Raw genomic sequence first — 72,089 nt, 5'->3', positions numbered from 1 at the left:
GCTTCGAGGCTCAGTTCCCCAGGTCCCACGTTAGCCAGATGCACAAGGGGGCGCACACATCTGGAGTTCGTTTGCAGAGGCTGGAAGCCTCTCTCTCTCCCTCTATCTGTCTTTCTCTCTGTGTCTGTCGCTCTCAAATAAATAAATAAGATAATTTAAAAAAATTTAAAAAAATATCTAGAAATGGATAAGAAATAAGTGCTTCCAGAGACTAGGATGAAAGTAGGGCAGGATTGTTTGTGACAATAAAGGGGCACAGAGCAGGATGGAAGTAGGGAGGGTGGTACTTGACAACAAAGGGGCAGCATGAAGACGCGTGTGTTCTGCTTCTTGGCTGTGATACTACCCAAGCTCATCCGTGTGATAAAATACCATGGAGCTGTGCACACACCTGCGCCCCTCTTGTGCTTGGTTTTCTCGTCCCACAGTATACTGTAGCTATGTAAGTTATGTAAAATTCTATATATGTAAATTTATACATAAAATATAAAACAACATTGAATTAACTGGGTCGATGGTATATGAACCTCTGAGCACGACTGAGTTTTCTGACACTTTTCCAGGGTAGATATGGGAAACTTGTTTTTAAAAATGCTGCTCTTTCTCCAGTATTTTGTCTGTGAAATGACCTACTTGGAGTTTTAGACGGTGGCTATAGCTACATGGGCCAGAATTAAGCTGAATGAAGGATTTTACAAAAGTGAATGAATCAAGAGAAATGTAGGGAAGTCCAAAGTTGAGAACAGCCTAGATCTTTACAGTAGATGGTTACAAAGCAGCTGAAGAGCAATGGAAGGAAGCCTCAAACTCACACTCCAGCTCTCCTGACATGACCTTGAGGGGTAAGGATCAACACAGAAGTCCCAGCTCAGTGGGGTGATAGCAGAAATGTATTTAGCAATAACTTGCCTCAGAAACAAAAAGATGTTCTACTAATTATGTACTTTTAAAAAAAATTTATTTGAGAGCGACAGACAGAGAGAGAAAGAGGCAGATAGAGAGAGAGAGAATAGGTGCGCCAGGGCTTCCAGCCACTGCAAACGAACTCCAGACGCACGCCCCCTTGTGCATCTGGCTAACGTGGATCCTAGGGGAGTTGAACCTTGAACTCGGGTCCTCAGGCTTCACAGGCAAGCGCTTAACCACTAAGCAATCTCTCCAGCCCAATTATGTACTTTTTTTGTTTGTTTGTTTTTTCCAGGATAGGGTCTTATTCTAGCCCAGGCTGACCTGGAACTCACTTGGCAGGTCTCAGGCTGCCCTTGAACTCATAGTGATCCTCCTGCCTCTATTTTCCGAGTGCTGGAATTAAAGGCATGCACCACCACACCCAGCTGACCTATGCATGTCTAAAAAACTTTTTATTGACAACATATGTATATATATAGATAGATAGATATAGATAGATAGATATAGATAGATAGATAGATAGATAGATAGATAGATAGATAGATAGATATAGATATAGATATAGATATAGATATAGTGCATCTAGATCATAATCCCCTGTCATCACTTTCCTTTGTCGCCCACTACTGAACTGCTTCTTCTTTCCAAGTATTCTCTCTTCTATTTTGATGTCATCTTTTTTGCCTTTCTCTGTCCTCCATGACATCATGTTGATGAGCCCAATATTGTGCAGGTCTTGTACAGGTAATTACAGCCACTGTGGCGTCATAAATGCAGCCACCGCTTTGTGTCTGGAAGACAGTGTTCTGAAGCACTTTTCCCCATCCGCTGGCACTTACATTCCTTCTGCCACCTCTTCTGCAGTGGTCTCTGAGCCTCAGTATTGAACACTCAACTGTCACTATTTCTTAGCATTTGGATGACTTTGGCATCTCTTCAGTGGTAATCAGCATCTGAAATGAGAAGCTTCTTTAACCAAAATTGAGAACAACACTAGTATATGGACATTAAACATTAATATTTGGAGGGCATTTTGTGGGTATAATATATTAAAATGCCCATTAGCCAAACAACAGTAGCTTCTATACAAACACTTTTTTGGGGTAGGGGGCATTCGAAGTAGGTTCTCACTCTAGCCCAGGCTGACCTGGAATTCACTATGGAGTCTCAGGATGGCCTTGAACTCATGGCAATGCTCCTACCTCTGTCTCCCGAGTGTTGGGATTAAATATACAAAGATTTTTTTATTTGCACATAATTATTGATGTAATTTCCGGATGGGGGGGGTAGCCAAGGCCTCTTACTGTTGCAAAAAGCAAGCAACCCTTGTGGGTGGCTTGGGAACTGAACCCCTGGCTAGCAGGCTTTGCAAGCAAGTACCCTTAGTTTCTGAGCCATCAGCTCATACCCCATTGTATATACTTGGAAAAAAACTTTTTTTTTTCTTTTTTCTTTTTTTTTTTTTTTTTTTGGTTTTTCAAAGGACGTTCTCACTGTAGCCCAGGCTGACCTGAAATTCACTCTGTAATCTCAGGCTGGCCTGAAATTTATGACAGTCCTCCTATCTCTGCCTCCCAAGTACTGGGATTAGAGGCATGCGCCACCTCTCGGAGCCTACTTTGAAATTTTAATTCTGTTACAGAGATACTGCAGGTGAAAGAGAGGGAACTAGAAGAGTCTTCCCAGCGAGATGTCCAGTAGCATTGTGCTGTGCATGAGCAAGGCTGTGACAGAGGAAAGGTCCCTGGTTCTGTCTGCGACTGGGTCTGCACAGGACAGCATAGAGAAGCTGCATTAGTGCGCCACAGCCAGCAGGAGAAAGACCAGTCATAAAAGAAAAGAAACTAATTCCCTCATAAAACTGTCAGAAATCTCCTTTGGACATTAGGCTTAAGTAATCCTATTCATCGCCCTCTGGATATTTTCAAAGGAATTAGAAGATATACATAAAGCAACTTTTTTCCTTAAAGGGTGTGAATTGGTTTTATATTTAAGACTGTTTAAGCAGATAGATGAGAGAAATTTAAACAAACTTCATAGTAGGCTTAACATGCCCTGCAGTACAGGAGGGCTGGAAACTTTCCCTGTGAGATATTAAAAGCAGTATCATTGATCTCACTCAGAAAAAATTCATTAATTAACTTGTGGCAGAGTCCATTCATAAGAAACAAACCATCATATGAATGGTCTGTGTAAAGTAATAAATAATGTTTCTATTGATGTAGCTTAAATTATGTTTCTCAATGTTTATTATTATTATGAGTGTTCTTTTTTTTAATCACTGAATAGGTAAAACAAAAACAAGAAGCAGCATGTAAATTGAGTCTATTGACACAGGAAGATCTGATTCTACTATTATTCACATCATATTTAAACATTCTTACAACCTAAGTAGAATGCAGTACTTTCTTCAGAGAACCCCAGTGTGATGAGAATTTTAATTCCCTTTAAATTTAATTTCTAAGATTGGTAATCAACTAACTTTATTTTATCTCACAATAACGAAGACTATATGCTCATGACTGTAGTTGAAACAACAGGAGGCTTCTGAATTATTCTCTCACTATAACCTCATCCATTTCTTGTGAGGTGGGCTGATGAAGATGCTAAGGCAGAGCTCTTTAGCAATCTGCCCAAATTCACATGCTAAGCAGGGTAGAAGTTGCTTTATATCTTGGTGTTTAATTTCCAAAATTTTAAGAGATTCTCTTTAGAAACCATGCTGAATTTTAGAATGAAGTCAACATTCCCCGAGAATAATGCACAGTTTGAATATGGAGTGGAGAGGGAACAAGAGAAGTGACTATGCTCAGTCTAGATGTGGTGGCATGCTTGTAATGCTAGTGCTAGGGAAGCAGGCACCTGTAGCAATATTCCTATAATAAAGACAAACTAAAAGAATCCACCAAGCCAGGACTACAAAATAAACATGATTGATTCCTATACTCCGAGGCCACCGAAAGACTAAGATACATCAGTAAATAAGCAATGAGTATTAGAAGAGTACCATACATTACAAAACCAAGAAATGAAAAGAATTAATACACACCTTTCAATAGTTACTTGGTATGTTAGCAATCTCTATTCTCCAATTAAAAAACAAACCCATAAACAAGCAGATTGGATTAAAATAGAAACATCTATTTGTTGTCTATAAGAAGTGTACTTCACTAGCAAAGACAAACACACTATTAGAGTTAAAGGATGGGGAAAATGTTCTTATTTATTTTTTTCTAAATTTTTATTAACAACTTCCATGATTATAAAAAATATGGGTTTGATTACAGAAACTAATAAAGTATTCTCTAAATAAAAAAAATACCCCATGGTAATATCCTGCCTCCCCCCACTTTCCCCTTTGAAACTCCATTCTCCATCATATCCCCTCCCCATCTCAATCAGTCTCTCTTAATTTTGATGTCATGATCTTTTCCTCCTCTTATGATGGTCTTGTGCAGGTAGTGTCAGGCACTGTGAGGCCATGGATATCCAGGACATTTTGTGTTTGAAGAGAGCATGTTGTATGGAATCCACACTTCCTTTGGCTTCTTTCTGCCACCTCTTCCACATTCGACCCTGAGCCTTGGAAGGTGTAATGGAGATATTGCAGTACTGAGCACTGTGGCAACTTCTTTCCAGCACCATGATACCTTCTGAGTCATCCCAAGGTCACTGCCATCTGAAAAGAGAAGATTCTCTACCAAAAGTGAGAGTATCATTAATATGAGGGTATGAACATTAACAGAAGTGTTTACTGGGCAGTTTAATAAGCATAGTATATACATTTAGCCAGACAACAGCAGATGTTACACCCCTAGGGCTCATGACTACCCCTGTTTTAAGTTTTCAGTATCAGGGATATATTCCCTCCCATGGAGTGGGCCTCCAGTGCAATTAGAGGTCAGTTGGTTTCCACCATGATAGACGTGCCACTATTGCACCTGTTGGCTCATTTGGCCTGGGTGGCCAAAATGGATGGGAAAAGATATTCGAAGAGTATGTAACTAAAAAGCAAGTAAGTGCAGAAATACTAATATCTGACAAAAACCACTTGAATCCAAAATTAAAACAAAGGCCATCACCTCATATTGATTAAGGGAAGAATCCAGGAAGAGAATATTAGACTTCTAAGCACATATGCATCAAACATCAACACATCCAATTTCATAAACACTACTGGATATTAAGGCACAGATTGATCACAACAATAATAGCAAGAGGTGGAGTCCTGCTGGAGGATGTATGTCATTGGGGCCAACCTTGGAATTTTTTAGTCCAGCCCACTTGCCAGTGAAAGCTAGCTCAGTCTTGCTACTCTTTCCCAGATTCTGTGACAAGATGTGATACCTAGCCTCTGTTCTACTATGCTTTCCTTGCCAAGATAAAGCTTCTCAAAACTGTAAGTTCCCATCAGCCGCTTTTGGTCGGATGTTTTGTTCTAGCAAGGGGAAGGTAAATGTTATACTTAATCTTACCAATAAGCTAGTCATCCAGACTAAATATCAATTAAGAAACATCAGAACAGCTGGTTGTGGTGGCACACGCCTTTAATCCCAGCACTCAGGAGGCAGAGGTCGGAGGATCGCGTGAGTTCGAGGCCACCCTGATACGACATATTGAATTCCAGGTCAGCCTGGGCTAGAGTGAGACCCTACCTTGAAAAAACAAAACAAAAAACCAAAAAAAAAAAAAAAAAACAAACAAAAAAAAACATCAGAACATTCTACCCAAACACAGCACACTATACACTCTTCTCAGCAGCAAGTAGAACTTTCCCTAAAATAGATAATACAGTAGGATATAAAGCACATCTAAACAAATATAGGAAAACTAAATAATTTCTTATATTCTAAGTATATTGTAATGAAACTAGATATCAATTACCAGAAACATTATAGAGTGTACAGAAGCCATGGAGATTGAAAAATACACTACTGAATGATGAATAAATCATTCAAGAAATCAGAAGAGAAATGAAAAAAATATCTATGTATGGCTACACATAGAAACCCCAGTCCTGAGTCAGGCAGAGATAACAGAATCAATGTAGCTAGTGGATCAGCCAGTCTAACTTTAAAAGGGCAGTTCTTTGCTGAAGACTCCACATTCTTGGGCTGTAAGTCACTGATAAATCAATCTGGAGTTGAGCTGGAAGCCTCCTACCAATTAACTAGCTGTCAAGATGCTGGAAAGAGCTATGTAGCATGCAGCCTTTGGGAGAACAAAAGTCACCAATGGTGTTAACCAGCAGTGGACCCTGCAAGCTTTCCAGTTGTCTAGTCAGGACAAATGCACCAACTGTGCAATGGCAGAATGTCTGTTTTGGTGGAAATCAATTGCCCTGTGATTGGATTTGAGGCTTGCTCCACAGGAGGGAATTCATGCCTGATACTGAAAACCTAGGCAAAAATCTATGGCTCAGGAGATAATATCCCCAAAAAGGAAACTACACCTTTTCTTTTGTTAAATGCACATATTATGCCCACCATACTGCCCACTAAACATTTGTGCCCATATATTAATGCTATTCTCACTTTTTGTAAAGAAGTTTCTCTTTTTATATGACAGTGACCACTAGGGTGACCCAAAACTTGCGAAAGTGCTGAGAATAAGTAAGAGTGGAGTGCTCAGCACTGAGACATCTCTGTCACATTTTTTAAAGCTCAGGGCTCACTGCCAAAGAGGTGGCAGAAAAAATGTAAGAGCCCAATGTTTACAATGCTGTCATCTAGACAAAGCAGCCTTAATATTCATGACTTCACAGTGGCTGACACTACCTACACAAGATCTGCATAGTAGGAGAAAGAAATGATTGCATTAAAATAGTAGAGAGACTAGTTGAGAAGAAGTGATCCAGTGGAGGGGGGATTTGGGAGACGGAGAAAGAGAGGAGTGAGAGGATATTATGATCATGGTATATTGCCTATATTTATAAAAGTTGTCAAGAAAAAGTTTTTAAAAGGCAGTTATGAGTTTAATGAGAGACTCCAATATGAAGGAAATGAAGTAGAAGAGCAACATAGAAGGATATTCAACATTCCACTCTGTTTTTTGTTCATGAGTGCATTGAGATCCCATCTCATCCCAGTCAGAATGACCATCAAAAATGAAACAAATAACCACAAATGGTGTGAGAATGTGAGAAAAAGGCACACTTACAGACTGCTGTTGTGAAAATAAGTTAGTTCAGCTACTATGGAAAACCATATAGAAATTCCTCAATGAACTAAAAGTAGACCTACCATATGACCCAGTTAAACTACTTCTGGATATATACACGGAGGACTCGAATTCAACATCCCACAGGGATACTTGCATGTCCATATTTATTGGAACATTATATGAAATAGCCAAGTTATCACATTAATCTAGGTGTACATGCACAGATAAATAGATAAAGAAAATATGGTGCACATACACATAATGGACTTTTACTCAGCCATAACAAAAGAATAAAATTATGTCAATTGCTCAAAAGTGGATGCAACTGGAGATCATCATATTAAGTGAAATAGGATCACAAAGATAAGCATTGCATATTTTTTAATTTGTAGATGTTGGGTTTCATATAGATATAAAACCATGCATATGTGTGTATAAATATATATTGAAGTGAGACTTTTGGAAGGCAGGGAAGTAGCAGGAAAGGGAATGGTAAAAGGAGAGGGGAAGAATATGGGTATGGTACTCTTAAAATTGTCTTTATGAAACTCAGCATTATGAATATATGCCAATCTAAAAAAAAGTATGACAAGCAAATGACAACAGAAAGCCGTCTAATAGAAACCACCACAGGGCTGTTGATCTGATTACAGGTACACAGCCACACAGGACCACAATGCCCAAGAAGCAAAAATTCGTGCTTACTTGAGCTGGTAATGAAGAACAGAGAGCAGGTTTGAGGCAGGGGCACAGGCTCATACAAAAAGGTCAAGTGTGAGACTCCTATAGTGGAGCTACTCAGCACATAGTGGCTAGATGAATGTGCAAAAGCAAGGGCCAGGGGCTGGAGAGATGGCTTAGCAATTGGGGCATTTGCCTGCAAAGCCAAAGGACCCAGGTTTAACTCCCCAGGACCTATGTAAGCCAGATGCACATGGCACAGGCATCTGGAGTTCATTTGCAGTGGCTGGAGGCCCAGGTGTGTGCATTCTCTTTTTCTCTCTTTCTCCCCTCCATCTTAAATATATATATGTGTGTGTGTGTGTGTGTGTGTGTGTGTGTGTATATATATGTATATATAAATATATATATGTATGTATATATAAATATATATATATGTATGTGTGTGTATATATATACATATATATATATTTTTCATATATATATATATATATATATGAAAGCAAGGGACAGAAGAAAAGATACTCAGTCCTACAGAGGCAACAGGTGAACTGAGAGAAGTGCACACAGTTACACTGGGGGGAACTGGCTGTGAAAAATCCACAGGTAACACTGGACTTTGGGTGGCTGAACATATCAGAGAGGGAGGGGCAAGTCAGAAGAAGCAGGAGACAAAGACAATAGTCATAGAAACGGAGGGTTTACTTCAAGAGGTCACCTCACCTATGCATCCTGAAGACCAAGTGAGATAGAGGCCAAGTGCCCACTGCCACTAGGAGTGGGGTGAGGCCCAGGCCACATTACTGTAGGCACAGGTGAGGGGTATGAACTCACAGGTGAAGATGGTGAAGGATACATTGTGTCCTGGTGTGTGTGTGTGTTCTCTCTCTTCCATCCTTCCTTTTCATGAAAACATACATACACACACACGTGCACCATACCTTTACCTCTGAAAGTTTATTGTAATTAGAAAGAGAACACATGCTCCTTATCTGATCTTGAAACAAATTCTAGTGAGGTAGAAGGAATTAAAAGAAGAAATGGCCAGGCGTGGTGGCACACACCTTTAATCCCAGCACTTGCGAGGCAGAGGTAGGAGGATCGCCGTGAGTTGGAGGCCACCCTGAGACTACATATATGGGCTGTGTATCTATATATATTGTATGTATACTATGTGTGTGTGTGTGTTACACATGGTTATATACATATGCAGTGGCTCCCTGATATTCTTGGGGGATTGGTTCCAGGAGCACCTTAGATACAATTCAGCATATTCAAGACCTTATACAAGATGGTATAAAATTTTCATGACACCTACAAACATCCTCCTATATACTTTAAACCATCTCTAGGTTAGTTATGATATCCAATGCTGTGTGAGTGGTATGTAAAGCATTGTTTAAGGAATAATGACAAGGAAAAACTGAGTCCATGTGTACTCAGTTCATACGCAATATCTGGAAAACAAGTATTTTATTTCAAATATATGTGAAACTTTTATTAATAAAAATGTCACCTGTCACATTTCAAATTCTAAGCAAATGAAAATTTGATATCAATAATCTTATAAGAATGTTAAAATATTAATTGGCAGTTATAGTTTAGTCAGTTTAAGTCTGAAATAGGATTGGAATAACAGACATTTAATAGTTTCTCTAATCATTTTTAGTTCCTTTTAAATTTTATTTTTATTTGTTTGGTGATGCTTTCAGACATGTAAATATTATATTTTGATCCTATAAACCCCAAACCCTAATTTCCCTCTTATCCCCACCACAGCTTGATGACTCCTTCCCAACTCTGACCATTAGACACACCACTGAAGAAAATGACTCACCTCTCCCCAGCACCCAATAGCTTTCATTAGCTCCTTAGGGAGGGCTGGGGCCTCAATTGCCTCTCTTCCACCCGTGGGTGAATGCTGATTGGCCCCATCTTGTACAGGTTTTATAGGTAACCATATCTTCTGTGAGGTCATGAGTACAATGGCTGTGTCATATCCAGATGGCAGAGTACCACAGCACTCCTCCTCCTCCTCCCCCCCTTACATTCTTTCACCCCCATCTTCCACAGTGTCCCCTGAGCTTCGGAGGAGGCAATATCGATGTTCAATTTAGTGCTGAGCACACATTTCTTTCTTTCTTTCTTTTTTTTTTTTAGTAGTTCTATTTATTTGCAAGCAAAGAGAGACAGAGAGAGAGGGAGACAGAGAGAGACAAACCAGGAGAGAGACAGACATGGAGAGAGAATGGGTGCTCCCGAGCCTCTAGCCACTGCAAACAACTCCAGATTCATGTGCCACTTGGTGCATCTGGCTTTCCATGGGTACTGGGGCTGAGCCGTCTTTCCAGCTCAACATTTTTTTCTCTCAGCACTATGATGAATTTAAGTATCCACAGTAGTTACTTCCCACTGGAAGTGCCCCTGATCAAAGCTGAGAGCTGCACTAATCTATGGGCAAACTTTGTAAATATTTAGGGGCAATTTGATGGGAATAATATATCCACTTAACCAAACAATAGCATCTTCCCTATTACAACCTATGAACTCCTTAGCCATAGGCTTTGGACTAGGTTACTAACACCAGTCGTGAATTCCTTCTTAAGGAGTGAGCCTCAAGTATAGTCCGAGAGCAGGTGGTTATTCCCTTAACAGTCATGCTACTATGTATTGTGCCAGTGGGCACATCTTACCTGGACACAATGTCCACAGCTGAGTAAGACTGTTGATAACTTTTCTCCTCCAACAGCCTGGATAGCACCTTCCAGCACTATGATAGCTAGCCAGCAGAGAGGAAGCTTCCAGCACAGTTCCAGCTTGATTAATTAATGTCCTTCAACCAGAGTACATGATTGTCTTCAACAATAGGTTCTTACCAACTTGTTCTAGTGGGCAACCAAGAGCACTGGCAATCATCTGTTTTGTTTTGAGAGATCAGATCACCTTTAAAAAATTGTGTATTGACAATTTTTATACATGTATGTAGTGTTTTTGGATCACATTCACCTCTCAGTACCTTCTCTCATTTCCCACTGCCTCTTACTGCACCTCGTTTTTTTTTTTTTTAATTTAATTTATTAGTTTTCTTTTCAGCAAATACAGGCAGTTTGGTACCATTGTTTAGGCTCATCCATGATCTACCCCTTCCCTTTGGACCCTCCTTGTTGATGTAAATGGGTCGTGCATTGTGGAGTTAGCCCACAGTTATTGGTACGATAAATGTCTCTGCATATCATGACCCAACATCCTCCTAGTTAATCTTTTACTTTGGAGTGTGTGTGTGTGGCCCATTAAGTTTAATTAGGGTTGTTTGCATGGCATATGTGGGGGTTTATTCACCAGATCACAGCCAACTTAGTGGCTTAACCTCTGAACAGCAGGTCTCTCCTCCCCCGCAACCATTAACTGCCAATAATGCCTCAAGGAGGGTTGGGAATCTCATGAGCTCCTGCACCATCCATGATGGATACTGATGGACCCAGCTCTATGTCGGTCTTATACAACCAAAGAGGGTTGCTGTGAGCTTGCTCATGATTGCAGTGTTCATGCCATGTCCAGACAACAGTGTTCCACAGCACCACATCAGCTTTTATGAATATGATCCAGTAGAAACTTCAGAGATTATTTGGAAGAGGGCTGACCAGGTGCTTAGTTAAAAAAGTTACTGAAATTTCTGTGGAAGCCTCACACAGGACAATGACATGTACAATTGTGAGGGATGACTGTGAAAGTAGGAAGAAAATGCACTGCAGAAATGCAAAATGAACTAAGGCATTTTTAGCCATTTTAGCTTTTCTGTTTTAGTAATCTGCTCAGAAATTAAATCACTACCGCCACCTCTTGGTGAGTAAGTTTCCCAAATCATGCTTCCTACTCAGGAAGAATTTTTGTGGTATAGTACTGACCACTTACTTGCTTGTGGGGGTACATTCTAAGACCCCCAGATGAAGGCACAAACACTACTGAACCATACATACACTATAATTTTTTTCTACACATATATGTTGGTGATAAAGTTTCATTTAAATTAGGCATTGTGAGAACATAAAATAACTAATTGTATAATAGAAAATTACACTGATATACCATAATAAAAGTTATGTGGATATGATCTCTCTCCCTCCCCCTCTTTCTCCCATACACACACCCTATTGAGTTGTACTTACCCTTCTTCTTGTGATGGCAAGACATACTCTAATGTGAGATGAGGTGGAGTAAGGTGTAAAGTTTTCTGGCATAGCATGTTGCCCTCAAGTTGAATGCATTTTCATGTTTTACTCACAAACTGAATGTATTTTCCAATGTTTTGTCAGTGACTATTGCTATTTAGCCTGGGCTAAGTTAAAACTCACAATCTTCTGTCTTAGCTTCCTGTCTTGGATTACAAAAGTGTAAACTATGCATTTTTCATCTTAAGCATTTACCACACGTTATGGGTTTAACATTTGCATTTTGGAGTAGGACAGCAAAAAACAGTCTGAATTTATTTTTCCTTCATCATAGTTTTAGGGATAGATCCATTCTCTCCATGCATCTATTAGCAAGCTCCGCATACCATTTTTTTTCCTTATTAAGTCAAGAAATTTTTCACCATGAGGAAGTATTTTATGGCTTCCCTCTGGAAAATCTGAATAGCTTTGATCATCCTCTTGTACTCAGGGCATTATTCAGTTGTTATGTAGGCATTGCAACAGTCATGTGTTAACAAAGGTGGCTACTATGTGGATAACAGACAGCAGCATATACAGAAGGAAGATATGTTGGGTAAAGGGATGACTCACATCCTGCAGGAGAGAGCAAGGTGATTTGAGATTTCATCACATTACTAGAATGACACTTAATTTAAAGCATACACTTTTGTTTACGTAATATTCCATTTAATATTCTCAGACTGTGGCTGACCTTGGGTGACTAAAACTATATGGGAATGATGATGTTGATATCTCTTACCCATCTTGTCCCAAAATATTTATTGGGATCTTGCAAATCTACTCAGGAAGAATAAAGAGGAAATGTCCTGTCATTAGGCTACAATAGTTTAAGATATGGCTTGAGGGCTGGGGAGATGGCTCAATGGTCAAAGGTGTTTGTTCGGAAAATCTTCTAATGGGAGTTTTCTTTCCCTAGCACTTGTATAAAGACAGATGTAGCTGGGCATGGTAGCACACGCCTTTAATCCCAGCACTCAGGAAGCAGAGGTAGGAAGGTTGTGGAGAGTTCAAGGCCACCCTGAGACTACATAGGGAATTCTAGGTCAGTCTGGACTAGAGTGAGACCCTACTTTGGAAAACCAAAAAAAAAAAAAAAAAAGACAGATGTAAAAGTAGAATGCAAGTCTGTGATCCCAATGTGCTCGAGGTAATTGGAGTTGGAGACAGGACAGTTCTGAAGTTCATGTGGCCAGCTAGTCTGGCCTTTCCAGTGGCAAAACAAAAAGATACCCTGTCTCAAAACAAAGTGAAAGAACAGAACCAACACTCTGAGGTTGTTGTCTGACCTCCACACACACATGATCATGATATTTATACACACACAAGTAAATAAAAATAAATTTAAGATGTTTTTAAACATATGATTTGAGGGCTGGAGAGGTGGCTTAGCTGTTAAAGCACTTACCTGCTAAGCTTAAGGACCCAGGTTCAATTTCTCAGTACCCACATAAGCCAGATGCACAAGGTGCCACATGCATTTGGAGTTTATTTGTGATAGCTACAGGCCCCAGCATAACCATTGTCTCTATCTATCTGCCTCCTTCTGTGTCTCTCAAATAAATAAATAAATAAAATATTTTTAAAAGATATGGTTTGAGAGTATCATATACAGAGCAGTTATCCATTAGTTTGTTGAATGCAATGTGAGGACGCAAAGAAGTTTGATGGGACTAATTTTACTTGATTTAAATGGTAGTAGGATGTGGTCCATCCAGAAAGAACACTACAGAGGTGTATAGAGATAAAAAGGGAGTTCAAGGTCCAGTGTAACTAAGGGGGCTTTCCAGCTCAGATTCTCATGTTACATCTAACAACTGGTTCAAGAGTTAATAAGTAAGTTGTTAATAAGTCAGTTTTTCTGAGATGTGAGATACTATCAACAGGATAGGAACATCTCTCCTCTTGAGAGAAAATACTTATTTGAACGCAAAAGCCCTCAACCATCTCATGAAGTTGAAGATCCAGAGCAGGCAGAAATGAACTGTCATTCCCATCCCTAGCAGAGGACTGGCAGCTGTGAGTGGCTAACTGGATATGCCTTAGGAATTTCTGTCTTTAGACTTACTGAAAGGAGCCTAAAATTAAGTCTAACCTAGACATGACAGGCATGAAGCAGGTGGGTTATTGTTCTTGTTTTACAGAGAGGCCTGGAAGTCACATGGCCAGTGAGTGGCAGAGGTAGGATGTGAATCCAGGAAGACTTATGTCAGGATGCATGTTCTCAACTACCACATTTAACTGCTCCTATAGTCCACTCTAACCTGGGTTGACAGTTTCACAGTGATGTAAGCTGCTGGTTCCATGATTTACAGATCAGTTTCCTCATTACAAACATAGTCCAATCATTTGAAAATATGCAAGAACGTTGCCAATGGTATCTTTTAAGGTGATCACACATAAAAATATATATTATTTTATTACTATTTTAATGACATAATTATTCAATATCTCTATCACCTGAATACATACTGCTTCTGTTTCTATAGTCTCTTGGGGTTTTATGGTTATTCTATAACCTTTTGGCATATTAGCAAATACTATCTTCTTTCCCTTCAAGTTCAGGGTGGTATTTTATAATTTGATCTTGTCCTGAATAACATTTTATATATAAAAGTTTGTTAGGTATTTGAAATTAAATTTTAATCTTTTACTATTTTGAGTTATTTCCAGTCACTCAAAGGTTTATATGTACTCGATGTAAGAAAACCTTTTTAAATTATTGTGATGATTCAAACATTTACCTAAGACTATAGCTCTTTGTATATGTGTGTGTGTGTTTGCTTTGTTGAGGTAGGGTTTCACTCTAGCCTGGGCTGACCTGAATTCACTACGTAGTCTCAGGGTGGCTTCAAACTCATGGTGATCTTCCCCTACCTCTGTCTCCCAAATGCTGGGATTAAAGGTGTGTCTCAACATGCCCAGTTCTATTTGTGTTTTTAAGCCTTCGTATCTTGAGAATTTTAATTAAAAGTGTGGATTGAATATGCTATTATGTAATTGCTGGACAATTATAAATACTACCCTTTTCTCCTCCTTCCTTTCGGTATACCTGTTAGCTCCTCCATAATAGTGATGTAAGACATCTGAGACTAAACATGTAAGCAAAATACAACACTTTTTATAACTCTCACACAATTTAGTAGCATCATTAAAACCCCATATGCAAAGCTGGCTCTGATGGTCTCTACCTGCAATCTCAGCACTTGTGAGGTACAGACACAATGATCAAGAGATCAGGGTCATCCTCTGCTACATAGAGACTCTGAGACCAGCCTAGGCTGCTCAAGAACTTGCCTCAACAAACAAACAAACAAAATCCCTAAGTGGATGTAACTCTGCCAGTCAGCTTCATGTTGCTACAGTGAAATGCCTGAGACAGTTATTTATGAAGTAAATAAGGGTGAGGCTTGGCTTACAGCTATACAGACCAAGGTTGGGGCTCCCTAGATAGGGCCTCTGACAATAATGGCCCAACATGGTGGAAGCATGTGGCATATGTTCCAGTAAAAACACATCTACAGTCAGGAAGGAGAGAGAGGGGGTGGGGGAGAGTGAGAAGGAAATAAGAACATTTGGGACCCATAGTTCTTTTCAAGGTATGACCTCAATAACAGCTTTATTGGCCTAAGGACTAACACTGGGCCCAAACTTTATTATTATTATTATTTTGTTTATTTTTTTATTTTTAAAAAATTATTTATTTATTTATTTGAGAGCGACAGGCACAGAGAGAAAGACAGATGGGGGAGTGAGAGAGAATGGGCGCGCCAGGGCTTCCAGCCTCTGCAAACGAACTCCAGACGCGTGTGCCCCCTTGTGCATCTGGCTAACATGGGTCCTGGGGAATCAAGCCTTGAACCGGGGTCCTTAGGCTTCACAGGCAAGTGCTTAGCTGCTAAGCCATCTCTCCAGCCCCTTTTTATTTTTTTTTTATTATTGTTTATTAGTTTTTATTTTTTGAATTTTTATTAGCATTTTCCATGATTATAAAAAAAATCCCATGTTAATTCCCTCCCTCCCTATTTTTTTTTAAGTAAAGCATACCCTATAATGCAAGATGAAAGCAGACAATGGAATTAAATATTATTGCAGCCTTAACAGTATCAGGCATGTCAGAAATTTGTGTTACAAATGAGAATGCCAATAGATATCTAAGAAACATTTATATTGTCATTTTAAATTTTATTTTATTTTTGATAATTTTCATATGTGTCTGTAATGTATTTTAATTATAAACCTTTTTCATTACCATCTCTTCTTCCCCTCCCTCTCTTCCACTGAACCCCTTCTTTCTTTCTCAAATAAGTCCCACTTCTACTTTGGTGTCTTTTTCTCTCCTGTGTATGTAACCCACGAAGCATAACTAGGCTGACCTGCACACGCATGAATGGAGGCTCACTTGCCGGAGCACACACAACAAGCATCGTCTGCTCCCCCCCCAACCATTAACTGCCAGTACCTCCTCCGGGAGGGGTAGGCCCCACGACTTGAAGGTCCACTGTACTTCCTCATGTTGCCAGGATGGGAACCAAGCCTATGCAGGTGGGTCTTTGGGCGCCATCTGCACCACTTATAGCCCCCAGAACGGCTTCTCTGTGAATTCCCTAGTAGGGAATTCCCTTTGCATAGCTTACCTAAGGAGAAATGTGTGCCATTAATATACTGAAAAATCTCTTCTTGCCTGGCCTTTTCTAGAAGGAAGGTAATGGTGAGGAATGTTGCCCAGGGAGAAAGCAATTGTTAATCTCCCTGGATGCAAAAATATTTTTGATACCGCAAATAAATATCTTCCTTTTCCCAATATCTTTCTTTCTTCTTTTAAAAATAATTTTATTTATTTTTATTTATTTTGAGAGAGAGAAAGTGGCAGATAGAGAAAGAATAGGCATGTCAGGGCCTTCAGCCACTGCAAACAAACTCCAGACACATGCACCACCTTGTGCATCTGGTTCACATGGGTTCTGGGGGATAGAACCTGGGTCCTTTGGCTTTGCAGGCAAATGCCTTAACTGCTAAGCCATCTCTCCAGCCCTTTCTTTTTTCTTTTCTTTTCTCTTTTTTTTTAAAGAGAATCTTTTTGTTAGTATGTCATCATGGAGTATGTGTGAAATCATCATGCAAGCAAGGTTGGAAGATTTGATTCAAACAAAGACAGAACTGGAGCCCAGTTCACTTGTCTTGAGAACCAAAGACAACAGTGAACATGTTAGGAAGAAAAGAGACATTAGGAGCAGGGTGTCCTGCAAACAGCCCAAGTCCCGTGTCTTATGTGTGCAGACTGTCAGTCTGTGGTAAAACCCTGGCCATACTTTCATGATGAAGATGCAAAGCCTTGAACTGACAGGCACAACCTGGGGGAAGAAGAGATGGTAATGAAAAAGGTTTATAATTAAAATACATTACAGACACATATGAAAATTGTCAAAAACAAACCCTTGAACTGACAACCACAACCACTAGGTCTTGAGTGGCTTCAAAAAGGAGTTAGATAACCAAGAAAGCTACGGCTGTCCTGGCAGCTGCATTGCGGCAGTCAGAATGCCCCCGTGTGGTTGTTCAGCATTCTCGAGGCTGCAGATGGTTGTTCCCACTATATTAAAATGAGGACTCTTTCCCACACAAGCGCTGCCAAAGAGTGAGCATGCTGAGAGGACACTTCACAGCTTCACCCTAGTGTCATTAGCCTTGTGGTTTTTCGACCCTGCCCCTCCCCCACTCCCGCCACCCTGTGGGCTTCTTTAGAAGATGGTGGAGAGCAATATCTTAAAAATGGAGATCTGGTCCACCATGATTTGGAAGAGGAAAAGGGTCACCTTACTTTATGAATATTTATGAGGCAGAAGTCATATTCATAAAAAAAAAATCTTTAAAATTTACAGTGCTAACCCACTGTGCTTCTGCATGTCCTTTTAGAGTAGCCCACTGCAATCTCTCTTTGGAGTATATGTTTTGTTTTGCTCTGCAACATAAACTAATTTAACTGAGGCTGTTGACTGCTTTCCTTTGAGAAGAAAAGACCTAAGAGACCTGCTGTAACAAATGTATACTCAATGTTAGTGACTAGTGGTAACGTCGATGGATACGATGTGCTGGTTGGATCCGTGGGTCTCTGTAATTAAATATACCAGAGATGGAGCTGTTGTACCCACAGATGCCTTCTGTCAGTTTATGGATATAAAGGCCAGATTGTTTCCACTGCCTTGAAAAAAGTGAAATTATAAGCTAAGTTGGAACATGAGTACACCCAGAACTTCAAAAGACTACAAACAGGTTAAGAAGATGAGTGCTGACAAATTCCTGAGGATACATTAATAAAGTAAAAATTTCAGAACAATTTTGAATTCATTCAATGATTCAAGAAGTTTGGGTGCAAGTATAATGGACAAGATTATAACCCTGTAGATGTCAGACAAGGCCAAGAGCCTACAGCAATGCCTTCCCTCGCGGCTCCAGCTTGGAAAGAAGCAGGAAACCTCTCCACTGTAGCAGTGCAGCCCCACAGAGACCCAGGGCAACATAAAGAGCCACGGAGGCCCCTAAGGCAGGCCCCAGGATGGGGTGAAAGAATGCTGGTGTGGGAAACAGGAAAGAGAAGTTGCTAGACTCCAGGAGCTCAAAATATTGTGGTTTCCTTCAAAGACGTGGAGAAAAATTGAGGTTTCTGCTTTGGAAGCTTTGGACTGATTTGCCAGGAGAATGAAGGGAGGTGGGATGATCTCTTACTGCAGAGGATTGTAACATTCTCTATGACACAGAGGAAAGTTTTGTGACTCTGGATAAAGACAGTCGGGGTGCCGTAGGAGGAAGAAGAATTTGAATAGCCTGAGCCAACAGAGCAACTCCCCCCATCCAAATCATGTGCTTCAAATGTATTCTTTTATTATTCCTGGAGGATTTACTTCCATAAGCAAGAAGCACCTCTTCCTAAAAGTGCACTGTGCAGAAGTTTTACTCCTTTTCCAATGAGTGTGGGTTAAGAGCTGACACCTTGTAGCCAAGCAGTGTTAACATCTAGTTGGTTCACAGAAGGAACAAAGAGGCTGCTTTGGGGCTCACCTTGTGGCTGCTGGTCACATTGACCGCCGTGAAAGGTGTTTTCACATAATGTATCATGGTGATGACCTCAGCAGAGAAATATAAGACTGAACTGTAAGCTAATGGGCAATCTTGGCAGAAGTTTATTTAATAACTAAGTGCTACAACAGTATTTAGAATGTGCTCCCATGCTTCAAAATATTAAAGTTAACATGGCAGATTTAATGTGCCTTGGAAGGAAAGGCCAGACCTTGGAACCTATTGTCACAGGCCTTACAAGGCCCCTTAAGTGGACACAAGCTTATTTTTGCTCAGATTTATTTGTGTGTGTGTGTGTGTGTGTGTGTGTGTGTGTGTGTGTGTGTGTGTTAGGTATGTATGAACTTGCCAGGATCTCTTGCTGCTGCACACCAGATCCGTGTCACTTTTCCTGTCCAGCTTTTACATGTGTGTGTGCTGGGGACACTGCTGAGCCATTTCCCCAGCCCAGACCACTTTTTAGGCCCCAAAGAAAAGTTAACAAGTTTCTCTCTAAGGCCATTAGGTGTCATTGACCAGTTGCACCCCTGCTCAAAGCAAGAAGCGTCCATACCTAGGTGACTAGATCGGACATTTCAGCCCTGAGGTGTTTGAGGTAAGGGCACTGGTGATCTTTCTAGCTAGCCCCAAAATTAAGTGTGTTGAACTTCAATGAAACAACTACTTGGTGAACTTACACGGGTTTTGTGACTTATTTCACTGTCTTTTTAAGTTTTTTTTTTTTTTTTTTTAAACATGTTTCTATGCCCTGCTCCCCTTGACCTGTAGGGACTTCTCTCCCTCTCTCTCTCTCTCTCTCACCATCTCTCTCTCTCTCTCTCAACTCTTAAGTTTGCTGCTGAGCATTGGAAGTACTATGAGCTGGTGACCATGCTTCAAGTTCTTGTGGGACCTCTGGCGGAGGGAGTGACCCATAAAGATTGCCTTGAATGAGATCAACAAGGCTGTGGTGTTTTGAGACCTGCTGTTCATAGCTTACTACTGTTATCTCAATACTTTTTGTTTTGTTTTGTTTTGTTTTTTCTAGGTATGGTCTCACTCTAGCCCAGGCTGACCTGGAATTCACTATGTAGTCCTAGGCTGGTCTTGAACTCATAGTGATCCTCCTACCTCTGCCTCCAGAGGGCTAAAATTAAAAGCGTGCGCCACCATACCTGGCTCAATCTCAATACTTTTGTCATTCTGCTGATCTCTTTGGAAATAACACTCACTAGTGTGTTATGAAATGTTAATTTTTTGCGGAAAATATAGTACCACGTCTGAATTATTAATATTTAAAATATTTCATTCCTTAGTTCTTCCTCACGTGCTTTGTTTGTGTCTTATTTATTTGGTAGAATTCTGTAAAATGTATGTTATCCATTCCCAAGACGGTGCAGCCCTTCTTGTTTTTGGATTGATGTTGTTGGTTTGTTTGTTTGTTTGTTTTTTGAAGCTTGTCCTAAATTGTATGGAGAAAACAGGTATTTATAACAAAATTAATGTGCAGTTCATAGTCTGTGTGGAATTCATAGGAAACACCAGATTCAGCTATTAACAATGCCAAAAATTTAAATAATTAGCCATTGTTCAAATGATGGTATTATTTCTCCTTTGTGGCCTTTTAGACTTTTGTTGTCCCCAAATTCCACTTTATGGGGAACCTGTTTTCTAACTGGTGTTTTTAAAAAGTATTTTATTTTTATTTATTTATTTGAGTGAAGGAGAGAGGGAGAGACAGAGATAAAGAGAGAGAGAGAGAATGAGAGAATGGGGGCACCAGGGCTTCTAGTCACTGCAAACGAACTCCATATGCATGTGTCACCTTGTGCATCTGACTTACGTGGGTACTGCGGAATTGAACTGAAGTCCTTTGGCTTTGAAGGCAAGTGCCTTAACCACTAAGCCATCTCTCCAGCCCCTGTAGGACCCCCAAAACGGGGACCCCACACTCTGCCCGGATAGGGCGACACCCCAAATCACTCACTTGATGCAAACTGCAAGAGGATTTTTATTCCATGCGCGCTGGGGCCCACAGTCATACACCACGCAGGGGTAGAGGACTGAAGAGCCCGAATGCAGGAACGGGACAGTTTTTATAGGATTTCTAACAAAGCCTGTGCATTAGACCAATTATTTCTTAACATCAGGAGCCCGCGTGGTGCGAGCCAGTCAGTTTGTGCCACTCCATAGTTTCTAAGCCAATTAGTTTAAATTACTCAAGCCCCCCCTCCCCCCATGGACCAATCAGTTTCCTATGACCTCGGTGGTCAGCATTTGTGCGGGTCCTTGGGTGGGGGTAGCAAAGTGTGGTCTGAGGCAGGCTGCTACGGCTTACGGTGCGGGCTACTAAGGCTTACAGTGTGGGCTATTAAGGCTTACGGTGCAGGCTATTTACAGAAACCAAATAAGCGGTTTACTTCATTATTCATTTCCCATCCTTGAGGGCTATCTCACGCCCTTTTTGCCTAGTTTTATATTAGGAGCGGGCTCTGATATAATGAGAAGAGGGATTCTTTACTTACTTCCAACAGAGAGTAAAGCCTGGAATTTGAGGTATGCAGGGGCCCTTTGAAGCTCCCTTTGGAGCATGATAGTATTTCTGGGCTTCTGGATTCTTGGGCCTTTCACCCCTACCTGGTCTTTTCTGACAGGCTTTTCCCCCCCAAGTTTAAACAATTTTAAAATTTAAAATAAAATTCGAGACAGAGAGAGAAATCAGGACTTAAAGTTCCAAAGTTAAACTGGAAACAACTACATGAACTTACAACATTGAGGCTTATATCTTTGATTATGTTAGCTTTCTCTTTTCTTTTTGAGAACTTTATTGTATATTGGTCATACTCTCATCTGGTTATACTCTGATCTTCCCTCTTCCCCACCCTATTGCATTGAGGGTTCTCCTCAGTGGTACTATAGGTTTTCACTGTGGGCTCATGAATGCACCAGTCTCTGTTGCCAGGGTGGGGGAAGGGTAATGCCTCAGAGTTCACCTTCCCACCCTGCGGTGGTTCTTACATTCTTTCCACTTCCATTTCCACAGGGTTCCTGAGCTTTGCAGGACATATTATAAGTCTCTTTAATATTGAGCTCAAAGAAGCCTCTGAGTATATGTTAGCTTTCTAAAGCTGTGACTGAGATTATAAATTTGAAAGAGGAGTTCACAGTATTGGAGGCTCCAATCTGTGACTGGTTGGCTCATTGCTTTCAGGCGTGCAATGAGGCAGCACATCATGGTGGGGAGCATGTGGCAGAGGAAGCTGCTCATCTCATGCCTAAAGAGATACCACGATAAAGGAACAGGAGAGGCTGGGATCTCAGCATCCTTTGTATGGGAATGCCCCTAATAACCTAACTTTTCCACTGGACCCTACCTCCTAACTGTTCCACCACCTTCCAGTAATGCCACACAGAGGGGTCTAAGCCTTTGTAAGACATTTAAGATACAAACTATAGCAAACATTAAAAAGGAATAAAGATTCATACCCATATATTAATGCTACTCTCACTTTTGATTAGAGAAGCTTCTCTTTTTAGATAGCAGTGTCCTTGGGATGACTCAGAAGGCACTATAGTACTGAGAAGAAGTGACAGAGTGTGCTCAGCACTGCAATATCTCTATCACACCTTCCATGGATCAGGGTCCAATACGGAAGAGGTGGCAGAAAGAATGTAAGGGCCAAAGGAAGGGTAGGACTGCTTACAATGCACTCTTTCAGACACAAAGTGACCTGGATATCCATGACCTCACAGTGCCTGACATTACCTACAGAAAACCATCATAATAGGAGGAAAAGATATGACATCAAAATAAAAGAGAGACTTATGGAGAGGGGGAGGTGATATGATGGAAAGTGGAGTTGCAAAGGGGAAAGTGAGGGGAGATAGTTACCATAGTTTATAATGATGCAAGTTGTCAATACAAGTTTTAAAAATTATTTTATTTTTTTTTTATTTGATAGAAAGAGGCATAGAGAGAGAAAGACAGAAAAAGAAAGAGAGAGAGAGAAAAAATGGGCGCCCCATGGCCTCCAGCCACTCCAAACTCCAGACGCATGTGCCCCCTCGTGTATCTAGCTGACGTGGGTCCTGGGGAATCAAATCAAGGTTCTTTGGCTTTGCAGGTAAAGCCATCTCTCCAATACCAATAAAAATTTTTAAGAAGGAATAGATAATTTTGTGAAGATTATTAAATACTTTTAATTATCTAAAAAGGGAGAAATAGGACTGGGGCTGCAGCTCATTGCGGGGTCCCTGGCTCAGCATATGAGAAGCCATGACTTCAAGCTCCAGCACAACAAAGAGGTGGTAAGAGATAAGTGATATGATAATGGAAAAACATGAAATTTTACAATAAAATTTGATGAAAATGGCACATAATTCTCAGTTCACACTATTTGTGTAAAATACTAAGTAATGACTTTGCAACCTGGTGTCTGTGTATGCAAGCGTACATGGACACAATTCCAGGAAAAAGTTATGAAAGAAGTTATTTTAAGTTGTACGTAAGACATTTCAGTTAAAAAGGAAGAACGCCAGAGCAAATGCAATACACTAAGTTCTAAAGGACATAAGGGTGTGAAAAGTTTTATCACTATAAGAAATGACCTGGTTCCATAAGCTTCACAATATTGTTTTGTCTTCATAGAACTTTCCTTCGTAGGTTTTTGTGTTACTGCTGTATTCTCCAAATTTATAAAAGAATCAAGGTATGAAATTTCAAATAGATAATCCAAAATCAATAATATAAGCAGACTTGACATAGGGCCTCCATTCATCTTGTTCAGGATATTAACCTTGTTATCCTAATACATACACAAAGATAATTGTTGCAGTCAGGTTTGCATTGCTGGTAGAAATCACCAAACCAAGAGCAGCTTGTGGGGGAAAGAGGTTTATTTTGGCTTACAAGCTCAAAGGGAAGCTCTATGATGGCAGGGAAAATGATGGCATGAGCAGAGGGTGGACATCAGCCCCTGGCCAACATAAGGTGGACAATAGCAACAGGAGAGTGTGCCCTATGATCAATTGACTGAGGAGGAGAGGACTAGGGCATGGTTTACAGATGGTTTGGCACATTATGTGGGCACCCAGAAGTGGACAGCTGCAGCATTACAGCCCCTTTCTGGGACAACTCTGAAGGACTGTGGTGAAGGGAAGTCTTCACAATGGACAGAACTTCTGGCAGTGCACATGGTTGTGCATTTTGCTTGGAAAGAAAAATGGCCAGATGTGCAGTTATACACTGATTCATGGGCTGTGGCCAATGTTTGGCTGGATGGTCTGGGACTTGGAAGGAGCACAATTGGAAAATTGGTGAGAAGGACATTTGGGGAAAGTGTATGTGGATAGAACTCTCTGAATGGGCATAGGACATAAAGATACTTGTGTCCCATGTTAATGCTCATCAGAAGGTGACTTCATCAGAGGATGACTTTAATAATCAAGTAGATAACCTGATTCCTTCTGTGGATAGTGGTCAACCTCTCTTTCCTCAGCCACCCCTGTTATTGCCCAATGTGCCCATGAACAAAGTGGCCATGGTGGCAGAGATGCAGGCTATGCATGGGACAAGCAACATGGACTTCCACTAACTAAGGCTGACCTGGCTATGGCTACTGCTGAATGCCAAATGTGCCAGCAACAGAGACCAACTCTGAGGCTCTGATATGGTAGTATTCCTCCGAGTGACCAGCCAGCAACCTGGTGTCAGGTTGACTACATTGGACCTCTTCCATCATGGAAAAGACAGCGTTTTGTCCTTACAGGAATAAACACTTATTCTGGGTATGCATTTGCCTTTCCTGCACGTAGTGCTTCTGCCAAAACTACCATCCATGGGCTTACAGAATGCCTTATTCACTGTCATGGCATTCCACAGCATTGCTTCTGACCAAGGAACTCTCTTTGCTGCCAAGGAAGTATGGCAGTGGGTTCATGATCATGGAGTTCACTGGTCTTACCATGTGCCCCACAAGACTGAAGCAGCTGGATTGATAGAACAAGAATGGAATGGCCTTTTAAAGAAACAGCTACAGCACCAACTAGGTGGCAATAGCTTGGAGGGCTGGGGGAGTGTCCTCCAGCAAGCTTTGAATCAGCATCCTATATATATATGGTACTGTTTCTCCTATAGCCCAGATTCATGGGTCTAGGAATCAAGGGTGGAAATAGGAATGGTCCCACTTACCATCACCCCAAGTGATCCATTAGCTAAATTTTTGCTTCCTATTCCCACAACCTTATGCTCTCCTGGCCTAGAGGTCTTGGTTCCAGAGGGGGGAGTGCTTTTGTCAGGAGACACAAAGAACATTCCATTGAACTGGAAGCTCAGATTTCTCCCTGGTCACTTTGGGCTGCTGAGTCCCTTGAGTGAACAGGATGAGAAAGGAATTACAGTGATAGCAGGGATGATTGATCCAGACTACCAGGGGGAAATTGGACTGCTCCTCCACAATGGAGGTAATAAAGAGTATGTCTGGAGTGCAGGAGATCCTTTAGGGTGTCTCTTAGTGTTACCATGCCCTGTTATCAAAATCAATAGACAAATGTAACAACCCAATAGAGGTAGTGTGATAAATGGCCCAGATCCTTCAGGAATGAAGGTATGGGTCACTCCTCCAGGTAAAGAACCAAAACCTGCTGAGGTGCTTGCTGAAGGTGGAGGAAATACAGAATGGGTAGTAGAAGAAGGTAGTTACAAACACCAGCTAAGGCCACATGACCAGTTACAAAAAAAAAAAAAAATCGTGGACTATAATTGCAATGTTTCTGTCCTGCCTTGTGTTTATACATATCTACACTATTATCAAGATTATATCACTAGCTAACTGTTGTTGAATTTATATTAGACCTATTACATTAGAAACTAAGCTTTGTGTTGAGGGGAAGATTTTGTGGTTCCAGTTGTATGTGGATAGTTATACCATGTTAGGCAAAATTATGAGCTTGTTACTGTTTTCATTTGGAGATTAAGTATGATGTAAGGAGATATGGTTTGGTGTCAAGTTGACAAGGGGTAGACTTGAGATAGTTAAGGTGTTGTCAACTTGATCTGTTTAGTAAGCCACAGAAATCCCTTTTGGGTGGATCCCTGAAGTTGCTTCCAGGAAGGATTAACTGAAGGAGGAAGACCTTCCCCCAGAGTAAGCCCTTCCCCCAAAGTGTGTGGCCCCACTCTGAGGGGGACTTCATATAAGGAAGCTCTGGGTGAAAAGAGCCCCTTGAAGCTTCTTCCCACACATCACCATCCCAAGTCACAGGATCCCACTCTTTTCCAATCAATGCCCTCACATTAACTTCTGATAGCTGGTGAGGCTGGGACTTGAATTTACATTGCATGTTAGCCAATCTCACATTGAGAATTTGGGTTTGGTTTTCTGCAATCTGAGCCCTGTTCTGGCTAGAGAGGAGACTGTCCTCCAGGACACCCTTAGAAACCTTGAGATCATGTATGTGGGTCTTAAGCTTGGAATTTTCCTTTCTGAACTTCTGCTGTTCCCTCACTAGTTTGTCCAGAGATGCTAAAAGCAACCAACCAGCCTCATCATTGGTCTTACTTTTCCACAAATATTCAAATGTTTTAGATACAGAGTCACTAAATTCCTTGTTCTTCACAAGACATGACTCAGGATCATCAAATACACCTATCTCATGGGGTTCTTTAAATAGTGCACAGCATGGATTATTAGTGCCCTCCTTATTTCTAGTAAAAGCACTCTCCTTATCACCAGTAGGGCCCTTAATAGCATTGAAGTTGGAAAGCCAACCCCAGATAGCACCAAACCCACTCGAGAAATCTATCCTTACAATTCTGTTTCTCTAGAACCACTTCTGGTACCAAAATCTGTATTAGTCAAGGTTCTCTAGAGGAACAGAACTGCTAGAACAAATTATTTTAAAAGGGGAATTTATTGGATTAGCTTATGGTAGTCCAAGAGCAGTTGCAGGCCCAAGAATCATCCGGCACTGAAAATGGCGCCAGAAGGCCTGGAGGCTCCCTGAGGAGCTGCAGGGTTTCAATCCATGTGGGTCTTCAGTTGATGCTGGTCTTCAGTCTATGTTGGTCTTCAATCCACGCTGGAAGGCAGTGAGCAGCTCCGGCAGCCAAATGGGAAGAAGGAAAGTGCTCTTTTCACCCAGAGCTTCCTTATATGAAGTCCCCCTCTGAGAGGAGCCGCCCGCTCTGGGGGAAGGGCTCACTCTGGGGGAAGGAATTCCTCCTTCAGCTAATCCTTCCTGGAAGCAACCTCAAGGATCCACCCAAAAGGGATTTCTGTGGATTATTAAACAGATGAAGTTGACAACATCTTAACCCTCACAATAACTTTTTAAGATTAGATTAATATTATCAATATTTTTTGAGTGGGGCTGAAGAATGGTGCTCAGTGGTAAAGCATTTGTCTATGAGAGGTCCTAGGTTTGATTCCCCAGTACGGGGATAAAAACGAAAGGAAAAAGAGAAAGTGGGGGGGGGGAGAGAAAAATTTAATGATTTTTTTCTGTTTGTATTTTTAAAATTCTGCTTTTTGACATATCAAATCAGCTATTTGTATTACATACATTTTAGTCATTATATAGGTTAGTCTATTTGTCATAGGACAGGAGTATCACTGAAATCTGTTTTTCCATAAACTGAACCCCACCCTGGGAAGGAGTTCTCCTTTCCTAGAATTTATATCTGACCCTGATGTTGTGGTTAGTTAAGCTCAGCCCCATAGCTTGGCTTCATGGCTAGCTTCTTCTTGAGCCAGCCTCTAGCCAAGACCAATCGCCCTCACTCTGGCTCACCCGGGACTGAAGGTAAGGCCCACCACAATGAGGTTATAAGTAGAGGCTTACCAGGTGGGAAGGCCCCTCTTTTTGTTGGCTGCTCATCTCTTCTGAACTCTCAGCTCCTGGTAAGTCTCCCCTACTCCCACGTGAGTATTTCCCTGTCTCAGCTCCCTCATGGCAGGAACTCTATACTTGCTCCTCTTTCCTTCCATGAGGGAGGTGAGACAGGGTAAAGTCTCTCCAAACCTTACCATCTAGTCAGTGGATTTTAATTATTTAAATCCATAAGACAAGAATATGGGGCATCTTAAATTTATTGGTTTGTTGTACTGGTATATTGGCAGGAAACCCAAAAATTCCTGTTTCATCTAGATGGCTAAGGATATTGAACACTTGTAGATACTTAATGGCTATTTATATTTATTTTTATGAGAACTCTGTGTTCACTGTCATGGCCCACTTCTTACTTTAATTTTGAGAGAGAAAGAGAGAGAGAATGGGCACACCAGGGCCTTCAGCCACTGCAAACAAACTCCAGATGCATGCGCCCCCTTGTGGCACATGTGCGACATTGTGCGCTTGCGTCACTGTGCATCTGGCTATGAGGGACCTGGAGATTCAAACATGAGTTCTTAGGTTTCACAGGCAAGTGTCTTAGCCACTAAGCCATCTCTCCAGCCCTCATGGCCCACTTAAAAAAAATAAAAAACACAACATTTGTATATTTATTTAAGAGAGAGAGTGACAGAAATGGAGACAGACAGAAAGAGAGTTTGGACATGCCAGGGCCTCTAGACCCTGCAAATGAATTCCAGATGCATGCACTACTTTGTGCATCTGGCATTATGTGGATATGGGGGAATCAAACCCAGGCTTTTAGGCTTTACAAAAAGCATCTTTAGGCCGGGCATGGTGGTGCATGCCTTTAATCCCAGCACTCAGGAGGCAGAGGTAGGAGGATCACTGTGAGTTCAAGGCTGCCCTGAGACTACATAATGAATTCCAGGCCAGCCTGAGCTAGAGTGAAACCCTACCTCGAAAAACAAAACAAAACAAAACAAAGAAAAGAAACCATCTTTAACATCTGAGTGATCTCTCCAACCCCATGGCCCACTTTTATTGGGTTGTTCATTTTCTTGATGTTTAGTTTTTTGAGTTCTTTGCATATTAAAGATATTAATTCTCTGTTAGATGTGTAACTAGCAAAAACTCTCTCCCATTCTCAAGACTGCCTCTTCACTCAAAGAAGTTTTTTTTTTTTTTTTGATCCCATGAAATTTCAAATTCTTAATATACTTATTCTTCTAATGCTTTCTTAGTTCACATGACCAGAACTGTGAGGAAGTTTGTTTCTCCTAACTCGAACTTTCAGAGCCTCTTCACATCTCTTTTCCTCTAAGGCTCTTCTGTATCTGGCATGGAAGTCCTTCTAATATTCTGATGTGTTTGCTGAAAAAAAAAAAAAAAGTCCGGATTTTATGCTTCCTAACAGCAAAGTGATGCTATGGAAGTCAACTGTAAACCTCCTTAAAAGAATTCTGTTCAAAGACATGATTTTATAGGGCCCTTATAAAGTTTGCTTCCTCCCCACCCCCAGTTTATGGCATGCCTAGGTAATTAACTGAACAATTTGGAATTATTTTTTCCCTTTGAGACAGACACCATTTCTTTAAGGAGAAATTCGAGTTTGGCAATGGCTGATGACCCACCGGCTTCAATTGCCCTTGGCTATTTTCTCTTATCTATGTGTCACTTTGCATATGAGATAATTACCATCAAGCAATAGGCACATCAACGTGTGTTGATACTCTTCATACAGAGCAATGAAGAAGAAATGAGTGAAGCCACATTCACTTACACAGCACGATCATCTGAAATGCTTGCCTTTTATTAAAATTGACTTTAAAGAAATGTTATCATCGACAGAACTGGGTAAAAGAGCTCTGTAACAGAATGGCAGTCACGCTTCCTGGCTCTCAATTTCAACTTCAGTGGAAAAGCATTCAGCCCGAGGACTGCCTATGAGCCTCACATCTCCTGGGCCGGGCTTCGTGCCCGCCTAGGGGCACCCCAGGCAGGTCGGTCTGGGCTCTCTCCCCCGCCCGAGCCCAGGGAGCCCCGGCAGCGAGGCCGACCGCAGGGGCCAGCGCTCGGGTACCCAGACCTTTCTTGGCAAGAGATCTTCGCACCTTGCCTTCTGCTTTCTTCTGTCCAGACCAGGCTGTAGTCGCCGGTTCTTTGGATCCCTGGGGCAGGGGAGGGCAGGACGCGGTGGGGGCCGGAGCCTCGGGAGAAGCGGCCACCCGGACCCCCAGGCAGGTGCTCCCTAGCGACCTCTGAAGACCGGACTGAGCCATCTGGGAAGGACCGCGGCGAGCACTTCTGGGGGGTCCTGCGCCGGGACACGCCCCCATCCGGCAGTCCCCTGGCCCCGCCCCGGGTCCCCGCCCCGCGTCCCCGGGCACCTAGACTGCCGCGGACGCGCCTCCCGGTTCCCGAGCCGCTGCATCCCCTCGGCGTGGAAGGACTCGGGCCCGCGGGAGGCGACCCTTCTCCCCGCTGCGCGCCCTCGGGAGCAGCCTCCGCACGCACTGTGTCCCAGGCTCTGGGCTCCGGACGCGAAGGACATGCAGCCGGCCAAGCCAGGCGTCCCGCTGCCCGCACTTCTGCTGCTCGCACTGGCTCTGTCCTCGCCTGGGACCGAGGGACGGCTCCGGGGACGCCGGGCGGGACGCAGCCCGGAGCCCAAGACTTGGCTGTTCCTCCCCGCGGCCGGGATGCGCCCGGCACCTCGAGCCGCCCGGAGCATAGGTAAGGTGTCTCTTAGAGGCCTTCCCTTGGGACTTGGTCGATTACTCTGGGACCCCGGCAAGGCGCTCGCTTTGGAAAGCCCGATTAAGCGCAGCGGAGAACAGAGGTTCCTGAGGAAGGACAAAATGAGATTGAGACTTCAATAACCAAATATCAAGCTGGAAAGAAACTTTCATATATCCCTGCAGGAGAATGAAAAGTGTTAAGACAGGGAAAGACCTGGGCTTCGGCTCCACTGGCCAGGATGCTGGATGATTTATGCACCGGTCTGCACTTTGGGTCTTGCAGGTGTTAAACATTAACACGTATTCAGAAATAAGCCGCCTTTCGTCCCTCCCAGGCTAGACACAGGGACACACGAGCTGGGCAGTTCCATCCCTTCCGTGGCCGGATAAGAAGGGCTGCCAAAGGCTCCCCCATGCCAACTCATGACAGATTCCTGTTACTGAGATGGCCAGGGAAAAGTTGCTAAGATAGAGATCACTGCGCACACCCATAGGCACAGAAGCTTCGTGATTGACGAGGAAAAGGGAAAAACACAAAGACAAGAGGGAAAGAGTGCTGCGGGGAGGGGGTGCAGGGTGTAGCCGGGGAAACAAGATTGTGAGGAAATAGAGAAGCTGTTCAGTGTCCCCTCAGGCACTGAAATACCGGGCAAGGTGGAGGCTGGGAGCAGAAAGACCTGGCTTCAGGACCTCTGGGTGGACTTGGCTGCAGGACCAAGCGCAGGGGTAGCTCATGGTGCCCTGAAGCTTTCACCTGGCTGTCATGGTACAGCTGCTTGAGTCTCTTCCCAAACACACCTCACTTTCACGGTTTTCTTTATTCTCCCCCAAGCCCCTCTTTTTTTTTTTCTTCAGACCATCCCACTTGGAAGTCATTATATGATAACCCAGGCTTGTGTAACACACAGAAACCCTGCTGCCTCAGCCTCCCAATGCTAGGATTCCAGGTGTGGCTAACATATATGTTCATTGTAATTTTTCTCTCTTACTAGTTATGACATCAGTATACATTTAGTCACTTCACAAACTTCTGTTCAGTATCTGTCTTTACATGTTAGGCATCACATAGAGGCTGAGACTGCAAGCCAGCGGGCAGCCATCCGTGTGGGGATGGGGAAGAATGAGCTCGCGGAGAGGGCAGCGGAGGAAGGTGGTGGGGCAGGCGTGGGCGGCTGTGGGCAGTGTCTGGGTCAACACTGTCCCTTCGAGGAACAGGTGGTGGTCGGGGTGACGGGGTGGCTCAAGAAGGAGGAGTAGGGACAGGGATAACAGCAGGAGGGTGCTGGGATGGTGACATGCTGGCCATAGAGTTTGACTTAAAATTATTTCTAACCCAAGCTGTTATCTCAGAGGATACAGTGCCACTTGGGAATGTAAAAGGAGTGGGAGAAAATCTCAAACTGCAAAAGCATTCATGGTAATAAATTAATTCAGACATGTGTCATGTAAATTTAAGAGCTATTTTTTCTTTGTTTAAAGACAAGAAAGAGGCCTGTGGGTGTAGCTCAGTGGTGGAAAACATGCCTAGCATGTGAAAGGCCCCGTGTTCAATCTTCAGCACCAACCCAGCCCCTTACACACAATGACAGCGAGGACTTAAAAACAATGTAGCCTGACAGAAGGTCAACTGTGGCTCAACTTCAAAGTCCATTGCTTTCTACAGTGGATTCTAAAAGATAAGGTCGTCTCATCTTTTGATTACTATATTCACATGGGGAGAGAAAGGGCTCATTGCATTTGAGGTTGAGTTTCAAGTTTTTAATTTTATTTATTTATTAGAGAAAGAGAGAAGGAGGGAAAGAGAGAGATTGAGAGACAGAGAGAATGGACATGCCAGGGCCTTCTAGCCACTGCAAATGAACTCCAGATGCATGTGCCCCCATATGCATCTGGCTTACGTGGGATCTAGAGAATCGAAACCTGGATCCTTAGGCTTCACTGGCAAGTTCCTTAACTGCTAAGCCAGCTCTTCAGCCCCCACTTAATTTTTTTTTTTTTATTTATTTGAGAGCAACAGAGAGATAAAGAGTGAGTGAGAGAGAGAAAGAGAATGGGCATGCCAGGGCTTCCAGCCACTGCAAATGAACTCTAGACTTGTGCACCCCCTTGTGCATCTGGCTAACGTGGGTCCTGGGGAATCAAGCCTCGAACCGGGGTCTTTAGGCTTCACAGGCAAGCGCTTAACTGCTAAGCCATCTCTCCAGCCCCTTAATTTTAAAACAAAACAAAACAAAACATTTATTTATTTATTTGAGAGAGAAAGAGGCAGATAGGGAGAAAGAGAGAGACATGATGGGCATACCATGGCCTCTAGACACTGCAAACGGACTCCAGATACATGCCCCACCTTGTATATCTAGCTCATGTGAGTACTGGGGAATTGAACCTGGGTCCTCAGGCTTTACAAGAAAACACCTTAACCACTAAGCTGTCTCTTTAGTCCCAGTTCTGACACTTTCTACCTGGACATAGGTGTCACCAATAGGTTGAGGTCTCAGTCTCGTAGACTAACCCTCCTCCCACGCCAATCACAGAAGTTTCACCTATACTTCTGACTGACCAGCTAGAAACCAAGGTTCCCATAACCTCCTTGGGATCCATTCATTAGCTAGACTGGTTTACATGACTCAAAAGAACATCTGTCAGTTTATCACAAGGATACAACAAAGGGCAGTGATGAAGAGATGCACAGGAGGCATAGGATGAAGGTCACAGAGCTTCTGCTCCCCTCCTGGGCTGAGCCACTCTGTGTGAACTTCGGTGTTTAGCTTCCAGAAGCTCTGCATCTTGTGCTTTTGGGTTCCATAGGATTGACTAAGTCACTGCCATTGGTGATCACATGAACCTCAGCCCCACCCAGAAGCTACCCAAGGGCTGCCAGCCCTTGGTCAAGTCCTTAACATACCATGGCTTCAAAGATTCTGCTGAGTCTAGCATTTATATGGCAGGAAAGGCAAATATGCATTTTGTGATATTATGACACAGAATTGTACATTCAGTTTTAGTAGGCTGGACAGCTTCCTTAATTCAGAGGTGAGACTGGTGGTAGGAGGATCACTCCTAGGCACAGGGAGCAGTAAAATATAGTCTGGGTCTAGAGGTGAAAGGCCAGGATACCCTGCCTAGGCTTGTCGTGTGTGTGTTTAGGGAGAGGCTGTTAGGTTTCCAGGAATACTGATGCTTCACTCTAGGGCTCTACTTCTCAGTGTTCGATACATGAATTCTGGAGTGTCCTCTGCCAATATACCAAGATACACCAATGCACCAATATTTTTGGGGTGTCTCCTGATTCCTGTCTTATTGAGTTCAATGAATGGAGTCCATACACCAGAGAATAAAGTTCAGAAAATTTTGATTATAGCTTAGAGTTCTAGGAGGGAGAGCTTATAGGAAGCTTAAGGGGGAAAAGGAGAGATAGCTCTTGCCCAGGGAGGCAAGAGGGGGGTTCAAGAAGCCCTGAACTTAAGAGAAGGAAGCACTGTAGAGCTTTTGCCCAAGGAGGCAAGAGGAGCTTTGGGAAGCCTATGTAAAAACTCAGGTTTTTTTTTTTTTTTTTAATGAGCCTCATGGATGGGTGGCTGGTTTAGCAAGTCTAGTCCTGATGTCAGGTGTTTGTGGTCAGGATATTGGGAAAGGACAATCTTCCCAGAAATCTTAATTCTCTGGGAAGGGCCTTTTTGAAGGGAGTGGAAGGACTCCTTAAGGGTATAGAGATAAGGAAAGGACAGGCCCTTCTGACCTTAGTGCAGTGTAATGACTTAGATTTTCCCCTACAGACCCAAGGACACTCCTAAATTTCCTCTTATTCACCTATTTGTTTAGTCATTCAACATGAGAGGCCACTCTAACAGGCCTGAGATTATAAGGTCATTCATGTTGTTCAGTGTCCTTCTTGAGCTCAATCATGTTAATAAATGGAGCCTAAAATGCCTAGAATCTGATCCTTCCATTAACCTCCCTCCCAGTTCAAGTCCTCTATTACAGAGACCTTCCAGATTGTCTCCTGAACTCTTTCATTGTCCACCCTTCTCTGTCTTATTTGGGTAAGAACTAAAATGTGTGTTTCCATAACTTCCTTTTTGCCCTCTAATTTATGCTGTCCTCCCATTGGCCCTGGTATCAATCACACTAGAAGAGAGGAGCACTGGAGGAATCCTATCCCAAATTTTTCCAGAAGAAAGTGAGTCTTGGTCTGGAGAGATGGCTTAGAAGTTAAGGCACTTGCCTGTGGTGCATAAGGACCCAGGTTCAATTCCCCAGTATCTTTATAAACCAGATGCATAAGGCAGTGCACACAGCTGGAGTTCATTTGCATTGGCTACAGGCCCTGGTGCACCCATTCTCTCCCTCTCTCTCTCTCTCTCTGCCTCTTTCTCTCCCTCTCTCAAAATAAATAAATAAAAATTAAAATAGAAAAAAAGAAAGTGATTCTTGGCTATTGACCTACCAATATGGACACAGGATCTGACAGCCAAGAAATGGGCTATGTTGAGAGGAGGAGTCTGAGACAGAAAAGATATTGGTGTGCGATGTTGGGAGAGAGATGCTGTGTAAGGGGACATGTTACACCTCCTTTGTGACCTCTGCCCACTTGCATTATTTCCTTTTTATTTTATTTTATTTTTAAAATTATTTATTTATTTGAGAGAGAGTGTGTATGTGTGAGAATGGGCACACCAGGGCCTCCGGCCACTGCAAACATACTACAGATGCATGAGTGATCCTGTGCATCTTGCTTACGTGGGTACTAGAGAATCACACCGGGGTTCTTTGGCTTTGAAGCCAAGTGCCTTAACCAGTAAGCCATCTCTCCAGCCTCACTTGCATTATTTCTATAGAATTTCTAAAGCCATGTCTGTGGAAGGATTGTCCTTACGGTAGCAAAACTACTGATGTGGTGCCTTAGAAGAAACTGAAGAGCTTTTGGCAACTTTACTATAAATAATTGCAATGGTATTTGTTTTAAGTAGTGTGGGACTTGGTTCCACCCCAATCACAAATCTGCATTTGATTTTTGTTGTTGTTATTGTTTTTTCACGTAGAGTTTTACTCTAGCCCAGACTGACCTGGGATTTACTATGTAGTTTCAGTATGGTCTCGAGCTCATGGTGATTGTCCTACCTCTGCCTCCCAAGTGCTGGGATTAAAGGTGTGTGCCATCATGCCCAGCTCTGCATTGAATTTTTTTTTTTCAGGGTGGGGTTTCACTCTAGTCCAGACTGACCTGGAATTCACTATGTAATCTCAGGGTGGCCTTGAACTCACAGTGATCCCACTACCTCTGCCTCCTGAGTGCTGGGTTTAAGGGTGTGCACCACCATGCATGGCTCTGCATTATATTTTTAAAGTAAGTTCTAAGTTCTCTTGGAGATAGAACATTCATGTCCCTTTGTAACTACCCTTATGCCCTTTTCAGTGACTTTCAAGGGGCTACCACAAGGGCCTCTGTGTCAGTCATTCATTAGCTTAGTACTAGGTCCTACAGATGACATTCTGACTCAATGTCTGCTGTTCTGCCATGTTCTAGAATGTTTTCCTTTCACCTTTGCCTGCTGGAATTCTGTCTGCCTACTTAAGCCCCCGTGGAATGTGCATATTGCTTTCCCTCTGCTCTTACACCTCAAGTAGTCAACACAGGGGGCTTCAGTGACTGTAGCAGGCACAGCCTTCTCCCCACAGCAAGCAAACACTTGATTCTCAGTGGACACAAGCTGGTGTCCTTGCCTCCAGTTCAGTCCTGATGCTCTCTACCTGGAGATAGGATGTCACCTCAACATTGCTCCCACTTCATACCTGATCACTTGTCCATCCACGCTCCAGAAATCTCTGAGTGTGAGTAAGGCCAACCTACTCAAGAACAAAGAAAATTAAATTAATTTGAAGCTAATGAGGATATCAATCAACTGTACTCTGAGATTTTATAAAATAATAACGGTATTTGCAGTTTTAACTACAAAGGGCTTCCAAATGACACCATTTGTTAGTCAGGCATTGTGTTGTTCTGTGATTGGTGCTGGGAAGTCTTGAAAATCTCAATCTGTGAGTAGTCTGAGAGAAGGGGCCATTGTATCAAAGGTCAACAGAGGTCAAGTGTCTCAGGAAGCTAGTTTAGTCCTATCTAAAGGCCAGCTGGAATCCTGTTTTATGCTGGAGGGGGTCAGGATATGTGTGTAGGGCAGAAGGTCTTCAGCCCAGTCTGAGGTCTGATTAACCATGGGCTCCCAAGTGCTCTCAACTTCAAGAGCTAGAAACCAGTACTTATTCCATTTCAGTTTCCTTGAAAACCAGCTAGAAACTAGGGTCTAATTGATTTAATTTGCTAGATGAGCTAATAGAGGTCATAGAAGCACTTTACTCATATTTCACTATTTCATAGAGAAAGTTACAAAGGGTACAGATGAAAAGATTCTCAGGGGGGAAGTCATAACTTCCATGCCCTCTGAATGCAAGCTCCCCTCCATGAGCCTCCGTGTGGACAGACAGCTATGTGGGAGCTCTCAGAACCCAGTCCTTTCTGGGTTCATGAGGGCAGGATCTATTAAGTCACCGGTTGTCGGTGTGCAACTGAACTTTCAGGCCCTCCTTTGTTGCCCTAGTGTTTCTAAAGTGATCACTTCGCAAACTGAAGTTAGCTCCCTGCCTCATGTCATCAGCCTGCAGGAAGATCCCCTGGAGACTGCATGGGTTTACAGATTGTATGCCAGGAAGCAGGAATGAAGAACAAGTAAATGTTTTCCAGTATTGCTGACCTCTTCCTTTGTGATGTCCCTGCAGGTATTTCTGTGTTCAAAACTAATCCCGCTGGGTGTAGTGGGGCACGCCTTTAATCCCAGCACTTGAGAGGCAGAGGTAGGAGGATCTCCATGAGTTCCAGGCCACCTTGAAACTATGCAGTAAACTCCACGTCACCCTAAGCTTGAGTGAGGTCATACCTTGAAAAACTAAAAACTTAAGAAAAAAAAAATCTAAGCCCTAAATTCATTTCTGCAAATATTGTAGAGTTCTGGTAAGAAATCTCAAAAACTGCCTGGATATTCTTGAATACTGTTTGCATTTGCATAATGATGGAATTTCATTTGTGCAATCCAGATTCCCTCTACTGCAAGTCTGTTAAGATTCTCGGGCTGGAGAGATGGCTTAGCGGTTAAGCGCTTGCCTGTGAAGCCTAAGGACCCTGGTTCGAGGCTCGGTTCCCCAGATCCCACGTTAGCCAGATGCACAAGGGGGCGCACGCATCTGGAGTTCGTTTGCAGAGGCTGGAAGCCCTGGTGCGCCCATTCTCTCTCTCTCCCTCTATCTGTCTTTCTCTCTGTGTCTATCGCTCTCAAATAAATAAATAAAAAATGACCAAAAAAAAAATTAAAAAAAAAAAATTCTCTGCCTGCTTAGTCATACCTTGTGACTTCTTCCACATGGAATAATATTGAAAACCAAGGAAGTGGGGTATATTTTGCTTTCTTCTCTTCTTTCCTTCTTTCCTTCCTTCCTTCCTTCCTTCCTTCCTTCCTATTTTTTTTTTTTTTTAATTAGGGGGTCGGAGAGATGGCTTAGCAGTTAAGATGCTTGCTTGGAAAGCCAAAGGATACAAGTTCTAGTCCCCAGGAACCATTAAGTCAGATGCACAAGGTGACACATGTGTCTGGAGTTCATTTGAAGTAGCTGGATGCCCTGGTACACCCATTCTCTGTTGTCTCTGTGTGTCGTTCTTTCTCTCTCAAATAAATAAAAGAAAATTAAAAATATGTTGTGGGGCTGGAGAGATGGCTTAGTGGTTAAGGCATTTGCCTGCAAAGCCTAAGGACTCATGTTTGACTGCTCAGCTCCCACGTAAGCTAGACACACAAGATGATGCATGCACAACGTTGCACATGAGCACAAGGTGGCACACACGTCTGGAGTTTGATAACAGTGGCTAAAAACCTGGGCACACCCATGCTCTCTCTATCATAAAAGAGGTTAAATATTTTATGTTATATTTATTTATTTATTTTATTTATTTATTATTTTTTGTTTATTATTCATTTATTTATTTGAGAGTGACAGACAGAGAAAGAGGCAGATAGAGAGAGAGAGAGAGAATGGGCACACCAGAGCTTCCAGCCCTGGACTCCTTTTTAAATGATAATTTTATGGGATGAGATGGCTCAGTGAGTAGTTAAAGGTACTTGCTCTATAAGCCTGCCAAACAGATCTCCAGCAGGCACTTAGAGCCAGACAGTAAGCGGTGTATGTATCTATAATCCCAATGTGACCAACAACAGAGGAAGGCAAAGTCAGGAGAATCCCGAAGCTTGTGGGATGGGGCAATCCATGCTAGTCTAACCTTTACAGACACAAAGAACAATATAGACTTTCTCAAAACAAGGTGGAAGGAGAGGACTCATGGAGGTTGTCTTCTGATCCCCCCATACACACACTCAATGACATACATTGCTCATGCACACATATTTATCAAACACACACATACACACACAAATTTTAATTGTACACATTTTAGGTTCATAACCAGATATTTTAACCATCCACCTACATTGGGAAATGATTACTATTGTCTAACAAATATATCCATTACCTTCTGTTTTAATAATGTATTTATGGTCACTTAAGCTATTTGCCTAACTGAAAGCTGTTAGCAGGGAAGAGGTCAAGGTGGAAAGGATATATATGATTTTTCACCACAAGTATTGGCAGTTACTATGACCAGATGTCTGTTTGGCCTGGAAGCTAGCTGCTGTGATCATAAAAACAATCACATACATGAATGAATTTCTGCCCATTCACAGTGCTTCAGGCAATAACTGTTGCCTGCTAGAAGGAGCCCATTTATCTAGCTGCAAAGTAGGGAAATTCTGTGCAGGAAGTGGACAGAATCACCCAGCATTGCTTCTCCCTCTTTGAACATTATTTTCCAATTATAAGTCACCTAGGAAAAGCCAGCTTTAAAATTCTTTCTTAATGTTATGATTTGTTTCTCTTCAGCCTTCATTTTTATTGCTATAAATAAACTCTTAAGTGTTTAGGAGTGGATTTCCAAAATCCTTGTTGCTGTGTAGGAGATCTGTGACCATAGGAAATGCCACAAATTATGAAGAACAGTGATCCTGCCTTTATCCCCAGTTTTACTTTGGAGAGTTCAGTAACTTATGTTCAATGAAGGCTTAAAAATATGACTTGGAAAATTCCAGAAATATTTCCTAAATTTTAAATTGTGAGTCATTCTGAGTAGCATGAATAAATCTCATGCTGGCAGGTTCTGTACTGTCCAGGATGTCCATCATCCTCTTGCTTAATATTTTCATGCTGTTTATGCAGCTGTGGAGATTTTAGATATACTCTCTTTTGTATGTTTGTAGAGCTAGTATTCTCATTTTATCTAATAGTGGCCCAAAGTTCAAGAGTGGTGATATTCAGATATGCCAAGAGAAGCTGTAAAGTTCTTCCTTTAAGTGACAAAGTGAAATATAGTGCCAGAAACAACACATTCATATTATTATTGTTGTCATTGTTATGCTGTTATAATCATCCTATGGTTAATTATTACAGTTAATTTCTTTTTGAATTTTATTTTTATTTATTTATTTGAGAAAGAGAGAGAGAGAGAATGGGCACTCCAGGGATGCCAGCCACTGTAAACTGGTTTTAGCTGTGGCCTCAGGCATCCATGGGGGTCTTGAAATATGGATAACTCCTTAGATAAGGGGGAGCTATGTAGTATGTTCTGGAGTTGACACATTTGTTAAAACCTTAACTTTAATTATTTATTTATGAGAGAGAATGGATATTCCAGGGACTCTAGAGACTAAACAAACTCAAGACGCATTTGCTACCTTGTGAATATTGCTTTATGTGGGTATGGAGGGAATTGAACCCGGGTCCTTGGGTTTTGCAGGCAAGCACCATAACCACTGAGCTATCTCTCTAGCCCCATAACCTTAACTTTCAATCTATCAAAATGAACTGTCATAAAGAAGTTGCTATAGTATTTATGTCATATTTGAAAATGTGAAGCCTTTTACATTACATATATATATATATATATATATATATATATATATATATATATTATTTTTTTGAGGTAGGATCTCTAGTCCAGGCTGACCTGGAACTCATGATGTAGTCTCAGGGTGGCCTTGAACTCATGGCGATCCACCTATCTCTGCCTCCCAAATGCTGGGATTAAATGTGTGCACCATCATACCCAGCTAGATATGAATATATTTATAGTCTAAGGTTAGTGGGAGCTTCACAATGGAAAGCAGAATCATTATTTGGATATGATTCTGACTTGCTTTCCAGTTTCAGATATGGTTTCCTTTCCACTGAGTGCATCTGTTAGCCAATCCAAGAGCAGTTGGTTACCAGCCATGGGTGTGTGCCACTATTGCACTTGTGTGAGCCAATTTGTTGCTTCTGAGTCGCTTAGACTTTGAGTTGCTTGGACAGATGTTGGCCACTTTCCCCTGGTAGCTCATGTAGTGCCTTCCAGCACTAGATGGGCTAATTATGTGTGGACTGGCTCTCCTCTGGATTCCAACCAGGTCTTGCCATGGTCCTTGCTAACAGCATTTGGTGTCTTCAGCAGTAGGGTCTTACCATTAACTTTGGGTGGGTAATCAAGTGCTCTGACAGAAATCTGTCTTGTTTGTTTGGGGAGATCTAGCAGGTCTGTCTGACCAACAGCTCATTGGGGATGTAGACTACATCCTGGTACAGGGAATTATAGGCCAGCACCAAGGGAAAAGAAAAAAGAAAAAAAGATAGATAAGAAAGAGAAACAGGAGAAATTTGAGGTTGGGTTTCATCTCACTCTCTCCAGGGCCTTTCAATTCAGGTGCTTCCTCTAAGATTTGCTGGAGGGTTCCAACTTTTAGTCTGATTTCCAGGATATAGGATTCGATAGTACCAGTTCAATTTGGGTTCAGATTTTGTGCCCTCCCCCACCATTTCCTTTCCTCCAAGCTCTACCCTCCCTAATGTCCAAGCCTCAAGATGTTTGCTATTCAGTGATGTCAGCAACTTGAGCTGACCCAAGTTAGGAGCTGCAGATGAATGAGATCATGTGATGATTGTCTTTCTGTGATTGTATGAGTTCACTTAAAATGATCTGTTCCAAGTTCAACCATTTTTCTACAAATTTCAATGTGTCATTTTATTCTTACTGCCGAGTAGAATTCCATCATGTAGATATACCACATTTGGTTATCCATTCATCCAATGATGGGCACCTGGGTTGATTCCAGTTTTTAGCTATTATGAATTGAGCAGCTATAAACATGGCTGAGCAAATATTTCTGACCTGAGATGTGGAGCTTTTAGGGTAAGTGCCCAGTAAGTGAATAACAGTCTGTTGGTAACTCTATATTTATCCTTTTCAGGAGTCTCTAAGTTGATTTACAGAGTGGTTGTACCAGCTTACATTCCCACCAACAGTGAATGAGGGTTCCTATTTCTCCACAGCCTTGCCAACACTTGTTTTCATTTGCTTTTTTAATGTTTGCTATCCTCATTGGAATCAGGTGGAATCTCATAGTAGTTTTAGTTTGCAGTTTCCTAATGGTTAGGGATGTTGAACATTTTCTTAGGTGTGTATTAGCCATTTGTAATTCTTCTTCTGAGAATTCCTTATTCAGTTCTCTGCCCCACTTTTGGAGTGGGTTGTTTGATTTTTTATTGTTTAGGGTTTTTTTTTTTTTGAGTTTCTGTAGATTCTAGATATTAGACATCTGTCAGTGGTATAGCTGGTGAATATTTTCCCTCACTCATTGGGTAATATATTGGTTCTACTTATGGTATGTTTGTTTGTGAAAATCTTTTTAGCTTCATGAGATCCCTTTCATTGAGTGCTAGTTTAATTTCTTGGGCTACTGGGGTTTTGTTTAGGAAGTCTTTTCCCAGTCCTGTATCATGGACAGTGCCTCCTATTTTTTCTTTAAGTAGTTGAAGAGTGTCAGGTCTTATATTGAGGTCTTTAATATATTTAGACTTGATTTTGTGTATGGAAAAATGAGTTGTTCTAATTTTATTTTTCTACATATGATCACCCAATTTGTTGAACACCATTTGTTAAGGATGATGTCTTTTCTCCAGTCTACATTATTGGCACCTTTGTCAAAGATCAAGCAACTATAGTTACTTGACCTAAGGTCTGAGTCCTCAATTCTGTTCCATTGGTCTATGTTTCTGTTTTTATTCCAGTACCATACTGTTTTTTCACTATGGCTTTGTAATATAGCTTTAGATCAGGTATGATGGTACCATCAGAGGTGTTTCTTTTGCTGAGGATATGTTTGGATATCATTCCGTATGAATTTTGAGATTATTTTTTCAGTCTCAGTGAAGAATGATGCTGGTATTTTTATTGGTATTGCATTAAATCTGTATATTGCTTTTGGTAGAATTGCCATTTTCACAACATTAATTTTACCTGTCCATGAACATGGGGGTCCTTCCATCTTCTTAAGTCCTCCTGTATTTCTTTCTTGAGTGTTTTAATGTTTTCATTATGTAGTTCCTTTGCATTCTTTGTTAGTGTTATTCCAAGGTATTTAATTTTTTTGTTGCTATTGAAAATGAGACAGTCTCACTGTTTTCATTATCTGTATATTTGTCCTTTTCATATAGAAAAGCTACAGATTTTTGTGCATTGATTTTGTATCCTACTCCTTTGCTGAAGGGATTTATCACCATTAGAAGTTTTGGGATAGAGACTTTTGAGTCACATATATAGGATCATGTTATCTGCAAATAGGGCTAACTTGACTTCTTCCTTTCCAATTTAAATCCCTTTTGTTTCTTTCTCCTGTCTTATTGCTTGGGCTAGTACTTCTCATACTATGTTGAAGAGCAGTGGTGAGAGTGGGCACCCTGTCTTGTTCCCTATCTCAGTGGGAACTCCTTGAGTTTTTCCCCATTAAAAATTATTTGGGCTTTAGGAACTCTATGAATAGCTTTTATTGTGTTGAGATATAAACTCTCCATTCCTATTTCTTCCAGTGTTTTGATCATGAAGTGTTGTTGCATTTTGTCAAAGGCCTTCTCTACATCAATTGAGATGATCATGTGGTTTTTATGGTTCATCTTATTAATGTGGTTTATTACATTGACTATTTTCTGTATGTTAAACCATCCCTGCATCCCTGGGAGGAAGCCTACTTGGTCAAGGTGGATAATACTTTTGATGTGTTGTTGAATTTGGCTTGCAAGGATTTTATTCAGGATCTTTGCATCTAAGTTCATAGGGATATAGGCCTATAATTTTATTTTCTTGTTGCATTTCTGTCTGGTTTTGGTATTAAGGTGATGCTAGCTTCATAAAAGGAGTCTGGGAGGTTTCCCTGGTCTTTGATTATGTGGAATAGTTTGAGAAAAATTGGTTTCAGTTCTTCTATGAAGGTTTGGTAGAATTCAGCGGAGAAGCCATCTGGTCCTGGACTTTTCTTTTGATGGAGGTTACCTTTTCAATTTCCATGGATATGATAGGTTTATTTAGGAGATTATCTGCTGAGTTTAATTTTGGTACATGTTATGTGTCTTGGAATTCATCCGTTTCTTCCAGATCATTTAATTTTGTGGAGTAGGGGTTTTGGAAGTATGCCCTGATGATTCTTCCAATTTCATTGATATCTGTAGTGATCTCTCCTTTTTTATTTATGATTTTGTTAATTTGAGACTTTTCTTTTTTGTGCTTGATCACTTTGACCAGGGATTTGTCAATCTTGTTTATTTATTTATTTTTTTTGAAGAACCAGCTCCTCGTTTCATTGATTTTTAAAAATTGTTTTCCTAGTTTCCAATTCATTAATTTCTGCTGTTAATCTTGATTATTTGTTTCTGTCTGGAGGCCTTTGGGTTGGATACTCCTTGTTTTTCCAGCATCTGAGGTGACAGGCAGGTTATTGATTTGTGATCTCTGTCTTTGTAATGAAGGCATTTAAGGCTACGAATTTTCCCCTTATGACTGCCTTCATTGAGTCCCATAAGTTTTTGTAGGTTGTGTTTTCATTGTCATTCAAATCTAGGAATTTCATAGCTTCTTTTTTGATTTCTTCCATGACCCATTCATTGTTTAAAAGTGTGTTGTTTAGTCTGTAAGAGTCGGTGGAGTTCTTGATATATCTTTTGTTGTTAATTTCTTGCTTTAAAACATTGTGATCTGACATGATGGGGGAAGTTACTTCAGTTTTCCTGACAATATGAAGGCATGTTTTATGGCCTAATAATATATGGTCAATTTCGGAGAAGGATCTGTGGGCTGCTGAGAAGAATGTATGTTCTTTGTACTTGGGGTGGGAAGTTCTGTACATATCTGTTAGGTCTAGTTGATCTGTGATGTTGTTGAGCTCTATTATTTCCCTGTTGATTTTCTGCTTGGATGAACTGTCTATTGATGATAGTGGAATATTGAAGTCTCCAACTGTGATGATGTTGGTGTTTATTTCTGTTTTATTATCAGGTAGCTTTTGTTTTATAAACTGTGGTGCCCCTGTGTGTGGAGCATATATATTTATGATTGTGATGTGCTCATGTTGGATCATTCCCTTGATGAGTAAGAAGTGACCTCCTTTGTCCTTTTTGATTACTTTTGGTTTGAAGTCTATTTTATCAGATATTAATATAGCAACACTCACAACAGTTCACACAGGGGCCAGACCTCCCCCAAGCAAGGGACAATGGGACCTATCAGGACCAGGGGACTAGAAGGAGTAAGGGAACAGGGATCTTGCCTACTTCCCGCTGAGCCCTCCAGGCCATAGACCAGTGCAGGCAACCTAGAATGAGGAGGTGGGAGGAGCCCAGATACAGGGGTTTGGTCTACTTACTCCAGAGGGCCATGACTGCTCACACACTGATGTGCAAGGAACTCAGACCGGGCAGTGGGAGGGGACCAGGAATGGGTCTGGCCTACTCACTCCAGATCACTGCACCCGCCACACACTGACCACACAAGGAACCCTGCCTTTTACATTTTAGTAAAAGTTTTAAAAAATGTGATTTACCTGAATTCAAGTTTTTGGTTTTTTTTGTTGTTGTTGTTGTTATTGTTTGGCCATCCTCTGGACAGAAGCCATGGCTTCATGCATGACTAGAAGGAAGCAATCTACCACAGAGACATGCATCCCCAACCAACCTGAGTGGTCTTTTTGATTAGAATTTTGCCTTCTTACATCATCTTTGTTGTTAACACTCTAAAGCCTACCAAAATTACAATATAAGGTCAACATTTATGGAAGACTATTTTAAAGAAGCTAAATATTGAAAAGAGAATCAAACTTTTTCATTTTTTATTAACTTTGAAACTTGGAGTATGGATTTTTATTTGCCCCAAAGCCAAACCAGACCTATCATATCATTATTTAATTTGTGCCATTATGAGGACAAAGATGGATAAGGTAGTTTCTTTGCATTTGGTTATGTTTAGAAAATGGAGTGTTTAGTAAAATGACAAGTTATTTAGCCAAAATTCATGTGCTTCTTTTGAAGAGTATACCAGTTGCTAGTACTTTCTACTTCCATTCATATTTTTAAGCTTTATGACTATTCAATTTACTTGAGCACCACACTATCCATAATTACTGTTCACTTTGCTACATATCCACTTCACACATGACAGACTGTTTTCTATGTGTAGTAAGGCAAAATATAGGCATCTTAAAGAAAATGCCTCATCATCTTTATGATGTGAAAGTTAATGGTGAGAAAAGAGCAAAACAACAATAAGCAAAACTTTATATCCTGAAAGACAATTATTTACAAGTGATGCTTTAGTAAAAAGTTCATTAAGGGCATGAGAGAAATGGCTCAATTGTTAAGGCACTTACCCACAAAGCCTAATACTTGGGTTTGATTCCCTAGTACCCATGTAAAGCTAGGTATACAAAGTGGCAATGTATCTGGAGTTCCTTTGCAATGGATAGAGGCCCTGGTGTGCCCATTCTCTCTCTCTCTCTCTCTCTGTCCCTCCCTCCTTCCCCCTCTCTCTCTCTCCTTTTCTTTGCTTTTAAATAAATATTTTATTTTTATTTATTTACTTGAGAGAGGGAGAAAGAGGCAGGTAGTGATAGACCTCAAGCCTATAAGCCAAAATAAATCTTTTTTTTCCCACAACCTGCTGTTGGTTGGGTGATTTCTACCAGCAGTGCTGGACCTGACTGCAACAGTAAAATGGTACCAGGAGTGGGGTTGCTGCTAGACACCTAACTGTGTGGCTTTGGCCTTTTGGAGCTGATTTTCAAGAGGAATGTGGGAGGATTTGAAACCTTGGCCTAAGAGATGCCTTGCAGTGCTGTAAGTACACCTTGATGGACTATTCTTGCCAGAGTTGAAAGACCTGAATGCAGTAAGAACTATGGACTGTGAAGTTTGGCTTATGAGAATGAGAAAGAGCTTTGCTGGGACTAGGCTAGCAGTTTGTGTGAGGCTTGCTGTTATGCCCATGTCCTGAGAAGTTGTGCAGGGTTGCTTTGCGTAGAAATGAGCTGGTGTGAGCAGAGGGATATGGCACAGAAAGAAAAATCTTTGGATGAACTGCTGCCTGTTCAGCTGCAATTGAGAGATTAAAACCTTTGAGATTGGGCCAGCTGACCTGTACTGGGGCAACAAAAGAATGTAGACTCTTTGGAAGGAGCCTGAGTACTCAAGGAGTATCCTATTCTTCAAAGTAGGCTTTATTCCTCCATGGATTAACAAATTGGCACCCTACCTGGTATTGTGGAGTATAAGAAATGCTGGAAAGAGGGTCATTGAGTTTGCAACATGGTCTTGTGTTTTGGAAATGGCCATGAGCAGTATGAAGCAGGTTTGCTGGATGCCTGCATGGAGACCCTATGGGGCCATGAGGATGAACCTGTGGTGTAGTGGAGACCCAGTGGAGATGCCAGGACCATGAGATGGCTACCAAGGAAAGCTTCCGGCCCCAATGAAGTTTTCCAGGACTGTGAGTAGCCTAGCTGGAGGGGTGGAATTGGAATGTCAGAGACTTGTTGCTGGATAGGATTATCAGATTTAGAGACTTGTCACTGGCTAGCGTTATTAGACTTGAAGCTATAGAGTTTGGTGTTTGCCCTGTTTTAAATCTTGTATTGTTTGAATTTTTCTTTGTGATGCCCATGCCATATTTTGCAATGTGAATGTTTATTCTGTGCCATTATGGGTTTTGGGGGGGATTTTTTGGTATTATGGCTCAGTTAAAAGATCTTGGACTATGGGGATATATGAACATCATTGGAATTATAAAAACTATGAGAATCTTTTTTTTTTTTTTTTTGGTTTTTCAAGGTAGGGTCTCACTCTGGCTCAGGCTGACCTGGAATTCACTATGTAGTCTCAGGGTGGCCTCAAACTCTCGGCGATCCTCCTACCTCTGCCTCCCGAGTGCTGGGATTAAAGGCGTGCGCCACCATGCCCGGCTAAAACTATGGGAATCTTTAAAGTTGGACTGGATGTGTTGTATTTTTACATCATGTATGGATATCAGTTTATGGTGCCCAGGGGCAGAATGTGGTGGTTTGATTCAGGTGTCCCCCATAGACTTAGGTATTCTGAACTCTAGTCTCCCCTGCTGATAATTGGAAGTTAAAGCCTCCTGGAGGCTGTTGTTGGGGGCAGGCTTATGAGTGTTATAGCCAGTTTCCCTTGCCAGTGTTTGGCACACTCTCCTGTCCCTGTTGTCTACCTGATGTTGGCCAGGGGGTTATGTCCACCCTCTGCTCATGCCATCATGTTCCCTGCCATTGTGGAGCTTCCCTCTTGAACCTATAAGCCAAAATAAATCTCTTTTTCCCACAAGCTGCTGTTGGTTGGGTGATTCCTACCAGCAATGCTGAACCTAATTGAAACAGTTTGATTCCCTAGTACTCATGTAAAGCCAGGTATACAAAGTGGCACATGCCTCTGGAGTTCTTTGCAATGGATCGAGGCCCTGATGTGCCCATTCTCTCTCTCTTTCTCTCTGTCCCTTCCTCCTTCCCCCCCCCCCTCTCTCCTTTTCTCTGCTTGTAAATAAATATTTTAAATTTATTTTATTTTATTTTTATTTATTTGTTTGAGAGAGAGCGAGAAAGGGGCAGGTAGTGATAGATAGAGACAGATAGAAAAAGAAACAGGGTGCACCAGGGCCTCTAGCCACTGCAAATGAATTCCAGATGCATGAGCTACCATGTACACTTGGCTTATGTGAGTACTGTGGAATTGAACCTAGGTCCTTAGCCTTCATAGGTAAGCACTTTAGCCATTAAGCCATCTCTCCAGCCCTGCTTGCAAATAAATTTTAAAAAGTATAAAAAACTTATTGATAGTATTACATTGTTCTTTTACTTTCCTCTCACAATGTAGGCTTCCTGTACAAACAGAAAACATGTGTTAAAGGCACTGTGGCACTTGCCTGTAATCCTAGCTCTTGTGAGACTGAGGAAGGAGGATTATGAATTCAAAGCCACCCTCAGCTATATAGCAACAGAGACTTTGTCTCTGGGGGAAAAAGAACAAGAAAAGGAAAATCAAGGCTTGCTGTTGACGGCTGTGTCTCAAGCACCAGCACCCCACAGGTCTCCTGCATGGAGACATGTAGTCTTTGGCTTTTCACCTGCCCAGAAGCTGCCCTGGCATCAGAGTCAGAAATCCAAGAAGACAAGTTCATTACAGCACTTCACACCTTTACGTTGCTACAGGAAAATTTCTGTTGCCTGAGGATATGCCCACTCCTAAAACAGGAACATCACAGCTCCCTTACAGGGATGGAGTTTTATCCAGTCCTCTTGCACTTTCCTGTACCTGTCTCCTGTATTCCTTTACATATTTGAAGACAAAATCTTCTTTAAGTGGGCAGGATTTAGAGTTCAATTTTTACATCTTCGAAATACAAATTAGGGCTGGGGACACAGCTCAGTGGATAAAGTGATTGCCATCCAAGCATGAGTACCTGCGTTTGGATCCTCAGAATCCATGTAGAAGCTGGGAGCTGGATGAGCTTCTGTGATCCCAGCACAACTATGGTAAGATGGGAGGCAGAGACCACAGAATTTACTGGAATCTGGAAGCTCCTGACCAGCTAGCCTGGTGAGCACAGCACTGAATGACAAGAATAAGAAACACTACCTTGAACCAGGGAAAGTCAAGAACCAACACCCAAAAGTTGTCTTCTGATTTCCACACGGACTCCATGGCACACAGATGCCCACACTAAGATACATAAACATGCACGCACAAACACGCATCATACATACCTAAAAGTAGATGTTAATTACTACATTAACATCTCATTATTACTACATTCATTGAAGTGTTAAAGTGGTGAGTAAAAATAAAATATAGTTCAGAATAAAGGAAAGAAACCTAATATGTAGGCTAGGTTTTGTCATCAATTAAAAGTGAATTTTCTATCTTACATGTTGAGAAGCTAAATTTGGGTTCAGTTTTATTGTATTTTTTCTATTTGTGTTTTTATCCACTCAATCTTATAAAGCCACATAGATTCCTTTGTTAAGAAAAAATTATGATTGCCTATTCTGTAGTGCTCTCTAATTAGGTATTTTGAATAACTTTGGTAAAAATTTTATGTTTGGTAACCAGATTGTATTAGTCAGCTTTCTCTTCATGTCCAAAAATATTTGAGCGCATCATTTTTCACTCACAGCATGGAGGTTTCAGTTCATGACTGACATGGTCCCTTTTGGTTTGTGACAAGGCAGCATGTCAGGGTGACAATATGTGGAATAAATGTTCATTTCATGCCTGGGTTGCAAAATAGGGGGAAGGAAGGAATTGGTGTCTTACTATCTGCTTAAGACCCTGCCCCAGACGACAAAAAGACTCCCACTAAAGAGCACTGCCTTCCAGTATCCCTAAAGGCTAGGACAATACCTTTCACATGTGGGCCTTTTTAGGGGAAATGTGTTCAAACCATAACACAGGTAGTAATTAAGTCACACATTTCAAAAATAGTCACAGTGAAGTATTTTGAAATGTACTGGAAAATGCTTGAAAATAATAAGCAATTTGTTTAGGAAATTATGATTTTTTTTTTCTGAAGTAGGGTCTCAGTCTAGCCCAGGCTGACCTGAAATTCACTATGTAGTCTCAGGGTGGCCTCGAACTCTCCACAATCCTCCTACCTCTGCCTCCTAAGTGCTGGGATTAAAGGCATGCGCCACCAAGCCCAGCTCAGGAAATTATAATTTTTATGGAAGGACAGGCACAACCTTCTTATAACTACTTTTGTCTTCTCAGAGAATTTTTTTTAATTTTTATTTATTTGAGAGCAACAGACACAGAGAGAAAGACAGATAGAGGGAGAGAGAGAGAATGGGCGTGCCAGGGCTTCCAGCCTCTGCAAATGAACTCCAGACACGTGCGCCCCCTTGTGCATCTGGCTAACGTGGGACCTGGGGAACCGAGCCTCGAACTGGGGTCCTTAGGCTTCACAGGCAAGTGCTTAACCGCTAAGCCATCTCTCCAGGCCTTCTCAGAGAATTTAAAATGTGCAGTAATTAAGTTCTCATTCATCTTAGTATGTCCCCTCTACACAACACTATAAGCGTCTGTGGATTTAACTTTGCTCGGGTGTAGGAGACACACAGGCAAGGAGATAAATGTCAGGAAGGAAGGTGTTTATCTTCGTAGGCAGCTAGAAGCAGAAGGACTGGCACTTGTGAGGAGCCCCGTGGGAGGAGGTGTGAGCAGGAGTACCTACGAAGTTTCACTAAGGCAGGGTGAGCACAGGGTGAGTGCTAATGGTTCCAGTGGACTCCGGTCTGATAGGCTGTTAGGGGAAGTAAAGGAGTGGAATAAGAAAGGCAAGTTAAGTAGATGAGTCTTCCTCTTCTCTAGAGATCTGCTAGGACTGGGAGAGGTAGTCCTGGTACGGGCAGCAAGCCACTAGGATGGTAGAGCATTAGAAATGCAAAAAGAGAGTGGCATGGGTAGGGTGAGGCTCGGCATCCTGTGGGGCAGGCTTGGACCTGAGCCACCTCAGGGTGCAGAGCTCTATCAAAGAATGAATCAAAAGGGGGGGGGGGCAGGCAGGTGAGCCCTACATCTATGGATGCCAGTGGGCGAAGGATGCCATCAGCAGATGCTCCACAGTGGTCCCTGTTGTTATCATACAGTGTGTTTGATTCTGAACACAATGGTGAACATTCTTTGTCTTGTTTGGCTGACCAGGCCCTAGAGGTTTGGGGTACTGCAGTGGCAGTCTTAGGGCCCTGGAGGAGCTATCCTCCCATGCCTGCCAGAGCACTACTTGGGGCCCGTCCAGGAAGTTCTGTGCAGGGCTATGGCAATGGTGAATGAAGCCAAGAGAATAGACCCTATCCCAAGTATCTAATGGGAATCGGTCATGTGAATCCCTATTGCTGGACCTTTTGCTATCCTCTTGATTTTTTGGAGACATTTCCAATCAGCAACCAGCTTTATGTGAGAAGACGGCTTATGGACTCTGAAGAAAAATGTAGACTAATTGAAAAGAACAGCTTGCTCAATAAAGAGCCTAGAATCATCTTCATAGGACCTCAGCTTTGGGAAGGAGTCAACAGAAGTTTAAAACGTTTGAGGGAAGAACTATGAAAAGCTAGTGAGGTCCAAAGTGAGTCCTAGAGAAAGAACTAAGAAAAGTCTGAATATTGCAAACAGAATAAATTGATGGTGAGTATTTTCGAAATAACAGTCTCTAGAAGATCAGTGAAAAAAAAATATTTTTTTAATATTTTAAAAAAATTTTTATTTATTTATTTTAGTGACAGACAGGAGGCAGAGAGAGAGAGAGAGAGAGAGAGAGAGAGAGAGAGAGAGAGAGAGAGAGAGAGAGAATGAGCGCGCCAGGGCTTCCAGCCACTGCAAACGAACTCCAGATGCCTGCACCCCCTTGTGCATCTGGCTAATGTGGGTCCTGGGGAAGCAAGCCGTGAATCGGGGTCCTTGGGCTTCATAGGCAAGCACTTAACTACTAAGACATCTCTCTAGGCCTGAGATCAGTGAAAATATTTAATTACAAGTAACAAACCAAAAACAATCATCAGCATATTTCAAATCGATGAGCAATGATTTATGGGACCAAGAAAAGATACTTCAAGCATTGCCACCTCAGGAAAGGCAAGTAGCTTCTGCAAGAGGCTAGGGTACGGAAAGCTTGGGTAAGTGAGTGGAAGAAACAGAGAATAACATGTGAAGAGTTCAAAGTGCATGCAGGCCAAGCTCTAACTGACAAAGAAGATGACATCCAGCATCTGGTTAATCACTTGTTACAGAGGAAAGACCAGGCTGTGGTGCGTGGAGAAGGCACACGGTGATAGTAGCCTGGAAGTGGAATGGAAGAGAGGTCACTAGATGGTGCTCACTGCAGTCATCAGCCAGAGGGGCTTAGAAGAAGCTGATTTATGGTGCTGCTAGATGCTTCTTTTAACATTGTCAGAATAAGACCCTAAACAAGTTTTCACTCAGTTATCTGAAATAGCTCGAACTAAGGAGGAATACCTTACAGAGCATAGTAAAATCCTCTGGACTAAACAAACATATTTGTGGCCAGAAAATACACAGTTCACAAGCAAGTGTCAGAGATCCAGTGCAACTTAGAGTGATACCTGAAGTGTTTCAAGAAGGTGAAATGAAGCTGCACAGGAAATTAACAGTAGAGCACAACTGCCAAATAGAGAAAGAGGAGAGATTTTCCAAAATGGAAGCAAGGAACACGCAGCTGCACTGATGGAGATGAGAAAGCCTGGGACCTTCAGGAAGAACTACAGAGAGCCACTCATTCTCAAAAGGCACATTATTTCCCAAGAGGGGGAAAAAATTGACGACTGGGTCATATGTTGGGATGCTTAAAGAAACCACAATAGTTTGAAAGTAGAAATGCTTATAAAACACAGAGATTGGGTTGGAAACATGATTAGTGGTTAAGGTGCTTGCCTGCAAAGCCTAAGGACTCAGGTTTGACTCCTTAGAACCTGTGTAAGCCAGATGCGCAAGGTGGCACATGCGTGTGGAGTTTGTTTGCAGTGGTTAGAGGCCCTGGCATGCCTTCTTCCCCTCTGTCTAATAAACAAATAAAAATAAAATATTAAAAAACACAAAAGTTAACTGAACCAGTCTTTAAATGTGAATTTTTAGGGAAAGATCCTTTTGCACTTAGTGTTCCAATGGCATCACTTGTCAGAGAGGTTCCTGCATGGTGAAGTTACCCTCACTTCTCTCATCTCAAGTGAGAACTTTAATCTTTGCTGCAGGGTCCCCTGAGACTCTTACCTTTGTTTATATTGGGGAAAGGGAGAGGCCCAAGAGGCCACAGAAATATCTGCATCATCAGGTTAGCAATGAAGGAGGGGATTCCAGCTGTGATGGGCTAGCATGACCTCAGAGAGCTCCATGGCAACAAGGAAAGAGAGGGATAAAACCTCCATCTGCCCAGCCACATCCTGATCTAGCTTTCGCTACAAGAGCAAGACAGACTTCACTTTAATTCTGAGAGAAGTCTTAACATGCTTCCTGTGGATAGAGTTGATGGAGCAGTGCTTTCACAAATGGAATGTAACAGAAGTGATACCAAGGCGATCTTGGTAATTCAAGTGTGTGTGATTCATCTTTCCTTGTTGAGAGCGGAGCAACTGGCGCTGGTTGGCCTCCTGCAACTAAGCTCCTCATCTTAGCTGAAATCTATTCTTTCCAGTCCACCCAAGAAGCAAATTCATGAGAAGAGGACCTCCTTTTCCTTCCTGTCCTCCAGGAAATATATATGAGACTTCTTGAGTTGATTTTTCACCAAGGAACTTCCTTGGACTGCCACATCCTCACTTCCCGGTGAAGAGGTCTGCTCCTTTGCGAGGTTTTCCTCCTTACCTTTCCAAGGAACTTCACTTCCTCCCCCACACCAGCACATCCTGAAAGCCTCTGTGGGGCTGATTCCAAAGAGTGTCTCCTTCAGCCTTCCCCCTTGCTTTTTACATGCACTTAGCCACTGTGTGCTGAGTAGCCCCACTACAGGAATCTCACATTTGACCTTCTCTGCATTAGCCTGTGCCCTGCCTCACACCTGCTCTCTTCTTAATTTCTGGCTCAAGTAAGCACAAGTTTTTTGCTTCTTGGTCTGTGTGGCTCCTAGAGTGGTGGCTGTGTACTTGCTACTGGATCAACAGTCTTCTGGGGGTTTCCAGTGACTCTGTTTATTGCTAAGGCTTCTAGCTATCTAGACCAACAAGAACATCCAAAGTATTGTGTTTTTTAAATGTTTAATATTTGCACAAAAATCTAATTTGTTCAGTCTATGGAGAAGATAATTTTAAATCAGAAGAGGGACTAAATGGATTTAACCAGTAGCTGAACAAATTATTATTATGAGAACAGTCCTCAAATAAAATGGCTAAAGTTTAAATAGCACATGAATTGTCTTATGGTTAAAACCAGAAGAAATTCTACAATGGAGCATGATTTTATAGTTTGAATTATCATCTTGTCCTTTGGTAAATGTTCTCTATAATTAAGCATTTTGTCCTCATATTTTGTAACAGGAAGCTTGGGAGGATTCAAAGATGATTTAGTTTATCCACCTCAATTTATAGAAGAACCCCCAGGCCTCACTGAAATTGTCTCGCTTGGCAGAACATTTCACTCTGAGGAGACAAAGTACTTTCAGGCCATAGCAGAGGACGCTGACAACTGGACATGAAGTGGGATTGCTGGGTGCAGCACTGTGCAAATATGACTGTGTTGGTGAAGTCGGATCATTCTAGATTATTTTTAATGTCATCTCAATGATATTATCAGTGAAATACTGCAGATAGTATGCATCTTAAAAACTTAAATTTATCCTATCCACCACCTTAAAAACTCTTAGGAATAATTTAACCACTGGGATGCACTAGCAATCAAGCCACTCATTCACCCCACATGCATGTTTCCTCACATTATCTGCGAGGGCCTAGAGCAACAACTTAGTAGCAAGGAACACCCCATGCCCCCAGTTCTCGGGTTCTCATATCATTCTCAAAGAGAAAGATCCAGGGCTCCCTGGAGAAACTCCTGAAAACTAGCAATAGGACAGCAAGTAATACAAAATGAGCCGGTAGAATCTCGTGTGGCCAGAAAACAAAGTAAAAAAGCATATAAAATAATAACAATGACAAAACTCTGCACATGATAAACATATCAAAGGGTCATAGCAATCAATAAAAAGAGGTCTCAGTAGCCCAAACTGGAACTAATTAAGCAACATAATAAAGTAGTATTACCTTATAATCCAGTGTGTATAATCTATATTTGTGAATCCACGTTGATATAAATAATTGAACAAATAAATATTTGAGGGAAAATGTACAGATTGCCCATGACAAAAAAAAAATTATAAATCACTTATGTAGCTACTATAACCTCAAGGTGAAACAAGGACATGTCTTCTCAATGTGTGGGCAGAGTATAGTGCCCTCCTTCTAAAAAGGAGGATAAAGGGAGAGAGAAACTTGACAGCAGAGTCCCATGACAGATAAGCCAGGTTAATGTCAGCAGTCATAAATCATGGTTGTAGGACACACCCTTGATTGGATGTAATGAAACTGATATTTTACCAGTGAGACCTTCCTTCCTCAATCCTGTAACTCCAGTCTAACTACAAGAAACACACAAATCTCAAATAAGTGACTTTCTACAAAATTACCTTGCCTCTCTCCCTCCTTCTCTCCCTTCCTCCCTCCCTCTCTCTCTTTCTTTTATTCTTTCTTGCATTCATCATCTATTTGAAAAGGAGAGAGGAGTGTGTGTGTGTGTGTGTGTGTGTGTGTGTGTGTGTGAGAGAGAGAGAGAGAGAGAGAGAGAGAGAGAGAGAGAGAGAGAGAGGGAGAGAGAGAGAGAGAGAGAGAGAGAGAGAGAGAGAGAGAGAGAGATGCATAAATGCTGTCAGAACATTACCACAGTTCCATCACCACTGCTCAGGCTCCATGAAGTCTTCTTGGTATATGTCCTGTCTCAGATTCACCTAGGGAGAAACACAAACACAGGGTGTTTTCGTACTGTAGTGGTTCTGACCCTCACCTAGGCACCTATGGAGAAGTGACAAAGGTTCCCTTATGTGCTACACCCATGCTATGTTTGACATATTCGACAGTCAATCTATAATACAACGTTGCCAGTTTAAATTCACACCCACCAGCAAACCCTGGTGATATTTTATACAGTTTGCTTTCCCTTCCTATATGAATTACCTAGGCTCCTGGTTGTTATCTATAAGTTGCATTTTCTGGATGGTAGATTATTAGTGAGTACCAGTGGAGATTTTGCTTAGTTTTTAAATTGTATTTTATTTTCAGCTAAAGCCTTTTAAGTGAGAGTCTCATAATCTGAAGAACAATTCAGCCCCTTTGCTCTGGCTGCCACGGGGCAGGGGGAGGGTTACAGGGAAGGGTGGCTGGGAGACTGCTGCCCAAGTCCAGGCACAGATGTGTGATGTCTGGACCAACCTGAGTTAGTGAAAGGAAGCAGAAATGAAAGGGAGTGGGGTAAAGGCTGGAAGTGGAATATACAAATCTCACTCATGGTTGGATGGAGGGATGAGGAAAAGTGGAAATTAAACACGGCTTCTTGTGTGGTGGCCCAAGTGTTTACTGAGCCTCTGGCACATGGGAGGGGAGCAGGCCTGGGGCACTCAGAACTTACACGTTCAGATGTGGCTATCCATTGGTAAGGGGTCTGCAGGGAGTGATGGGGAAACCATAGAACAAACAGGAATTCTGGTGGAACTTCAGAACTCCAAGGCATGATCAGAAACAGAGAGAAAGCTTTGAGAGGGGCTACATGCTATAGTCTGCATGATTAGTGCTTGTAATTATAGAACATGAGGGATATTTTTAAAAAGGTATTTAGTTAAATTTTATTTATTTGCGAGAGAAAGAAGTAAACAGAGAGAAAAGGCGGGGAGAATAGGTGTGCCAAGTCCTCTAGCCATTGCAGACGAACCCCAAATGTATGAACCATCTTGTGTGCCTGGCTATGTGGGTACTGGTGAATTGAACCTGAGTCCTTAGGCTTCACAGGCAAAGCACGTTAATGACTAAGCCATCTCTCCAGGCCTATTTATTTATCTGAGAAACAGAGAGGAAGAAGCAGACAGAGGGCATGAGTATGGGCTCACTAGGGCTTCCCACCAACGTCAATGAATTCCAGATGCATGTGCCACTTTGTTCATCTGGTTTTACCTGGGTACTGGGGAATCAAACTCAGGTCAGCAGGCTTTGCAGGAAGTGCCTTTAACCACTGAGCCATCTTTCCAGTCCAGGGATAACTTTTAATAGTGGAAAAGTATCCTAGGAATTGTAAAGTCTTCTTTTTTTTCTTTTCAGATATATTTCCAAGAGACTTGACCTTGAAAGATAAATTCATAAAGCATTTTACAGGTGAGCATATACAATTTCAGTGATTTAGGTAAATAAATTTTATGAAGAGTGCTAGATGAGGCTCATATTTCAGCTAAGTAGTCAGACAAATGCTATTAACTTTTATATAAACTACAACATAAACCAGATCTCAATAAGTAATAGAAGTATGAACAAAGTTTTAGGGGTACACAGGAAGTAAGAAACGCCAATGAAGGCTTAAAGATGACACGATATCTCAGTGGTCTTTAAGAGATGAAGAAGTTGTCTCAGGATGAGAGAGACAGTCTAGTCAGGAGGATCCCACTGAGCAAGGATTGGAGGCACATGATATATTTGGGTAGGAAAAGGTGGGTAGTATGTTGATGGACTGTGGGTGAACTTAGGAAGGGATGCATTTGACCACTGGGCAAATACATGGCTGGAAACATGGGCCAGAATCAGATTGAGTACACTCTTCCGTAGCATGCTGCAGAGTTTAGATTATGCTTCCCACCAGTGGGGAAGCAGCACTTTTCTAAACAGGGGAGAGATAGCCAGCCATATGACGTATCTTAAGCTCAGAGCACATATTCTTGTGGCACTGATGACACTATTTTGTTCCTCATATCAACTTTTTCTTCTTCTTCTTCTTTTTTTTTTTTTAAGTTTTTCGAGGTAGGGTCTCACTCTAGCCCAGGCTGACCTGGAATTCACTATGTAGTCTCAGGGTGGCCTCAAAAAACTCATGGTGATCCTCCTACCTCTGCCCTCTGCCTTCCAAGTGCTGAGATCACTACGCCTAGTGCATATCAACTTTTTCAATCATTTTCAATAATCCAATGCTTTAAGTTCTAGCAAATCACCAAGTCATTGTGGATAATCTGCCCCATGTTTTTCTATTGCTCTTGTCTCTCATTCCCAATACTCTTAGCCATCTTGTGTTGTTTTTACATGTCAGACCTGTAATAGGGAAAAGATGTGATTTTCCTATATGACTTTTCCATTCAAATTTGAGAGTCATGGCTGTTAACTAACTTTTTGGAAATCAATTAATTATTTTGAAACAAGGTCACATGTAGCCAACACATACTTCAAAATTACTATGCAACTGATGCTGGCTTTGAACCCTTGATTCTCCTTTCCCTGTTCCCAAGTTCTGGGATTCAGACATGCACCAGCACTAATTTTAAGAGGGTCAAGTGGATTTTCATCTGCAGATGGGGAAGTGAAAGGATTCTGAATGTTCGTAACCTGACTGGGCTTGCCCATTCCTCCCAATTCCATTAAAACCTTGTCTTCAGGTAGAAGGAGGAAAGTGATGGAGTCCATCTTGGATTTATGTGGAAAGATGAGGGACATCTCAAGGTCCTGGCACCTTTACAGTAATCCTCAAAACAAATGAAGCACACAGCACTTTTAATTCAACAAGGGAATAAATGACACTGCATATAAACATTATTTCCTATTAAATAAAAAAAATCTGGGGAGAGGAAAGTAGAAGCCACAGACATTTGTTTTTATTCTTCATATACATTTGATTTGCTCTCTCCAGATTTTTTCCTTCTCTCTGGAATATTTCCCTTCCAGTTATTCCAGAGTACTGCTGGAAGTGAAGGTTCCATGATGTGAGATGTCAAGAATGCAGAACGCATCCAGCTTGTTTTTCACAGATCAAGACTTGCTGCCTCCCACGGAGTCTGGGTGAGGGGAAGAACTGTTAAGAAAGTTCTTTTAAGGGCAAGAAGGATGTGAACGAGAGTTATAGTATCTCCATCCATAAAGTGTTAGTAATTTGTTTGGAAAATACAACTCTGTTTGTAATAAGCATTCCTTTCCTTCCCTCCAGGGCCAGTCACATTTTCAGCAGAATGTAGCAAACATTTCTATCGACTCTACCATAATACCAGGGATTGCTCAACACCAGCTTGTAAGTTGCTTGGGCAGGTTTTAGAAAAATCCTTATCCTACTCTAAGAGCCTATAATTTTAAGCTTGAACTGAGACATGATAGACTAAACACTGAATGAGATGCTCTTTATACTTCTGAGAGTGCTTAAGATTTATGTGTACTGTTGGAACTATAAGGCACGAGATCACATTTTCCTTGGGAATATATCCAGATCTGAAAATAGCCAGATTCCCTTAAGCATCTAAATGTTTGTCTGGATTAAAACCTTTTATTATTATTCAAATTCTTTGGCATAAATAAAGTGCTTTTTCATAAAATTAAAAATCTATGAAATGAAAATAACTATGTAAGTCAAAATTCCCTCTTAAATTATTTTAAAGTAAACATTTTCTTATCATGTTATTTGTATAGTGGTTAATGGATATTTCTTAATAATGGTAGCATGTGGTGATGTTACATAATGATTTTTGATATTTAAGTTACTGGAGTTAATAATTTCAAACATAGGAAAAAAGTGCTAGCATTTAAAATACCTAAATTATGATAATGTATGTTAATTTATTTGCTTATTTAAAGTTACTTTCTAAATCTAACCTTTTCTTTTTTTTTAATTTTTATTAACATTTTCCATGATTATAAAATATATCCCATAGTTAAACTTTTCTTTTAAATGAAATGAACTTTAAGCACTATGTTTTTAATTAACAGGGTGGTTCATCTTGAGGAATATTTTATTTCACTCAGGATATTGAGTCTCCCACAATACAAATGGTTTTTTTTTCAAAACCATTTGTATTTAATCACTAGGGAAAATTAAGAATATTGCACAGTGTGGTAGAAAAAAGCAGTCTTTGAGACTAAGCTGTTACTATCTAGGAGATAAGTAGTATTTTCAAGCTGTTTTCTATCTTTAAAGTAAAGATATCTCATTGTCATGACTATCATCCGGGGAATTAAAGAGAAAATCCATGTTAAGCATTTAATATGTTATGTGTTTCTAAAATATTTTATTTATTTATTTATTTATTTATTTATTTATTTATATAATTTATTTATATATTGGTTTTTTGAGGTAGGGTCTCACTGTAACTCAGGCTGACCTGCAGTTCACTATGTAGCCTTAGGGTGGCCTCAAACTTGTAGTGATCCTCCTACCTCTGCCTCCCGAGTGCTGGGATTAAAGGCATGCACCACCATGCCTGGCTATTTTTATTTTATTTTATTTTTTTGAGAGAGAGAGAGGAGCTGGGTGTGGTGGCTCATGCCTTTAATCCCAGCACTCAGGAGGCAGAGGTAGGTGGATCACCATGAGTTCGAGGCCACCCTGAGACTACATAGTGAATTCCAGGTCAGTGATCCTGAGCTAGAGTAAGACACTACCTCGGAAAAAATTAAAAAAAAAAAAAGAAGGGGGAGGGGAATGGGCATGCCAATGCCTCTAGCCACTGCTTTACATTGTTCCCAGGGAATTGAACCTGAGTCCTTGGGCTTTGCATGTGAGTGCCTTAACTGCTATACCATCTCTCCAACCTTGCTATGTGTTTTTCAAATCATGGCTACTGTTACATGAATTAATGACAGCTGATATTATTTCTTCCATGTTTATAGTAACGATATACATTATTTATCTTTAAATGTTTGCCTAGATTATAAAAGATGCGCTAGATTGCTAACAAGACTGGCAGTGAGTCCACTATGCTCACAGACCTAGGAAACCCATCCCGTGAGTATCTATCTATCTATCCATCCATCCATCTATCATCTATCTCTTTTTTATTTTTTTAAACACTATTCTATTTACTTATTTATTAGAGAGAGAGAGAAGGAGTGAGAGAGAAAGAGGAAGATAGAGAATGGGTGCGGCAGGGCCTCTAGCCACCGCAAATGAACTCCAGACACCTGACCCAACTTGTGTATCTGGGTTTACATGGCCACAGGAGAATCAAACTTGGGTCCTTAGGCTTTTCAGGCAAGTTTCTTAACCCCTAAGCAATTTCTCCAGCCCTATAGAATTCTTTTGATCCTGAGTTTACTTCCTTTCTCTCTGCCCATCTCCTCATTCCATCTCTCTTCTTCCTTTCCCTCCTCTTCCTCCTTCATGGCAGTGGGGATCAAGTCCAGGGAGTAGTACACATGCACAAATGCTGAACCACTGAGCTACACCCCAGCCCTAAAGTATACTGTAAGAAAAGTTTACTTATAGTCCTAGCACTTGAGACGCTGAAGCAGGAGGATTACAGAGTTTGAGACTAGCTTGCACTATTACATCGTGACATCTTGTCTTAGAAAAACAAGACAAAACATACAAATTAGCAAATAAAACAAGAAAATTTTGAAGGGTATACAAAACCAGTAAATAACCTTCACAACATATCCTGAACTGAATCTGTAGATGTTTTGCTTTATTTTAAACTTGGCCTAAGTAACTTTCGTATTAAATTAATTTAAAATATTCTCCATGTAATTGCATCATCAAGTAAAATAAACAGTTTTTGGCAGTCCTACCAAATCTTAATGATTAAAAACTTGTTCAACCATTTTTCAGACTTATTTTATTATTGTGCAGAAACAACATGCAGATGCTCATTGATACATGAAACATTTACAGGTCTATCTAACCTGAAATGATGAAAGACATGATGAAAGCAAATGTAGGCCTCCAAACCTTGGTTTACACTGTATATGTAAAAAGCAGAAAGAAACTTTTGGAGTAGCAGAAAAAAAAGAGAAAAGAATTCACTGGGCTTGGTAACACATGGCCACTGTTTCAGCAGTTGGAAGGCTGAGACGGAAGCAAGTTCTAGATCAGCCTGGACAACTAGTGAAACCTGTCTGGAAAAATAAATAAAACAGAAACAAAACACACAAAAACACAAGTGATATAAAATCATTACCTACTCTAGGCTATTACTTGATAAGAGTGAAATGTTAAATTAGTTTCATTCTGGATCAATTACACTAGGAGCCCAAAGGGAATACAGTATTTGTACAATCATAAAAAATTAATATAAATCATGACATTTACTTATAAAATTAGAATTGATAGAAAACACTGCATATCTATCTATCTATCTATCTGTCTGTCTGTCTGTCTATCTATCTATCTATCTATCTATCTGAGTTCTCTTCCAATGTGGTACATACAAAGTCGTCAACATTTTGGGGGCAGAATTTCAGTACCACGGACAGTAGCAAGTCACTTGAGTGAATTACTTTCAATTTATCTCAAATGTTTTGAATTTTTAAGGTGAATAAATTCAGAAAATTTATTTGGCTATAAAATGTCCTGAATCAAACATATTTATCTTTCCTGAGTATTGATTATATTTTTATATAGATGAGTAAACTTATATCAAGTCCTTAGATAGACATAATAAGTGGAAAAGCCCTCCCCATACATACACTGTATTGTAATTTAAACCATGGGCTGAAGGTATAAGTTAGTGGTATAGAAAGTACTAGTGGGCATGAGGTCCTAAGTTCAATTCACAACACCACCAAAACCTAAAAATAATAAAATATAGTATACAAACTCTACTCTCCTGGTGTTCTTTAAAATTTAGAGTTTAGTATAAGACCCAATCTCCATAAAACACTACAAAACAGTTAAACTGGAGAGCCTTGAGGTTCAGTGATTTCCTCTATAATATTCTGTGATGTCTGCTCCTATGTATTTAAGAAGATATTATAATTATAATATTCTATAATATCCTAGTTTTGTACATGTTAAAAATATTTTCTGAGTTTTTGCACAGTTGTCAAGTTCATTTTTGCTATAGACATAATACACTTTAAGAGCGAGGAGGTCATTTTATGTCTCTATAAGACCTTCTCCCCTTCATAAGCACATTACCCTGCATTCTTAGGATTAGCTTCTTTTTTTGTTTTTAAATTTTTATTAACATTTTCCATGAATATAAAATATATCCCATGGTAATTCCCTCCCTCCCCACCCCTACACTTTCCCATTTGAAATTCCATTCTCCATCATATTACCTCCCCATTACAATCATTGTAATTACATATATACAATATCAACCTATTAAGTATCCTCCTCCCTTCCTTTCTCTACCCTTTATGCCTCCTTTTTAACTTACTGGCCTCTGCTATTAAGTATTTTCATTCTCACGCAGAAGCCCAGTCATCTGTAGCTAGGATCCACATATGAGAGAGAACATGTGGCGCTTGGCTTTCTGGGCCTGGGTTACCTCACTTAGTATAATCCTTTCCAGGTCCATCCATTTTTCTGCAAATTTCATAACTTCATTTTTCTTTACCGCTGAGTAGAACTCCATTGTATAAATGTGCCACATCTTCATTATCCACTCATCTGTTGAGGGACATCTAGGCTGGTTCCATTTCCCAGCTATTATAAATTGAGCAGCAATAAACATGGTTGAGCACGTACTTCTAAGGAAATGAGATGAGTCCTTTGGATATATGCCTAGGAGGGCTATAGCTGGGTCATATGGTAGATCAATCTCTAGCTGTTTTAGGAACCTCCACACTGTTTTCCACAATGGCTGGACCAGATTGCATTCCCACCAGCAGTGCAGAAGGGTTAGGATTAGCTTCTTTAAGAAAGATGATATAAAGCATAACTACTAACAGTATAGTTTTATGTATGTTAGAATCATCTCATTAACATTTTTCTTTTCTTTCTACCACAGATATTTCATAAGGATGCAAATCTAATTTGAAGGGGAAAAGTGCCTGGAACCACATTAAATGTAAAAAAAAAAAAGATGAAACTTCTAGTTTTAAGGGAACGAACCCAAGAAAAATAAGAGCCTTCTCAGGAATAACAGTGTCCTATAGTACAATGGAGCCTTTCTTGGTTTACTTTTGTATATACAGTAATTTATTGTTTTTTTATAAACAGAATTTAAGCCACATATTACAAATAGGGTATATAAATTGTGCCTTATTTTTTTTTTAGTTATTTATTTATTTATTTGAGAGTGACAGACACAGAGAGAAAGACAGATAGAGGGAGACAGAGAGAATGGGCGCGCCAGGGCTTCCAGCCTCTGCAAACGAACATCTGGCTAACGTGGGACCTGGGGAACCGAGCCTCGAACCGGGGTCCTTAGGCTTCACAGGCAAGCGCTTAACCACTAAGCCATCTCTCCAGCCCTAAATTGTGCCTTATTTGTCTAGGAATATTATTTTTATATGGCTAACATTCCATAGGACACATTTAATTATGTAAATTATGTTTGAGTAACTGTAAAAAATTATAAATTTTGTATAAAATGTTAGTAATATGTTTGTCAAGTATTTATGTACTATATCTACTTTTATAATTTTTATTTAATAATATTTAAATAACTTTATTAATAACTTATCTTTATTTATATTAATTTGAAATGTGAATTTATTAAAACAGAAATATGAAAATGTTGCTTTTCTTTGAATAAAATATATTTGTTGTAATGGTAATACTCTTGAAACATACTTATCATATATGTATATTATATGTGTATTTCCAACTAATAACTAGTGTCCTGAGGTATTTTTTGCCATTGGAAATTAGATCATATGCTATTGCAATCTTAAGTAGAATAAAATCCAGCTGTCCTCGGGCTGAGGATTTGTATGCCAGGGAGTGAAATAAATGTATATGTACGTTCACTTATCTTCATTTAAACACTAAAAGGAAAAAAAAAAAAACCCTTTAAATCAAACAATTGAAAATACCTATGCTTTTAAAGTGTGGGCAAAACATGAGTTTTTGTTTGTTTGTTTGTTTGTTTTTCAAGGTAGGGTCTCACTCTAGCCCAGGCTGACCTGGAATTCACTATGGAGTCTCAGGGTGTCCTCAAACTCATGGCAATCCTCCTACCTCTGCCTCCCGAGTGCTGGGATTAAAGGCGTGTGCCACCACACCTGGCCAAAACATGAGTTTTTAAGCAATCCTTAGCCAGTATAAATATTGGTTATCTGTTTATTATTGTTCAAATTTTTATTTGTTTATTTTATTTATTTAAGCGAGAGAGAGAGAGAATAGGCATGTCACGGTCTTCAGCAGCTGCAAATGAACTCCAGACACATGTGCCACCATGTGCATCTGGCTCGTGTGGGTCCTGGGGAATCAAGCTTGAGTCCTTTGGTTTTGTAGGTAAGCCCCTTAACTGCTAAGCCATTTCTCCAGCCCCTGTTTGGTATTTTTGAGACAGGGTCACAAGTAGCCCAGGCTTGCTTTGAACTTGCTATATGACCCAAGGTGGCCTTATTCTATTGATCCTCCTGCCTCTACTTCCTAAAGTCTTGGATGATAAGCATGGACCACCATATCTATCCTAAAAATCGTTTTCTATCGCCTTTCAGCTGGTTATGTTGATGTTGTGAAGACATATATGTCTGTTCCACATGGGAGTCCCCACTTTCACCTTCCAGCCCCTGTCACCTCTTCTTTGACTGAGTGTAATGGTATTTGTATGCTTGCATACATTCTGCTTCACCCATCAGAAAAAGGAAAGTACATTAAAAATGTCCTTTGGCTTTAGAAATATTATGAGACTGGGTCTTCATTACCTATAGGCAAATAATTATAAAATAATTATATTGAGGAAACTTTAGGAAAGCCAGGTGTAGGAGTCACACCTGTAATCCTAGCACTTCAAGGCTGAAGCAGGAAAATAGTTCAAGGCCAACATTGGATACATTTGGAGACCCTGTTTCAAAATAAAGAAACCTGGGTGGAAATGAAATCTTATAGTAATATTATGTAATAAAGACTGAAAAGGATAATATGCTTTCAATTATATGTGTTTACCATAGTAATTATAATACTTGCTATATTTGGAAAAAATGAAATTGGTTTTCATATAACCAGAGAGTTGAGAGCTCTTTTTTATTTTATTTTATTTTTATTTTGTTGTTCATTTTTTTTATTTGAGAGTCACAGAGAGAGAGAGAGAGAAAGAGACTGATATAGAGAGAATGGACATGCCAGGGCCTCCAGCCACTGCAAACGAACTCCAGACATGTGCGCCCCTTTGTGCATCTGGCTAACGTGGGTCCTGGGGAATCAAGCCTCGAACTGGGGTCCTTGGGCTTCACAGGCAAGCGCTTAACTGCTAAGCCATCTCTCCAGCCCTCTTTTTTTTTTTTATTAAAGAGGCTATTAAGTATATCAAATATGAACTTATTGGTAGGATGTATCTGATGGAGACAGAAAATAGCCTAAGGTGGCTTTATGATTAATATGGTTTCAAAAATGTAAGGTATTTCAGGTGCACTTCTATGAAAATAAATTTTAAACATTCTCAAAGATACCTAATACACTTTACAAATTTTACATATATATATTTAAATCCACTTAGATTGATTAAAATTTCATTCAAATAATGTTTATTTTACTATATCACACTTATTTTCTCATTGCATCAACTTCAACAGTGAAAGGTTGAAAGTCATGAAAAGGAAATTGTAATTTATTTCTATACAGAAAAATTTCTCATTTGGGGAAATACCTGGTTTAAAGAGGAAGAGGGAAAAATTCATGACTACTTAAGAAAATAACACCCTAACATCAGAGAAGTGATCTCACTGTATAAGCAGCAATGCAAGAGGTTAACAATATTGTCTTGGGTATTTAGATCTGTCTTAACTAAGTGAGCTGTTCTCAACCAGGCACCCAGGGGTTTGAGGTAAATGATCTGGTTAATCGTTGAGCTGTTTCTAATTGCCCAACCTTCCCTTCACTTTCTGTTTTACATCTTTTGCTTTATAAGAGACCAGATGCAATAATCAAAGCTAGCCCTTGCAGGACACAGGGAGCTCAGCAGTGGAGTGCTTGCCTAGCATGTATTCAATCCTCTGTTCAGTCCCCAGCACTACAATAAATAAATAAATAAATAAATAAATAAATAAATAAATAAATAAAGTAATTAATTAATAAAAATAAAGCTAGCTCTTTAGAGGACAGAAAGTATGATTTAATTTGGGGGGGGGAGGGGCTGGGGAAGATGGATACGTCTTTTGTACATGTTCAAAAAATGGTTATTTGATTGGGAAATCTGCCTCTATCTAAAGTGCCACCCTCACATTTCCTATCATAATTTGCTTCATATTATTTACATGTCTTTGCCACAGTGCTATATGTTGTTTTCTAAACTTTTATTTATTTGCATATGTGCATGCATGTGTGCTTGCATATGCCAGGATCTCTTGCTGCTGCAAATGAACTCCAGACACATGTGCTATTTTCATGTCTGGACTTACATGTATGCTCAGGCTAGCAGGCTTTACAAGTAAGCACCTTTAACTGCTGAGCTATATCACCCTAGCCCCTTGTTTTAAAATCTATCCTCCTACAATAAATATAAAGTCTTCAAGAGAGCGGACTCCCTTCAGAAGTATTTTTAAGAGCCTAGAAGAAATTTCAGCTCATAGTAGATACTTTGTGTAATAAAACAATGAATGATTTTGTACACCAGAGAGTGAAATTTAAAGAATACATTGCAGATCAACATGAAAAAGACAAATAGGGCTGGAGAGATGGCTTAGTGGTTAAGCTCTTGCCTGTGAAGCCTAAGGACCCCGGTTTGAGGCTCGGTTCCCCAGGTCCCACGTTAGCCAGATGCACAAGGGGGCGCACGCGTCTGGAGTTCGTTTGCAGAGGCTGGAAGCCCTGGCGCGCCCATTCTCTCTCTCTCTCTCTATCTGTCTTTCTCTGTGTGTCTGTCGCTCTCAAATAAATAAATAAAAATTAAAAAAAGAAAAAGAAAAAGACAAATATCTGTGAGGCACTATTGAGCAGTTGTTGAGTTAGTCTTGAAGACTTTGTGTTTTGTGTAATGACAGTGCTCACCTAGCAGGACAGCACTGTTAGCTGCAGTCTAGCCTCCTAAATTGCCTTGGCTTGTTCAGTTCATTGACATAAACACTCTATTAAAAGTGCCCCGTCATTTAATCTTGGAGGTGGAGAATCCCAATACAGGCAGGCCAGGTACTCAATGCTAATACTGTGTGTAGAAGTAACCTTTTTGTTGCTGAAACAAAACACCAAACTAGAAGCAGCTCGTGGAGGAAAAGGTTTTATTTCAAGCTCAGGCTGTTGAAAGGAAGTTTCTGTTATAGTTTGAAAAGTGTAGCAAGAACAGCCAACTGAGCAGGGAGGAAATAGAGTGAGCTGGATGAAGACCCAGTAGGGCTGGACTAATAAATCTCAAGGCCCGCCCCAAGTGACACCCTTTCTTCTGCAATGTATCACCTCCCAAAAGCTCTACCACTGGGGATTAAGTGTAAGGCTTAATCACAAACGCATGAGGCTATGGGGAACATTTACACTCAAATCACCAGAATATGTATAGACCACAGGACAGTTTTCAGATTTGGAGCGACTGCACCACTCTCAGGCGGCTCCATGAGTCTCCTCCCAAGCAGTTGTTTTCCCTATATATATTGCCTTATATAGGGCAACCCTTTCCCATACTCCTGAACTTCCTCTGCCCACCCAAAGAATACTTGTTTCTAATTAACATTACCATGGGTAGTGATTGTGTGACTTTTGCGTTTTAGGACTCCCAGACTTGACTTTCTGAATCAGTCTCCCTCCTCCACCACCCCTCCTCCCCAGAATATTTCAATTCAGATGTCCCATAGGAGCAGAAGCAGGAGGCTATGGGAGCAGCCTCAGGCATCCTCTGAGGTAGAGGCTGCCAGAGCAGCATTTCTTTTGCTCTCTCTCTCTCTCTCTGAGGTGGGAGAGTCCAGGCATGGCAAGCAAAGATGCTGAGTAGAGGCGAGCCTGGGCTGACAGCAGCTTTGGCCCATGGAACAAGTTCTGCGCTCAAGCAGGCTCTGGGCTCTGGTTGACAGAAGCAGGTTCAACTGCCCTAGTATGGTTGTCTGACCTCTGAAGCAACTCTTCCTTCTCCAGTAGTCTTTCCCGGAGTGTGGGAGTCTGTGTAGACACAGGTGGGCCCTGATTGCTCATGCAAAGGCAGCCCCAAGGCTACAGAGTGAATTCCAGATCAGCCTGAGCTGGAGAGAGACCCTACCCGGATAAAAACAAAATAGATAAATAAAATCTCACTCCAAGCACTACTGCTGTGACCATAGCCACGAAGAGGTGGTGTAGACTTTCACAAAGTTGGCAGAGCATGGAGGGGCAGTGAAGGTTCCCTGCTTGCCCTTCACACCCAGACAGTTATGGCACCTGCAAACAGAACCCAGGTGTCAGAGCGAGTGCATGCCGGGCAGCCAGGCAGTTTGTGGCTTGCCTGGTGCCCCAGCCAGCAAGCTTGGATCTGCTTGCTGTAGGGAGCCCCTTTCCCGTCTCAGTAGGTCTCAGCTGAACGTGTACTTTAGCTTAATTCTCAAGGGCAAACCATGAAAACTAAGAAGAGAAAGATCGAGTTTGTATTTAAAGTATCAAAGGCATTGCAAAAATCTTGGACTCTGAAGACAGCAACAGTTGAGGCCTGCTTGGAACCAAATGCAAACCTTTATCTGTGGACAGAAGGGCAGGTGGTGCCCTTTCCTCCTTCAGACTCTGGGGACAACAGTGGGAATAACTGGGCTCCATATCTTCACCCCTGAAAATTTAAGCAAACGCAAGCTTTGCCCTGTGAACGTGTGTGTTATGGCACCTCAGGTAGGGCACAAATGACAGCCCAAGGAAATGAGTCCAAGACTAGTGAGCCAGTGAGTTTATTGGGATTGGTTACAAGAGTGTGGGTAGGAGGTGACTCACAAGAGCATGGATGATTCAAAGGCAGTGGCATCACCTGGAAGCCCACCCCAGCAATGGTAATGACTCAAATATTAATGCTACTCTCACTTCTGGTTAGAGAAGCTTCTATTTTCAGATGGCGACCCCTGGGATGACCCAAAAGGCAACATAGTGCTGAGAAGAAGGGACAGAGGAGTGTCCAGCACTGAAACATCTCACACCCCCCAAGGCTCAAGGAACATTGTGGAAGAGATGGTGGAAAGAATGTAAGAGCCAAAGGAAGGGTACCACTCCTTATGTATAACTGTCCGGACAGAATTGGGCCTTGATCTCCAAGACCTCGCAGTGCCTAGCAATACCTACAAAAGACCCTCATAATAGGAGAAAAAGATGATGACATCACATTAAAAGAGAGACTAATGGAGAGGGGGAGGAGATATGATGGAGAACAGAGTTGTGAAGGGGAAAGTGGGGGAGGGGAGGGAAATACCATGGTTTGTTGTATAGAAGTTGTCCATAAAAAATATTTTTTTTAAAATAAAGAAAGAATTGGCAAGCCAGGGTCTCAAGCCACTGCAATTATACTCTAGTGCCTGTGCCATTTTGTGCACATGTGTGACCTTGTGCGCTTGCATCATCTTGTATGTCTGGCTCATGTGGGATCTGGAGAGTTGAACATGAGTCCTTAGGTTTCACAGGCAAGCACCTTAACTGCTGAGCACTTTAACCAATTTTCTACAAACTTTCTTAACCTCAGGCTGAGGACAAGATTTAGCAGTCAAGAGGTTGCCTAGCCTGCACAAGCCCTCAGTCCAGTTCTCAGCACTGAAAGAAAAAAAAAAAATCTCTCATCCTCTAAAGTCTTGTACATTCACTCCACAACCTATGTCTTATGTCATCTTCATTAGTGCATTGTTTGTTATCTACCCCTTTAAGAAATTTTTTTAGTTGCTCTCCTTAAGATTTATAGTATGCAAATTTAGGTTTTATTAATTTAACTCAAACATAAAATTGCACATAAAGCAAACAAATTATATAAAAGATTTTTCCTATTAAAATCTATACATTTTCCTTGTATGCTACATAAAAAAAAAAAAAAAAAAACACAGAGGCAAAGAAGAACAGGAAAGGGAAGCACTATTTTTTCTTTTAAGTATTTCCCCTTCAGGTTTCTAATCACATGCACTCTATTACCTTCACCCCCACTTGCACCCTTAAAGTCTCCTTTTTTCCCCTCTTATTGATCAGTTTTAGTTTTCTGGACACCACATAAATGTATGTTTATAACATTTCAAAGCCAGGATGCGTATATGAGAGGGAACATGTGATATTTGTCTTTCTGTGTCTGGATTACCTCATCTAGCATAATGTTTTCCCATTCCATCCATTTTTCTGGAAATTTCATAACTATGTTTTCATTTATAAAATTTTCATTGTATATATGTATCACATTTTCATATTATCCATTTATCAATTGATGGATCATCAATTGATTTCATTTCCTTCCTACTGGTGAGGAGCAAGACTGAACATAAATGTGCATCTGTGGTTTGAGATGGAG

The 72,089-nt window shown here is 41.1% G+C and overlaps 1 protein-coding gene across 1 annotated transcript; it reads left to right on the top strand.

Annotated features, from left to right (window-relative positions):
- The first annotated feature begins 30,418 nt into the window (after positions 1 to 30,418).
- Positions 30,419 to 61,567, top strand: Alkal1 (ALK and LTK ligand 1). The gene is made up of 4 exons (XM_004653366.2): positions 30,419 to 30,602; positions 57,922 to 57,975; positions 59,783 to 59,863; positions 61,491 to 61,567. Exons 1-4 carry the CDS (start codon positions 30,419 to 30,421, stop codon positions 61,553 to 61,555), a joined length of 384 nt encoding a protein of 127 aa, XP_004653423.1. The 3' UTR covers positions 61,556 to 61,567.
- Positions 61,568 to 72,089: the final 10,522 nt, after the last annotated feature.

Source organism: Jaculus jaculus, chromosome 2, assembly GCF_020740685.1.
Source record: "Jaculus jaculus isolate mJacJac1 chromosome 2, mJacJac1.mat.Y.cur, whole genome shotgun sequence".
In the NCBI taxonomy this organism is placed as follows: domain Eukaryota; kingdom Metazoa; phylum Chordata; class Mammalia; order Rodentia; family Dipodidae; genus Jaculus; species Jaculus jaculus.
This window is presented reverse-complemented; position numbering and strand designations above follow the sequence as displayed.

Coding starts and splice junctions, on each gene's coding strand:
- Alkal1 (XM_004653366.2), top strand. CDS start 30,419: ATGCAGCCGGCCAAGCCAGGCGTCCCGCTGCCCGCACTTCTGCTGCTC. Junction 30,603..57,921: donor TCGAGCCGCCCGGAGCATAG/GTAAGGTGTCTC, acceptor TTTTCTTTTCAG/ATATATTTCCAAGAGACTTG. Junction 57,976..59,782: donor ATTCATAAAGCATTTTACAG/GTGAGCATATAC, acceptor CCTTCCCTCCAG/GGCCAGTCACATTTTCAGCA.